Raw genomic sequence first — 60,948 nt, forward strand, 5'->3', positions numbered from 1 at the left:
AGCCATCCTCTCTTTCCAAACTCTTCCATGGTTCCCCACTATCCATGGGTTAAAGTCCAAGCTCCCTGAATGTGTGAGGCTTTGGAGCATCTCTCTTCTGCCGGTGGCGTCCCAGCTGCTACTCCTGCCATCACTGGAGGCCTTTAGTTTTGAGCTGCAGGAGTTCCTCCTCCCTCTTCCTGCTTTCTCTCTCACACAGACACAGAGGTACATGAGTTAACAGTACCTATAGAACACTTCAACAGGCCTTGCACACAACAAGCATCATGTTTACTATAATCATAGCCTGTTTGGTAAAAGTTATTGCACTTTTTCCCCCCCGTGATTCATTTCGACTGAGATACCTACTCAGTGCAAAGTCCTCTAGGAGGAAACAAGGAGAGGTGGCCCATCTGCAAGAGCCCGCCAGCCACCCCTTGGCCCGAGAAACACAGAATGGATGTTCATGTCACCATGGAATGTTTGTGCAATGGTGTCCACATACGGCCAGACAGGTGGGTGATCTTCCCAAGAGCACACAGGGGTTGAGAGCACAAGGCAGGTGTGAAGTGGAAGCAGCTGTGTGGGGCATGGGTGATGGGCACACACTGCTGGGACAGAGCCAGGATTGCTCGGGCCAGAAAACAGTGGGGACTGTCTTTGCTGCTTCAGAAGGAAAGGGTGGGTTCCTTGTCCCCACCCCGGCACTCCCTCTCCCCTGTCCCACTCCAGCGCCCTTGTTTAAAAGATTTTACTTCACTTTATTTTAATATTACAAAGGTAAGCAGGTTGCAGATTCATGTGAGCCCCGGATTAGGTTGGAGGGAAATATTTCAATTTCCTCTCCCAGGTTCTGCAGAGGAGAAAGGAAGAAGTACATTGCTCCTTGCTGTCCAACCACATCAGGGATGAAGGCAGTCTGTTGATGTCACCTTAGAGACTCTGTAGAGAGGGAAAAATGTTCCAAGGGTGTTACTTGAGTGGTCTTGATTGTTCTGAGAAGTTGTCAGCTTCATCACACCAGAGGTGAAACATTTTTTCTAAGACCTGTTGGCTGTCCATGTCTACCTCAGTATGTCCACAGACCTCGGTGCTTGCTGTAAGGCCTGGCCTGGAGTGTTGTTCAACTTGCCCTCTTTTCCATCCTTTGAAGAAGCACTCAAAGTCCTCTGTTGGATTAGATGAGCCAGCTGCCTTTTGTGTGCATCTGGGTATGCTTTCTATTCAGCAACTGAGGTGCAGTGGTCTGGTCCATGGTAGCCCTTCAAAATCATTTCATACATGTCAAAGCCCTCAGTTACCCCCCCATTTCAGTTATCCCCCTTCCCCTGGGAATGTGTACCCCAGCCACTCCCTGCAGGCCTGGGGTGGGCAGCCTCATGCCCCCATCCCACTCTTGCAGAAGGAAAGGGCAGGTCCATCCTTAATCACATCCCCCTCTCCCCTGCCCCCAGGCCAGCGCCCTTCTCAAAGGTGGGGCACAATCCTTAGCAAAGGGTGGAGGCCTCAGTGAGAGAAGGGGCCTTCTGGGAGAGAAGTGGGGTGCCACTATGGCTGAGGATGAAGGTTTCTACCAGGGATAGGGGTGCAGTAGACGCCCCAGAACAGGCTACAACAGGTAGTAGAGGCTGGACCAGGAGCAGGATGCTTGGGTGTGCACGAGGGTGGGAGGCGGCAGGGAGTGGGGTCTCCTCCAGGGGCCTGAGGTCTCAGAGGGAGAAGGAAATTCAGGAAGGGGCCAGGTGTCCAGGGAGCTGCAAGGGCCACATTCTGCAAAGGCGGTCCCCCCACCCCTCTCTGGCGCCCCCTCCTCCTCCTCCCGCCCCTGTGCCACCCCCGCCCGGGAGTGCAGCGCAGGCGCGAGCCCAGATCGCTTTGCTCTGACTCTGGCTCCACTCGCTCCTTCGCTCGCTGCTGTCTCGGTGGACCCCGCAGGCAGAGGTGAGCTCAGCAAACGCCCCTCGCCCTCACTCACCTCCCTGAGGATCCCAGATCCCTCTGGTCCCCTGCGGTGTCCCACCTGGGACAGGACCTCCGTGCTTAACGGGGATGAGGGGAATCTGGAGCCTGGCCCTTGGCTGCAGAACACCTTAGGTGGGCGGGTTCTCTCACGCTAGCTCTAAAGACCCAGTCCTTCCCCTCTCTGCCTCAGTTTCTCTCCAGGGGAAGGGACGAGGTTGTTCTCACAGGGGTCGGATCAGAAATCAGGATGCAGTGAAGGAGGTGAAGGAGGTGTGAAGGAGCCGTGGCCTGATTCCCCCTCCTCTCGCCACAACCCCCGGGAGGGTGCCCTTTTTCGAGGCCAGAGCAGCGTCTGGGAATGAGCGGGTCTGGGCTGGCAGGGAGAGCTGCGAAGCGCGCCGAAGCTTTAATCTGTCGCTTCCGCCGCAATATCCCTCCAACTCCCCTACCGTGAATCCCCCTCCTCTTCCCGCTTCTGCCCACCAAGTTCCTCCCGGCGCAGGAAAGGCGCACCTCCCCAGGTTCCCATGGCAACCCTGCCGGATCCGCGCCATCTTCTCTCCCTCCTCCCCTCCGACCTCCTCCCGGCATCCCGAAAGCAGCGGGAGGGGCGCTGCTCAGGGGAGGCCCAGCCAAGGTCACCTTCATTCTCTGGCATAGCCTGCCGCAGGGGCGCGGGGCTGATCCGGGCTTCACGTCCCGGAGCCCCCTCCCTGTCCTCTTGCCTGGAGTCCCTCATTCACTGGGACCGACGCTCCGACAGGCGCCCGGGTCCCCACCGCTCTTCCCCCAGCTCCTCCAGCGCCTCCACCAGGGAGGCGCTCCCGTCAAACCCGCAGCAGATCCCGCCCTCCAGGATGCCTGCCAGCCCGGCACCGGGACTCCACCCGGGCCTCCCGTCCGCTCACGCCTCAGCTTGTCCTCCCTTCTGGCTCCACCGGGGCCCATTCACTTTAAATAATTATGAGCCTTGGGGCACGCGTCCCTGAACTGCCGAGGGGGTGAGCGGCTGAAGGGACACGCCTCACGGATCGCAGTTACGGCGGCGCTGCGGGACTGCCCGGCTGCGCACGGATGTGCGTGTGTTTGTTCGTTTCTGCTTCTCTGTGTTTCCCTGCGTGTATATATATTTCTCTATGAGGTATTTCTCTGCAGAGTGCCTGTGTGGGCGTGCACACATGCCTGTAAATCTCCAGGCAGGGCTGTGCGGTCCCTCCTGGTGGGAGGAGAGGTGGGCTGGCAGTGTCGTTCCCATCCTTCTCTGCGCCCTCCCCACCAGAATAAACTGTGGTTTTATGGACGCTCTCAGAGGGGCTGAGGGCCGTGGCGGGGAAAGAGGGAGTAACAGAAGCTGGGTCCTTTCTGGCCCCTCCTGGCCCTGGATTTGACCCCCTGGGTGTGGACGCACAGACCTATTCTCTTCTCCTGGGGGTGCAGGCGGGTCTCCCCAGATGCTCCTTCACCTCCTGTGGAGACTAGACCCGGTGTGACACTGAGAAGGCCTCCCTGAAGAGGGGCCTTTAAGGGCCTTGCAGCGTGGGGATGGAACAGTGTCCAGATGACAGTTACCGAGGAGAGCTTTGGGGGTGGAGGGAGAGGAAGGGCCTTTTGCTGCAACTGTGGAGCCCAGAGGGTTCAAATCCTAACAAGACCTGGTAATGATCCTTCCTCTGCACCAGGCACGATTCTCTCTCACAGCTGGGAAAGCTAATGATCAGAGAGGCCGAAGCACTTGTCTGATGTCACACAGCAAGGAGACAGTGGGGTTGGGATGCACAGGGCAGCCATGCTCTGGAACCCACAGTCCAGCGACCTCCAGCCCAGACATGCACCTGATGCTGACAGATGCCTGGCTCAGGGCTAAGTATGATCAACTCAGCGGCTGATCACAAAGGACCTGGGAGAAGGGGTCCAGGCAGGAGCCCAGTAGGCCAGGCTGTGCTATGGGCGAGAGGTGGGAAGTGCCGGGGAGATGGAGAGGGCCACGTGAGCAGCTCCCACCGACTTCTCGATCCATCACCCCGCTTGCCTGTACCCCTCCTCAGGGCTCCAGGATGCCAAGCTATACTCCCTCCTGCGGCTGTAGCCGTGGCACCAGCGTGGAGGGCGGCAAGTGGTATGGGGTCCGCTCCTATCTGAATCTCTTCTATGAGGATTGCGCAGGGACTGCCCTCAGTGATGACCCCGAGGGACCCCCAGTCCTGTGTCCCCGCCGACCCTGGCCCTCGCTGTGCTGGAAGGTAAGGCTGAAGATGCGACTGTTGTGATTTCTAAGGCTGAATGTGAGCTTCAGAGCGTAGAAAGGGGTGCACTGGCAGTTTGGAGTCTGTTAGAGTGACATGAATCCCAGCTCACCTGGGTGTGATTAGAGAGAGCCTGGACCTACTCTAGGCAGGAGGCCACAAGCTTCATGCCCCCAGGCAGTTTGATCAAGCAGATAACCCAGCACACAAAATGCTGCAGTTTCTGAGTCTCCCGGCTTGGCTTCCCGGCAGTGGCAGTCGCTGGTCCCTTTGTAACCTCTAAACACACACGAGCGCCAGCAGAAAGCAAAGCCCAGGCACGGAGCTCCTACAGAGAAGGGGAAGCGGCTAATGTCTGCCGAAGGCAAGGACAAACTACACAGCCGAGCGAGTTGGGGCAAGACTACAAGAGCACGTCGTTCTGTGGGTTTTCCACAGCCTCATTATGCAAATTATGGGGGGTGCAGAAGACCTAGGATGGCCAGGAATATAAATGCCATTAACCAGAAACTGTGTGTCATTCTGAGTCCTGGCTCACCCTGGTCACTCACCAGCCCTGAACTAATGACTATGGCCTGGGGTGGGGACCTACTGACTGGTAGGAAGTAGGGTTCATCTGACTTAAGTTTTTTTTGAAGATTTATTTGTTTTTATTACAAAGTCAGATATACAGAGAGGAGAGACAGAGAAAATCTCCCATTTGTTTCACTCCCGAAATGGCTACTACAATGATCAGGACTGGGCCAAACTGAAGCCAGGAGCCAGGAGCTTCCTCCGGGTCTCCCACATGGGTGTAGGGACCCAAGGCCTTTGGGCTATCCGCCACTGATTTCTCAGGCCATCAGCAGGCAAGCTGGTTCAGAAGTGGAACAGCCAGAACTTGAACCTGTGCCTACATGGATGTCAGCTTTGCAGGCAGAGGCTTTGTTTGCTATGCCACAATGCCACATCCTATCTCACTTAAACTTCACAGTGATTTCCCAGTGCCACACTGAGTTATCATTGTCAGGGTAATGGGAAGATGAGAGACAAGCAGACAGTTGAGATCCACAACATCCAGTGAGCGTGGTCAGCTAGCTGTGCCAGGTGGGGCTGTGTTCTTTCTTAACTTCCCATCAGACTGGAGTGGAGGGGTCCCTCCTGCTTTCAGAGGGCTTCTCTCCAGTAGGAAGGTGAGGTCCCCAGCTGCATGATGACATAGGGTCAGGTGTGCAGGAAGTTGTAGCTGGGGTTCATGTAGTCATTCAGCACTATGTGTCCATCCTCTGCACCAGGCTAGGCACAGAAGCCACCTAATGAACGCAGCAAGCAGGTGTCTGCTCCCCACAGTTCGCTGTCCACTGAGGCAAGCGGGCATCCCAACTGTGCACCAAGGGAGAAGTGCTGAATGCAAATGGATACAGGGTGTGTGCGGAGAGCAGAGCTGGAGACCTGGAAGAGCTGCCCCTAGGAGGGGAGGTTTGCAAGGAGATGGGAGGATACACAGGCGTTAACGCTGCTGGGACACAACAGGTGGACAGCCCTAAGGGACCAGATGGGACAGGGGTTCTCAAGGTTGGCTGGGGAAGCCAGCTGGGTGTGAGCCAGCAGGGAGGTGGAGGCAAAACCTGGAGATTGCAAACAGAACATGACAGTTCATGCATGCTTCCTGCTGGCTAGGTCCCAGCAGGTGTGTTCTGTGAGCCCAGCTGGCTCAAGGGGTTACCAGTTGGGTCCCTTGGCTAGGGGCCTCCCACTAACCATGCCTGCCTCTCCCCAGATCAGCCTGTCCTCGGGGACCCTGCTTCTGCTGCTGGGCGTAGCTGCCCTGATAACGGGCTATGCTGTGCCCCCCAAGCTGGAGAGCGTTGGCTTCAGTGAGGCCCCCATCCTGGACCAGCGTGCAGCCGACTACAACCAGGCCCTGGGCACCTGCCGCCTGGCAGGGACTGCGCTATGTGTGGCAGCTGGCATTCTGCTGGCTATCTGCCTCTTCTGGGCTGTGACGGGCTGGCTGAGCCAGGACACCAAGGCAGAGCTCTTGGACGCCGAGGCCGACAGCCCTGGGGAGGTCTTCAAGGACCAGCCAGAGCAGTTTGAGCCTGTCTTCCGCGATGGGGGTGGCCAGTCGTGGTTCTCAACACCCACCGGCCACTCAGGACAGCCAGTGCAGACCACCCAGCCCACACGGGACTTGTGAGCTGCCCAGGGTCCCTCATCATCCTCCCTACCATCCCTCCCCCTCCCAGCATCTCCCAACCCCTCCCTGTTGGCAGGCCTCCACTCAAACCCCTGGAAGACCCAAATCCTGGTCAAGTTTGGGCCTCAAATCCCTGCGTGCTCCCCCACCCCCTTGTGGGGATGTGCTCTGACTCAGGCAAGATGGCAGCCTTCAAGTCTTCCTGAGACATCTGGCTCCAGGTCCTTGGGGGCAGCAACCATGGCTCTCCACCTACCCCCATTATTCTTCTGTGACTCCAGGCCCCTGTCCCTTCAGACCGACAGGGGAGTGGACCTGATCCTGTGACTTCCCTGTCCTCCCTGCATTTGGGAACTGCCCCCTCAGGAGACACAGAGGGAGGAGATGCCCTCACCCCCACTCCCATCTCCCCCACCCTCTGTTTCAGGATGGGCCCAAAGGCTCTCAGTGTGCAAGGCTGGCCCCTCCCCCTGAGCACCAGATCCACCCCCATGGGCAGCTGCTAATCCCAGTCTGTAGGTGGAAGGGCGGGGCGAGGCGAAGGTCATGTGTCCAAGATCACGCTGTGCACTGTGGTACCTCAGGGATCAGGGACTGAGAGACTAGCAGGAGCCTCATGGTCCCCAAGCTGCTGTAGACATGGACCGAAAAGGTCTCTCCAAGGAGTAAGAGAAATGGGATGCCTTTGCCCTCGGCGTGCGCCTCCCTGGAAAACGCTGTTTCCAAGTCCTGACCCTGGGGACAAACTTGCGCTCCTGGTGGGGCGGCCGCACCTCCGGTCGGTTCCACTAGGCGGAGCTCCGGGACAGCTGGCGAGAGGAGCTTGAGGATTCCGCCCCTGCGCGGCCCTTGAGGGTCCTAGCCCCGCCCAGGAGGCAAGAGGCTGCAGGCCTGGCGCACCCCTCCCGCACCCCTTGCGTCCCACCTTCCCTTCCAATAAACAGCCGGGATGGACTCGAATGCTTCCTTTCTACCCTCGGGCTGGGGCTTGGGGAAGGAGCGACGACCCTGTCTCCCTGACACATGCGTGAGTTGGCCCTCTGTCGCAGAGCGCAGCCTCGGGTTTCAGGGAATTCCATCAACTCAGCCTGGTAGATAAATCCGGCAGGCCACCCACTGCCGCAGCCACCTCTCACTGTCCCGAGCCAGGGAGCCACCTCCAGCCCCCACTCTCACCTACCATCCACTCTGTGGCTCCCCCTTTTCCTGCTCTCCGGGACCCGCCTTTTGTACACCTCGCCCACATGCAGATCTGATCTCTAAGGAGTAGTCGGGGAGATGATCCCTGACCCAGGTGAGGTCAAGTTCCTCCCAGAATTCCTCCCTAGCTCAGAGTACAACCCAGGACCTGCCCCTTGGCAGGCAAAGGGAAGAGTCCACCAAGGGTCCTCCTGCGGGAGAGCCTGGGCCATTTTCTCATCTCAAGGAAGCCTGGGTTTGGCGTTGTTTATTTTTATTTGAAAGGTAGAGTTACAGAGAGAGAGGAGAGACAGAAAGAGATCCTCCATCCACTGATTCACTCCCAAATCGCCCCAATGGCCAGAGCTAAGCTGATCCAAAACCAGGAGCCAAGAGCTTCCTCCAGGTCTCCACGTAGGTGCAGAGGCCCAAGGACTTGAAGACATATTCAACTGCTTTTTCAAGGCGTAAGCAGGGAGCTGGATGGGAAGTGGAGCAGCTGGGACATGAACACCTGAATCAGTGCCCAAGTGGGATCCTGGTGTATGCAAGGTGAGGATTTAGCCACTAGGCTAATGCTGGGCCCCTTCCACAGGTTCTTAAATAAGCAAGTTACCTGCCTGGGTGCACACACTGACACACCAGGAGGAGCTGAGAAAGGTGGCTGACAAGGCCACACCTGCAGGATGCAGCCCCCTTCTCAGCCAAGCAGTAACATATGGATTCACCAAGGGCCAAAGGAACCTATAGCATTCCATATGTAGCACATTATAAGGTACAGTCCTTAGTCTCCTAAACCCCACCTCTGTTGCTTATTACAGTCCCCTGATAAAGACGACACCTCCCATTTCCCAGGAGGGACTTCCCTGACCTGCTGTCTGTGCTGGACCTGTGAATCTCACCTGGGAGCACTCCCAATAAAGCTTGCTTTAAGTTGAACTTTATTCTGTGTGGATTTCTGGTTCTGAACATGAACTCGAGCCTTACAACTATATCTAAGTAAGGATGGCTCAGAGAAATGAAGTGACTTGACCAAACTCATACAACGAGAAAAGGCTGGGATTCAAACCCCAGTGGTAGGGTTTCCCCTCTACCGTGGCGTGGATGTATTCATGAGTGGATTCACACTTTGGCACAGCCTGTGATCTTGTCCACAACACCTCCCTGTATGGGTCGGTTCCCAGGCCTGACAGCTTCCTGTTCTAGCCTCACGAAGACCTAGGACACACGGATTAAAGCCAGCTCTGGGCCCTGGGCCATGATGGTCCTGATGATGGAAGAACTCCCAGGATTTCATAAGCATCTGCCCCAGGGTTCCTTAAAGAAGAGAGAAAAACAGGATGTTCAGCAGTGCTGGGCAGGTCCCCATGCCAGGAGTAGTAGCCCCAGAGCACTCAGTAGGTGCCTGCAGGGTGAGTGCTGAATGAGCCAAGGAGGAGGCCGGTTCCTGGAGGTCCTGGGCAAGGGGGAAAATAGAGGAGTAAAAGAGTGAGGGGTGACTCAATCAACATCAACATAAAGGAGGGAGGAATTTAGTTTTTCTGCAGTTTTTAAAAATATGTACTTATAAGGGCCCAGCGCGGTAGCCTAGTGGTTAAAGTTCTTGCCTTGCACATACTGGGATCCCATATAGGCAGCTTCATATCCTGGTTGCTCCACTGCCCTTCCAGCTCCCTGCTTGTGGCCTCGGAAGGCAGTGGAAGATGGTCTAAAACCTTGGGCTCCTGCACCCATGTGGGAGACCTGGAAGAAGTTCCTGGAACCTGGCTGTTGTGGTTATTTGGGGAGCGAATCATCAGATGGAAGATCTTCCTCTCTGTCTCTCCCTGTCTCTGTATGTCTGACTTTGCAATAAAAATAAAATAAGTCTTTAAAAATTAAAAAAATATCTTACTCTCTTTATCTCCTCTCTGTATATCTGACTTTGCAATAAAAATGAAAAAAAAAACTTTAAAAAAAGATATATTTACTGCTTTTGGAAAGGCAGATCAGATTTATGGACAGAAGGAGATACAAAGAGAAAGATCTTCCCTCCACTGGTTCACTCCCGAGATGGCCACTATGGTCAGAGCTGAGCTGATCCAAAACCAGCATCAGCCCCTAGGCTGATTAAAGCCCAGCACAGGAAACCAAACCCATTTCCTGTAGGCTTGGGGCTGGAAGGAACACTTCCAGAAGCGGGCTCACTCTTACCCCCTGCCTTCCTCCTCCCACCACGTCTCCTGGGCAGCCCTAACCTCAGTGGGCTTCGCCCCCCAACCCCAACACTCGACTCAGCACCTGCCCCTGACTATGCCCCAAGGGCAGCTTTCACCCTGCTAATCAGAAGGCTCTACCTTCAGCCCAGCCCCTATCCTTAACCAGAGGGGGAAGAGGGAGAAAGGAGGGAATAGCAGGTGCAGGGAGCTCCTGTGGTTGAACAGCAGCCCCCTGAGGTCTACAGAAAGCACAAGTGAGCCAGGCCTGGCGGGGAGGGCTGAGGCTGATCCAGTCTCAGGCCAGATGATGAGGGGCTAATTCTGTCTCCAGGTCTGTGACTCAATCAAATGCTAGCACTGAAATTCAGGTCACCGAGCAGGGGTGGAAAAGGGCAGGTGCCCAGTCACTGATCAAATCATGTTCAGTTCAGGGACAGGGTCATGACCAGTGGTCAGTGTTTCAGACAACACTCAGCAGAAGCCCAAAGTGGGCAGTGTCCCGAGCCCAACCTTGTCTCTGTCTCCAGGGAGGGACTTTGAATTGGGGTGGGTTCTGGATTCCCCAAAGAGCTCCTTCCAGCCCTAAGTTCCATCACCTGCGTGCCCACCCCCATGCCCTCCATCCATCTCTTCACTTTTCCCAGGCTCCTGCCTGAGTGTCAGGCCCAATAGACCTCACTGTGGCCACCCAGGGTGAGCAGGGGCCTATAGGGGCTGTAGACAGAGCTCTGTGCCCAGCCTAGGCCCAGCGGGAACCACCTTGCTCAAAGTTTTCTGATGCAACTGGCTGCATATCCTGCCCTGCCCCCACCTGCTTTTCTCAGAAAGGGAAGTGCTGGCAGTGGCCTAGCTGGAGCACATATGATCCCTGTCCTTCCCTGGCCTCTGATGACTTCAGGATTTGCAACAGGCAGGCAGGCAGGCAGGCAGGAAAAAAGGAGGTCGGGGCAACAGGCCGATGACTCAGCAGCAACTCAGCAGCTGGGCACGGGCAGCCAGTAACTCTGCGGCCAGGCCAGGCAGAACCAGAGGCTGTCTCCCTGCTGCCCTCAACCTATGCCTGCACTCCCTGCAGGAAGGAGAGGCCCCTGGCCCTCAGCAAGCACCTGATGACCTTCTGCCCCTCCCCACCAAGCCCCTGAGGCTGAGGGTCACAGGGCTGTACAGCCGTAGACCCAGGACAGACCCAGGTACCCATAGGCGCACAGCAGAGGCTGCGACGCACGCAGGTGTCACCAGGAAGCATGAGTACTTGGTGGGCACAGCCGCAGGAGCCATGCTCAGGGGACGTGCTTGCCTCTGCCCATGCCCCAGGCTTTCCTGGAGTGTGTGTATGTTGGGGTGAGTGTTTATGTGTGTGTGTGTTGGGGCATTAGTGCTTTGGGATGTGTATGTGTGTTGGGGTATGTATAATAAGTTGGGGTGTATATGTCTTAGGTGTGTACGTGTTAGTATGTGTGTATTGAGGCATGTGTATATTGGGGTGTGTTGGGGGTGTGTGTGCACATGTCCTGGCTTTTGGGAATCATGACAGTTTTTTGTTTTTGTTTTGTGCAAAGTCAGATATACAGAGAGGAAGATCTTCCGTCCAATGATTCACTCCCCAAGTAACCTCAATGGTCAGTGCTGCACCAATCTGAAGCCAGGAGCCAGGAGCCTCCTCCCACACGGGTGCAGGGTCCCACGGCTTTGGGCCGTGCTGGGCTGCCCTCCCAGGCCAGAAGCAGGGAGTTGGATGGGAAGTGTGGCTGCCGGGATTAGAACCGATGCCCATATGGGATCCTAGTGCGTTCAAGGTGAGGACGTTAGCTGCTAGGCCACTGCGCTGGGCCCAAATAAATAAGTATATCTTGAAACAAACCACTGAAATCAGTGGCCACTGCCACCATGTAGCTTTTGAACACTTGAAGTATAACCACCGCCACTGAAAAATTAAACTTCTTGTGTGTGTGTGTAGAGCAGAGCATCAAGTGAAGTACTAAAACTGCTTTTTATTATTAAACTTGAGAGGCAGTGAATACGAGAGCAGGTATGGGGGTGGGGAAGGAGCACCTGTACTCTGGCTCAGTTCCGGAAGCCCACAGTGACTGGGCCTGAAGCTGGGAGTCAAAAACTTAGGGCAGGGCCCGGCGGCATGGCCTAGTGGCTAAAGTCCTCTCCTTGAGCGCCCCAGGATCCCATGTGGGTGCCGGTTCTGGTCCCAGCAGCTCCACTTCCCATCCAGCTCCCTGCTTGTGGCCTGGGAAAGCAGCTGAGGACGGCACAGGGCTTTGGGACCCTGCACCCGTGTGGGAGACCCGGAAGAGGTTCCAGGTTCCCGGCTTCGGATCAGCGTGCACCGGCCTGTTGCGGCTCACTTGGGGAGTGAATCATCGGACGGAAGATCTTCCTCTCTGTCTTTTCTCCTCGCTGTATATCCGACTTTCAATAACAATAAAATCTTAAAAAAAAAAAAAAAAAAAAAAGAATCTCAAAAGTGAGCCAGTAACACCAGAATTAAAAAAAAAAAAAAAAGAACTTAGGGCAGATTCTGTAGCTGCTGACAGGGCTGTGAGTGCTTGAGCTTCAGCACTTGCTGTCTCCCAGGTGCACGCTGGCAGGAAGCTGGGATTGGAGCTGGAACCAGGACGCGAACCCAGGCACTCCACAATGTGGGATGCAGGCATCACACCCATAATCTCAATCACTGTGCCAAAACTGAGCCCTAAACACCCCCCACCTGCAGATACTTCCTCTCCGGCCCCCATCATGCTGGAGGACAAATCTATCCTGCTACATATTTTTTCTTTCATATTTTTCATGTCAGGAAAGTATGCGACCCTTTTGTAATCTATCTTAAATAATCTTGCCCATTGCTTTTATTGTCTGGCACAGCACAGAACAAAGGCAGGCATGTGTAGGGACATCCCCCAGCCCAGCCCAGGGCTGGCTTCATAGGGGGCTAAGAAAACAGCCAGCCCTTACAGTAGCCAGCTGGCTGCACCTGTCCTGCAGGAAATTACTTCATTCAACCCCTCCCCAACAGGGGAGTCACAAATCCCAGAATGCCCTGGGGTGCTGAGGGAAAGGAGCTCCAAGATCCTCGGGGAGCTGGCCCCTGGGATTCCAGAACCAGGGGGCACTGAGGTGGCTTGAAGGCCTGGGTGCAAGTCCAGTAGGAGGCTCCCCCTGTCAGTGGCCAGTGTTTCCACTCTGTTTTTTTTTTTTTTAATATTTATTTGAAAGGCAGAGGTATTTTACTTTAGTTTTAGTCATTGTTTAAACCTAGTTATGGGGGAAAAGAGATGTTCCATCCAATGGTTCACTCCCCAAATGGCAACAGCTGTCAAACCCAGGATTCAGAAACTCCGAGATTCGGGTCTCCCACAGAGGGGCAGGGGCCAAAGCACTCGGGCAAAACAACTTATTTCCAGGTCAGAGAGCGGGCGAGCTCCAGCCCTGCGGATCCCAGAGGCCCTGGTGCGCAGGAAGGCGGGGTCCCCGGGGCGGCAGGCGGAGCCGGCGAGGCGGGGCGCGCGGGTGGTGCAATCGGCTGCCCGAGGGCGTCAGGCTGTGACCGATTAGCTCAGGTTTACATCACCCTGACCGGGACCCGGGCCGGCGCGGGAGCCCGCCAGACACTCGCAGAGGGAACGGCGGCCGCTCCAAGTACACGCATTCTCTGCTGGTAGCCCGGGACGGGACGTTCACCTGTTGGAGCCCTCGGGCGCGGCAGGAGAGGCGGCCTAGGCCGAGGGGGCGTCCACGCGTTCCTCACACGCGGCTTTCCATCAGCTCCGCCGTCTGAGCACGCCGGGGGCCCAAGGTCCTCCCCGGGTCTCGGGTGACGCGGAGTGGGAGTGGAGCGTGTCCCCGGAGATTCAGGTGTCTGGCTGTCGCCGCCGAGTAGGGTGTGCTGCGTCTGTGGGACCTGGTGGAGGTGAGCATGGGGCGCTCGCTGGGCCATCGAAGGGCTTAGGGTCTTTGTGTGTATGTGTGTGTGCGCGCGCGCGTGTGTGGCAGGGTGCAGGGATCTGTGGGTTCCGCGTGAGTCCGTGGGAGGGGAGGCCTGGGCGGGGTGTCTCTCGGGGGTCCATATCTCAGAGCACAGAGAACTACAGGGAGAGCTGGGCTCCTGTGACAGCACACAGTACATGCAGTACCCGGTACATGCAGGCTCCGGGGCGGAGCGGGGCACACCTCCCGGCCTGGGGCCCCACCTCCTTCCCCCATCCCTGCCCCTGTAGACCCCAAACACCTGCCGCCACGAGGGGTAGCAGGGGAAGGGCTGGCCGCCCCTGCTGGTGAACACCCCCGGAAGGCCACTTAACGGTGAGTGTGGCCCTGGCTTATGGGCTTGGACAACGTGTGCTGGGGAGAGGTTTAGTGTAAGCCGCCCACATCTTCCCTCACTCCCACCTAAGGCAGGACTCAGAAGTCTTGGGATTTCCACCTGCTTCTCTGAGGGTGAAGTGGAGCTGTGTGGTGGGCCAGACCTGCACGGGGGGCTCGGAAGGGGCCAGGACTGCAACTAGCTTGGGTCCTTCTCGCAGCAGAAACTTAACTTCTGGAGAAAACGAACACCCTGGTTTGAAATCTGATTTTTGAAAGAGAAAACATCTTCACCTGTCCACTGAAACACTTCCTTCTCTAAGTGGTGGGGAGATACTGAGGCCAGTTTGAGCCTGTATAGTATTCTTCCTCCTAGGATTTAGCCAGCTGTCTGCTGCCTGATATTTGGGGGACGTCCTGCCTTTTGTCATTAGGCACAAGCCTCTGGTGGACAACCTTTTGTCTCTTGTTTTTTTTTTTTTTAATTCCTTTCTTTTTTTTTTTTAAGATTTATTTTATTTTTATTACAAAGTCAGATATACTGAGAGGAGGAGAGATAGAGAGGAAGTGGAGCTGCCGGGATTAGAACCAGCGGCCATATGGGATCAAGGCGAGGACCTTAGCCACTAGGCCATGCTGCCGAGCCCTTGTCTCTTGTTTTTCTACGAGTAGTTTAACTGGAGGATGAAGTGGGACATACAACCTTTCTTTCTTTTTTTTTTTTTTTTTAAGATAGATTTTTATTACAAAGTCAGATATACAGAGAGGAGGAGAGACAGAGAGGAAGACTTTCCATCCGATGATTCACTCCCCAAGTGAGCCGCAACGGGCCGGTGCGCACCGATCCGAAGCCAGGAACCAGGAACCTCTTCCAGGTCTCCCACGTGGGTGCAGTGTCCCAAAGCTTTGGGCTGTCCTCGACTGCTTTCCCAGGCCACAAGCAGGGAGCTGGATGGGAAGTGGAGCTGCTGGGACCAGAACCGGCACCCATATGGTATCCCAGGGCATTCAAGGCAAGGACTTTAGCCGCTAGGCCACGCCGCCGGGCCCGGGACATACCACCTTTCAAAGCATGTTGCTAAGTCCTTCCTCTGTCAGGGGAGGCACCCGCCCCACCAGCAGCCTCATGCTAGAGCCTGTCTCTCTTTTCTCCTAGATGCCGGCCACTCCTGCGGGTTCCAGGAAGAAGTGTTTGGAGCCAGATGATGATTTAGAGGCCAGATGTCCCATCACAAAACGAGCTCGAAGTGGGCCCCAGCCCAGGCCACCCCCCTGCCTGCTGCCTTTGAGCCCAGCCCCCACCCTACACCCTGCACCTGCTGTGGTCCCCGCCTCCCGGATTGGGCCCTATGTCCTCCTGGAACCCAAGGAGGGTGGGCGGGGCTACAGGGCCTTGCACCAGCCCACAGGCATGGAGTACACCTGCAAGGTACGTTCCCAGGGCCTGCCCCCTCCCACAGTCCCAGGGCGGCTGCCAGGGCCCATGCGACCCTTGTGTTTATTCACTGCCGTGTTCATTGTGCCCTTGATGGGTCGAGAGCTGAGAGCCAGAGCAGGCTTAGGCCCAACCCTGCAGGACTCACAGCCTAGACAAGGCATTGTGGTGAGCGCTGCAAGGGTGGGCTGAGAGACCCTGGGGGTGCAATCCAGGAGCAGGCACTTGGAGTTAGCCTGATAGAAGAGGGAGAGTCCCAGGCAGGGCAAGAATAGTGTTGAGGCCAAGAGGGGCAGGTGCATAGCACTGCAGGGGGTACTGAGTGCAGAGGGGGTACAGGGGCGGGCAGTGGAAGCAGCAGGCAGGAGCTCCTGCTGTACTGCAGACAGCCACTGCAGGTGTTGGCGCAGGAGGAGTGGAAGATATGGGGAGACAGTGACACTCCTGGGACCCTGAAAGCGATCAGGAACCCAACCTGTGTCCATTTTACAGATGGGAAAACTGAGGTCAAGGAAGGGAAAGGGCCAAACATGAAGTCACCTAGCACTAGGCTGCAAAGAAGGAATCGAGAAGTCTGATTTCTGACAGGAGTCAGGAAGCTGCAGGCCCAGGCCCCTGGAGGTTCAGCCAGACCAGAAAGACCGAAATGAGGCTAACAGGTATACCAATGGGTGCTTACTCTGCACCAAATACAATGTTGATTACTCCGTGGGCATAATATCTCAATTTTCACACAACCCACATGTAACAACTCTTCTTAAATATTTACTTATTTGAAATGCCAAGTTACAGAGAGAAGTCTTCCATGTGCTGGGTCACTCCTCAAATGCTACCACAGGACAGGAGCAGGACAAAGCCAGAGAAGCTTCTTCTGGGGCTCGAGCACTAGGGCCGTCCTCTACCGCCTTCAAGGTGCATTAGCATGGAGCTGGGTCAGAAGTGGAGCAGGTAGGACTCCACCTGATGTCTATGTGGGATGTCTCACACCGCCCCAGAATCTCCCCCAGGGCCTGGAAGGAACCTTGAACTCTGAGTTTCCTTGCTGCAGCCTCTAGGTTTTTCCTGTTCATTCTGAGTGGGGAGGCAGTGCCCATGCCAGGAGGAATGACCCAAGCTGGCTAGAGGACGTAGCCACGCCCTTTCCCTGGCTCGTGCTCTTGTTCAGATGCCTGGGAACAGGGCCCTGTGCTGTGCTGACAGCATTCTAGTGGGGACTCCAGCAATCCTGCGAGTGAACGAGCCAGTGAACTTGTAGCCAGGATCCCAAGTGCAGTGGGACAAGCCAAGCTGGGTATTATGAGAAATGGGTGGAGCAGTGAGGCACAGGTGGCTTAGCGAGGGATGGGCAGGGGGATCTCTCTGCCCAGGGACTTTTGAGCTGTGACCTGCATGGTGACAGGGAAGCAGCCTCAGCACTGTCCAGGGTAGCAGGGACAGGTACAAGGGCACAGAGGTGGGTGTGGGTTGGACAACTACAAAGAAAGTCTTTTCCATTTGGAAGTTATTTCCTCTGTACCACTCCAACTATAATTTTTCCCTTCTACTTTATGAAAAAGCAATGTTTTTTCTTTGATTTTGAAGATTAATTTATACAAAAGGTAGAGTGACAGAGAGAGATATCAATTTTCCATCCACTGGTTCACTCTCCAAATGTCAGCAACAGCCTGCAACTCCATCCAGGTCTCCCACATGAGTGCAGGGCCCCAAGCATTCGGGTCATCGTCTGTTACCTTCCCAGGCATCTTAGGGGGGTGGAGGAGAGGCACTGGATCAGAAGTAGAGGAACAGGTGGCAGATGGGAGGCGGGACTGGAACTGTGCTAACACGGGGTGCCAGCATGGCAGGTCACGGCTTAATGTGCTGTAGCACATGTAGTGTGTGTGTCTGTGCTTTAGGTATTTTTGTTCATGGGTTAAATGTGTATATGCTTTTCTATTTGTAAAAAAAAGATGTATTTGTAAAGCAGAGTGACAGGGCAAGAGAGAGAGAGAGAGAGAGAGAGCTTCCAGCTACTGTTTTCACTTCCCAAATGGCTGCTGGGGTGAGGCCTGGGTGAGGCAGGAGCCAGGAACTCTGGGTGTCCCACATCAGTGGTGGGGACTCAGCTATCTTCCACTGTTTGCCCGGCGCACTAGCAGGGAGCAGAGAGAAAGCAGGAAACCCTGAACTCCAGCCAGCACTGCCATGGCAACTTAACTTGCTGTGCCACAACACCAGCTTCTATGCTTCAAAGTCATGTGCAAAGGATTTCAGTCAGAGAAACGTCACTTCCAAAATACTCCCTGTGCTAGCGTTGCCTTGGTCCCATCAAGCATTCATCAGCATTTATAAACACTTAGCTTGTTGGCTTGCTTATATCATTTTGTGTTAGAATGTGAGTTCCTGGAGCCCAGCACAATAGCCTAGTAGCTAAAGTTGTCGCCTTGAACATGCCGGGATCCCATATGGGTGCAGGTTCTAATCCCGGCAGCCCAGATTTCCATCCAGCTCCCTGCTTGTGGCCTGGGAAGGCAGTTGAGGATGGCCCAAAGCCTTGGGACCCTGCACCCACATGGGAAACCCGGAAGAAGTTCCTGGCTCCTGGCCTCAGATCAGTGCAGCACCGGCCATTGTGGCTGCTTGGGGTGAATCAACAGATGGAAGATCTTCCTCTCTGTCTCTCCTCATCTTTTTATATCTGCCTTTCCAATAAAAATTAATAAATCAAAAAAAAGGAAAAAAGAATGTGAGTTCCTGGAAGGTAGCGATGTGTCTGTAGGTCCAGTGAGTGGCCAGGTGGGCTCCAGGCCAGTAGTGCAGTGAGTCAAAGAGTTTAGGGCATGGTGGGTCCTGGAAGAGATGACTTTGGTGGTGAGGAACCAGCAGCTGGGACTCAGCTCTTCTGGGTTTACTGCAAGCTGAAGGTTGCTGTTCTGTCTGGGGTACCACACAGGGTAGCAGGTGCAGTTTCCAATCTCAGAGGCTGCAGCCCTGCAACTTCCTCAAGTGTAAAATGGAGCTCTTCTGGTCCTAAAGGGCAGTTGTCTGGATTGAGCCGGGCACATGCTATGTCCACAGTGTGTGTGGTGGCCCTGAAAGAGGCCCCCACTGCACCCACGCTGTGCTTAAACAGATCTTGGCCCACAGGTGTACCCGGCCACTCAGGCCCAGGCTGTGATGGAGCCCTACACCCGGTTGCCCCGCCACCAGCATGTGGCCTGGCCCACTGATATCCTGGCTGGCACCCAGCACCTCTACGCCTTTTTTGCTCGGACCCACGGTGACATGCATAGCCTGGTGCGCAGCCGCCGGCGTCTCCCAGAGCCTGAGGCTGCAACACTCTTTCACCAGATGGCCAGCGTCCTGGCACACTGCCACCAGCACGGGTTGGTTCTGCGGGACCTCAAGCTGCGGCGCTTCGTCTTCGCCGACCACCGGAGGTGAGTGTGGCTGCTGACTTGTGGGGCGCCCCTGAGAGGTGGGCTGGGCTGGTGTCACTGAGGTCAGGAAGGGAAAGGGGAAGCCGGTGGCAGGGAAGCCGATTTGGTCTCTCCCTGCTGCTGGGGAGAGTTGGCATTTCCATCACAGCCCCTACCCAGGGCAAGTGTAGCCAGGGTAAAGCAGAGCGCAGCCCAGCGGATGTGGGAAATAAGACTCTGTTCTTCCCCCCGACCCGCCTCCTGTATCACATGCACAGACTCTAGGTTTGCTGAGCCCGGCATTCTGGTGCTCTGGCACAGTGAATTAAGCCTTCGCTTGCAGTCTTGGCCAGTTCACCCCCAGCTGCTGCACTTCCAGTCCAGCCTGTGCACCTGGGAAAGCCATCTAAGATGGTTTGATGGGTCCCTCACCAGCATTGGAGATCAGGGAGAAGCTCCTGGCTTTAGCCAAGCCTTGTAGCCATTTGGAAAGTGAACCAACAGATGGAAAAATCTCTCTGTGTAACTCTGCCTTTCAAATAAATTATTGTTATTATTATTTAAAGATTTATTAATTTTTATTGCAAAGTCAGATACACAGAGAGGAGGAAAGGCAGAGAGAAATATCTTCCGTCCAATGGTTCACTCCCCAAGTGACCCCAATGGCCGGTGCTGCACCAATCCGAAGCCAGGAGCCAGGAACCTCCTCTAGGTCTCCCACGTGGGTGCAGGGTCCCAAGGCTTTGGGCCGTCCTTGACTGCTTTCCCAGGCCACAAGCAGGGAGCTGGATAGGAAGTGGGTCTGCCGGGATTAGAACCAGCACCCATATGGGATTCCACTGCGTTCAAGGTGAGGACTTTAGCCGCTAGGCCACTACGCCGGGCTCCAAATAAGTTAGTTCTTTTCTAAACTCACCTTGTTCAGCTACCTGCTGGAGAGACCATTAGGAAATGTATGCCTCTCAGGGTCTTAGTTTATTTTTTATTCTCATGCTGATTTATTCCTGAGGCAGAGACAGATTTCCGCATCCACTGGTTCATTCCCCAAATGCCTTTGAGAGCTGGTGTTCAGCTAGGCCTCTGCCATGGCTGCCAGGAAGCCGGTGCGGAGCTGCCATCTGCTGCCTCCCCGGCTGTACATGAGCAGGAAGCCAGGACCAGGAACCGGAGGCAGGTCTCACACAGCCTCGGCCATGTGGGATGTGAGCCTCTTAACCGCTAGGCCAGGCACCTGACCCCTTGGAATCTTTTATTTTTCAAGATTTATTTTATCTATTTCAAAGAGTGACAGAGATGGGCTAACAATGTGGCACAGTGAGTTAAACTTCTGCTTGTAGCACTAAACACCCCGTATCAGTGCTGGTTCCAGTCCTGGCTGCTCCACTTATGGTCCAGCTTCCTGCTGAGCATAAGTGGCCTGAGTCCTTGGGTCCCTAACCCCACGTGGGAGACCCAGAAGAAGCTCCTGGCTCCAGACCGGCCCAGCTCTGGCTGTTGCAGGCATTTGGCAAGTGAAATCAGTGGATGGAAGATCTCTCTCCCTCTCTCTGTGACTCTACCTTTCAACTAATAAAACATACTTTTTTTTTTAAAGATTTATTATTATTGGAAAGCCGGATATACAGAGAGGAGGAGAGACAGAGAGGAAGATCTTCCATCCGATATTTCACTCCCCAAGTGAGCTGCAAAGGGCCGGTGCTGCACCAATCCGATGCCAGGAACCAGGAACTTCTTCCGGGCCTCCCACGCGGGTGCAGGGTCCCAAAGCTTTGGGCCGTCCTCGACTGCTTTCCCAGGCCACAAGCAGGGAGCTGGATGGGAAGTGGAGCTGCTGGGATTAGAACCGGCGCCCATATGGGATCCCGGGGCTTTCAAGACGAGGACTTTAGCCGCTAGGCCACGCCGCCGGGCCCTTTACGTTTTTTTTTTTTTTTTTTTTAAGTGACAAAGAAAGAGGAAGAGACAAAAGGAAACAGAAATTTATTCCCTGCTTATGCCCCCAAATGGCTGCAGTGGTTGGGCTGGGCTAGGCTGAAGCCAGTAGCAGGAGCTCCATCCACGTTGCCCATGTGAGTGGCAGAAACACAAGCCTTTTTTTTTTTTTTTTAAATTGGAAAGGCAGATTTACAGGGGAAGGAGAGCCAGAAAGATCCTCCCTACACTGATTTACTCCCCAAGTGGCCACAACCGATTGAAGCCAGGAGTGTCTTCTGGGTCTCCCATGTGGGTGCAAAGTCCCAAGGCTTTGGCGATCTCTACTGCTTTCCCAGGCTATAAACAAGGAGCTAGATGGGAAATGGAGCAACCAGGACACGAACTGGGATCCTGGTGCATACAAGGCGAGGTTTTAGCCACTGAGCCACTGAGCCATGGTGCCGGGCCCCCTCAGGGTCTTAGATGATACTGCGGTGTGATCTTGAGAAAAGCTTTAACCTCTCTGAGACTGGACTTGCTTGTGGGTGAAGTTTGAGGACGGGCTCCTGCTTGTACAATGCCAGGAAGTGCTTGGGAATGGGTACTCTCAAGGGGTGATGCCATGGGTGTGGGGAAGGAGGATGCTCCAGACAGGGCCTGAGCCCTCCGTGTCTGCCCCCAGGACGACACTGGTGCTGGAGGACCTGGAAGATGCATGTGTGCTCACGGGGTCTGACGACTCGCTGTGGGACAAGCACGCGTGCCCTGCCTACGTGGGCCCTGAGATCTTGAGCTCCCGGGCCTGCTACTCGGGCAAGGCAGCCGACGTGTGGAGCCTGGGTGTGGCGCTCTTCACCATGCTCGCCGGCCACTACCCCTTCCAGGACTCGGCCCCAGCCCTGCTTTTCGGCAAGATCCGTCGTGGAGCCTTTTCCCTGCCCGAGGGCCTCTCGCCTGCTGCTCGCTGCCTGGTGCGCTGCCTGCTTCGCCGGGAACCCGCTGAGCGGCTCACTGCCCCTGGCATCCTGTTGCACCCCTGGCTGAAGGCAGCCCCAGGTCCCTCGGCCCCATCCCGCTTCTGGGAGGGTGATCAGGTGGTCCCCGAGGGGCCAGGCCTGGAGGAAGTGGAGGGGGAGGGAGAGTTGGGTCTGTATGGCTAGGACTGGCCCTCTGGACCTGTAGACTGGAGGTGGAGCCTGGGGGTGTCCAAGCTTCCACCTGCCTTTTGGACCCAGCCCTACCCTAAGTGCCTCCTAGGAGCTAGTAGGGGCACAGGGTGCCATCCCGGCTCCTGTCTCGATGCTCCAGGGTGCTGGCCACATCCTGAGCCTGCAGACACAGCTTTGAGCCAAGGACACTGGCGTTCCAGGGTCACAGTTTATCCCAATCCCTCGTGCTGCCATCCATGGGGACAGGCCCCTCCACAAAGCACCCAGCTGCCTTTGAACTTGCCCGTCAGAGCACTGGAAGGTTCTCTATGCCAAAGACTCCAAACCGCTGGCCTGCCTCTCAGGGAAACAGCCCTGGCCACTGTGGCCTCCTGATCTTCCAGGCCGGCGCCAGGTCCTCACCAGCCCTGTTCTCATCGGGCTTAAGCAGCGGTTGTGGGGTGTGAGGGAGGCTTGTCTGCTTTGATGACCTGTAACCTGAACACCAGGGTTGGCGGGGGTTCTCTCATGGTCACCTGCAAAGTCCAGGCCTGAGCTGGGGTACTTGGGCCCAGGACTCAGCACACTGGGGATGGACTCTCTGGTGTGCGTGTTTTCACTTTGTACCTAGTTTGGGAGACTTGGAAAAATACTTTAATGTCCCAGAGAGACTTCCCTATCTTCCACTCATCTCTTACTGCCTGTAAAACTGGCCCCCAGGGGTCAGTGCTGTGACATGGCGGGTTAAGCAGCAGCATCCTATATGAGCACTGGTTCGAGTCCTGGCTGCTACACTAACGCTCCAGCTGCCTGTGCATGTGCCTGGGCAAGCAACGGAATATGGGCCAAGTGCTTAGGCCTCTGCCATCGGCAGGGGAGACCTGAAGGGTGTTCCGGCTCCAGGCTTTGGCCTGGACCAATCCTCGCTGTTGTGGCCATCTAGGAATAGAAGATCACTGTGTGTCTGCCTTTTGAATAAAATGAATCTTAAAACAGTCCCTGGACAAGGCCAGAGGTGTGTGTCACGTGTCCACTGCAGCGGCGGCATTTGGGGAACAGACTCCCACAAATGATCTTCCCATATTCCCTTTCTTCCTGTTTTCTTTTTCTTTTTTTTAAAGAAAAATTTTTAAAAGATTTAATTTTTATTGCAAAGTCAGATATACAGAGAGGAGGAGAGACAGAGAGGATGATCTTCCATCCGATCACTCACTCCCCAAGTGACCGCAATGGCTGGAGTTGAGCTGATCCAAAGCCTCTTCTGGGCCTCCCATATGGGTGCAGGGTCCCAAAGCCCTGGGCCGTCCTCAGCTGCTTTCCCAGGCCACAAGCAGGGAGCTGGATGGGAATCTGGGCTGCCAGGATTAGAACCTGCGCCCATATGGGATCCCAGCCCATTCAAGGCAAGGACTTTAGCCGCTAGGCCACTGTGCCAGGCCTCCGTCTTGTTTTTCTAAGTGGCTTAACCAAGAAAGTTGATTCACACAGAACGGGAAGCAGGCAGGTGCAGGCGTGGGGGAGAACACTGCCTGCCTAAACAGCTCTCGGGACTGTTGACAAAGGCCCCAGCTCTAGAGGGGGAAGCTCCTTATGTCCCCATTGTCCCTGGTGATGGCTACTGCAGCTGGCTGGGACACACTGTACAGGCCCCTGCTGGAAGGGAGAGGGCTTGGTGCCCTGGAGTCAGGCCACCCGAGTTCAAGTCCTGGCTCTAACACTTGCCAGCTGCCTGACCCTCAGCAAATTTCTTTTTATAATATGTATTTTTGGGTTTGATGTAATAGCCTAGTGGCTAAAATCCTTGCCTAGCACGTGCCAGGATCTCATATGGGTGCAGGTTCTAATCCCAGCTGCTCCACTTCCCATCCAGCTCCCTGTTTGTGGCCTGGGAAAGTAGTTGAAGATGGCCCAAAGCCTTAGGACCCTCACCCACCTGGAAGACCTGAAAGAAGCTCCTGGCTTGGGCCTGGCCCACCTCTGGCTGTTGTAACTATTTGGGGGGGTGAACCAGAGGATGGAAGATTTCTCTCTCTTTGTAACTGTTCCTTCCAAATAAGTACAAAAACCTTGAAAAAAAATATTTAAAGAGGGAATTTCTGAGAATGCTGCCCCTGTGAAAATATAAACTCCACTGTGACCTTGGCCAGCAGTGGGTGGAGCTTCGCGGCTGGCCCAGTGAATTAGGACTTTCCTGCCCACAGGCACCCACTGAGTCCTGTTGAGCATCCAGGGACACTCACTGAGTCTTCCATTGAGTTTCTGGCTCCGGGCTCCCACTCAGCCACACCTGTTACAAGCATTTTGCGTTGTAAACCAGCAGGTAGGAACTCTTTTTTTTTTTTTTTAATTATTATTTGCTTGAAAGAGTTCAGAGAGAGAAAGAGAAAGATCTTGCATCCACTGGTTCTCTACCTAGATGTTGGACCAGGTGGAAACCAGGAGTTTCATCCATGGTCTCCCATCCCACATGTAGCAGGGGCCTGAACACTTGGGCCATCTCCCACTGTTTTCCCAGATCATTAATAGGAAGCTGGATTGAAGTAGAACAGCCAAGACACAAACTCCTGCCCATATGGGATGCCGGCACTGCAGGAAGCAGCCTTACTTGGTGTGCTACTACAACAGCCTGGAGAGCCCTCTCTTACCCCCCTCTGCTTGCCTCTGAAGTGAAACAAAAACACAAACTTAGGGGTGGGCCTTGGGTGCTGGTGTTACGGCGCCTCTCACTCTGTTAGAGTGCCCAGGCTCAGTCCTGGCTCCACTCCCAATCCCAGCTTGCTGCTCAGGTGCACCCTGTGGGGGAAGCAGACCTGAACTTGAGCACCCCCCCAACATTGTGCACACAGGAAACACGGTGGAGTTCTGGAATGATGGTGGCTTGGGGGAAATGCTAAGCTTATCTGAGAATGAGTGCATGGATAGATCTTTCAAATAAAAAGAACTAACATTTAAAAAACAAAGCCTAAACAAAGATCAACATTTGTCTCAGACCACTCTAAAACTGGGCTTATGGCTGCAACCACAGTACAACATTCCACAGGCCCTCCCACCCTCGCCTCGGCCCAGCACCCACTAGCATTCACTGTGCTGTGTGACCCGTGAAGTGGCCTGTGTGATTGCAATTTTCAGCTCCAGGTGAGAATCACCGCCTTACGGAGCTTGTTTCAGACCAGGTGGAAGTTGGAATCCCATTAACTAACCCAACTAAACTGTTACGTTAGATGCTGTTCTAGATAAACACACCCACCAGCAATGAGCAAGGTAGACAAAAGTCTATTTTAGAAGAGGAAAACGGGTCCAGATCAAGATAAATATTCTCCAAGGTAAATATTCTAACTGCTGAGCAGGAGACTGAATGACAGGAGAAGCTGGTGCATCTGAAGTTTCAGGTGCAGTGGCTGGGCAGACTTTGGGGTAGAGACTAAGAGCAACGACGAACAGTGCACCCAGATGAGTATCTGGGCTACGGAGAGGATAAAGGGCAAGGACGCCTGCGTGGCATGAGCCAAGGGGACAGTGGTCAGAGGTGAAGTCAGAGGTCGGGCAGTTTGCAGGGCACAGGGGACCTGGGCTTTTACTTGGGGTCCCATGGGAGCTATTTGGAGGTGTGGCATAGTTCAATTGCCATTTTTAATAGGCCTCTCAAGGTAGTGGGGCGGGGTGGGGGAGGAATGGCTGGAATAGACTGGGTGATGGACCAGCTCCGAGCCCCAGTCATGCTGGTTCCAGGACCGCCAAGAGGCAGAGAACTGACAGGTGCGGCCCGGTGTGTGTGCGGGGTGAGTAAGGGGGGTCGGGGTGACGGCGACAGATTCTCTGCAGGCGCAGCCCGAAGGATCTGCTGAGCCACCGGGCATGGAAAGGCGAGTCACAGCTAGCGGCAGCGTCCATCCCGGTGAAGGGTGGGTTGCAGGGCTTGCCCGATCCGGACCTGCCAGCCAGAGTACTGGCTGCCTGGATGAACAGGTGCCGGCTAAGGTGCGCAGAGCTGCCGCACAGGCCCCGCCCCCGCGCCTCCATCCCCGCCCACCACTCGTTCAGGTCCCGCCCCGTAGGCTCGGGCCCCGCCCCCGCTCGCCCCGCCCCGCCCATCTCTCTCAGGCCCCGCCCCCGGCCCGTCGGCGGCGGTGTGGGCCAGCCGGATCCGGAGTCGGCTGTCGGCGCCGGGTACGGGCTGGAGGACTGAACGCTCGGGAACGCGTCGGGCCCGCCCCGCGGGGTCGGGGGTGGCCTGGGTGTGTGCGGCCGCCCACCTGGGGCCCACTTTTTCCGGCTCCCGCCCGGGCCCACTTCCGGGGCCTCCACTTTCACTTTCTCTTCGGCCGGAACCCCGCCCCTCCCTCTCCGAATCCTGCGGGGCGAGAGGGGTCGGTGTTCGGCCGTCTCCCCAGCGGTCCGGAGGGACAAGCGGGGGCTCCCGCCCCGGGCTCGGCGCGGCCCCGCGCCCGCCGTGTTCCTCTTTCTCCTCAGGCTCGGGCTGGGCACCACTGCGCTCTGGCTGTCCCACGCGGGGGCCACCCGGCCGACCCTGATCCCTCCTGGTCGCCCGCTCTCCCCCAGGTGACCAGAGGCAGCGTGCGCCGAACCGCAGCCCCTGAGGGGGATGGGCACAGCCACCCCTGATGGACGACAAGACCAAGCAAGGTGGGTACAGCGTGGAGGCGGCTGGGGGGCTTGGGTAGGGAGCCGGCCCCCACCCACCCCGAGGGGCCTGCCCCTGTTTCCTCCTGGGGCACCAAGACCCTCCCTGATTTCCTGTTCTTTTGCTCTTGTCTCCCCACTGTGCTGGAAGGGTGGGGAGGAAAGAGAGACAGGGTCCCTCCCTGTTGGGTCCCTGTCCTGGGACAGTGACTGACCTAGTAGGAGGAACTCATTAGATGCTTGTCAGATCCATGCATGCCAGGCTGGGGAACCCCTGGAATGTGAACCCCAGGAGACTGCAGTGGGGAGCAGGGTTGGAAAGAACTTGGGGGATGAGACAGGGTTGGCCCGTGCAGAAATGGACATCCCACTGGCTGAGAAGGGTATGTGGGAGGGGAGGTAGCAGGGGACCCCCTTACTAACCTGCTGCTGCTGTGCCGGCCCCCAGCGGAGGAGATGGCCCTGTGCCTGGCCAGGGCAGTGGCTGGCGGGGATGAGCAGGCGGCCAGGAGGTGTGCTGCCTGGCTGGCCGGGCAGCGAGTGCCGCTGAGTGTGCGGCTCAAGCCGGAGGTCTCCCCAGCCAAGGACATCAGGTGAGGGGGGGAGGGGGGCTGGGAGCATGTGCCTGGAGGCGGGTGCTTCTGCCAGGAAACCTGCTGTCATTTTGTTTCTTTTCCTGTTCTGTCTTTGTTGCTTTCTTTTGACAAAATATTTCAAAAACACATATTTGATATATTAACTTATTACACATAATCAGATATAGACTTATATAAGTATAACCAACTATACTTATACAATATAGTATGTTATGTTACATAAATATATTTAATATATAAATATATCAGCTATGTTTGTTAATTAGATATATAACATATATTTAAGTTATAGATATATAATTGTAAGGGGGCACGTGACAGGACAAGTAGAGACAGAACTTCCACTCACTGGTTCAATCCACAGATGATGACAATGGCTGCGACTGCATGAGGCCAAAACCAGGAGCCCGAAGTTCCATCGGGGTCTCCCACGTGGTGCAGGGTCCCCAGGCTTTGGGCTGTCCTCTGCTGCTTCCCCAGGCGCATTTGCTGGCAGATGGATGGGAAGTGAGGCAGCCAAGACATGAGCCAGCACTGTGAGACAGGGTGCTGGCTTTCCTGGCATGGCTGAGCTTGCGGCCTGCCAGCCTAGCTGGTGACAACCTGGTGGTGTAAGCAGATCTGGAGGCAGGTGGCCCAGGCGCAGGGCTCTGGTCCCCACTGTCCCTAGAGTCATCCTGCTGCTGTCTCCTTATTCTCCCATTAGTGGCCTACATTCTGACATTTGCCTCATGGTCCAAAATGTTGCCAACCCTGGCCATCACACAAAAGGGACGCTTTAAAAAAAAAAAAAAAGATTTATTTAAGGGTGGAATTAAAGAGCTTTCCCATTCACTGGTTCACTCCCCAAATGCCTACAACAGTCAGGGCTGGGCAAGACCCAAACCAGGAGCCAGGTGTTTCATGTGGGTCTCCCACGTGGGTGGCAGGGGCTTCCACCTGGCCCTTACCTGCTGCCTTGCAAGGAGTCTTAGCCAGAAGCCGAATTTGCAGTTGAGTAGCCAGGACTGGAAGGCTGGCGTGGGGATGCAAGTAGATCGGCCAGGGACCTGACTGCTATGTCCAACACTTGTGTTTGTACTCTTTTTTTGTTTGTTTGTTTGTTTGTTTGTTTAGAAGATTCACTTATTTGTTTGAAAAGCAGAGTTACAAAGAGCATGAGCAAGTGAGCTTTTCTATGCACTGGTTCAGTGCTCAAATGGCCATGAGGGTCAGAGAGCTGGAGCTTCTCCTGGGTCTCCCATGTGGGTGGCAGGGACCCAAGCACTTGTACCCTCCTGTGCTGCTTTCCCAGGCGCTTTACCAGGGAGCTGGCTCGGAGCAGAGCAGCGGGACTCGAACCCGTGACCATATGAGATGCTCGCTCTGCATCTCGCTGTGCCACACCGCCAGCGCCCAGCAGTCACTTTTTAATATGGACAAACTGTTGTCACTTCCCATTTGATTCCATGCACCGGCTTTATGGGCACGGTATTTTCCTAGCCTCCCTGAAGGGACCAGCTAGACTTTCCTGCTCTGCCCCCTGTAGGGTTGTTCCCTTGGCCATCAGTGGGCTGGTGGCGAGGGCAGATTCAATGAACCCACATTGAGCTCAGTGACCACTCCGCTGCACAGCAGCTGCTCCTGCTGTGGCTGAAGCTTGGGGGCGCAAGCACTGGGAGAGGTTGGAGAGGAGGGGGGCGCAGGGCCTTGGTTTGCCTGGTGGTCCCAAAAGCAGCAGGGAGGCGGTGAGCAATAGCAATAACTATAAGCAATAGCTGCTAATACTGGAGGAGGCCCCCGGGTGTGGAATCCCAGCCAGGAGCCGGGTGGCCTGGCGCTGAGGCGGGTCCTTGCCGCATCCTCTCCCTTCCCCGCAGGCTGCAGGTGAATGTGGAAGATGCGCAGATGTACACGGTCACCATCTGGCTCATGGTGCGGCCTGACATGACGGTGGCTTCCCTCAAGGACATGGTGAGTTTTGGGCTGGGGGGTACCGCCAGCCTGCCCTCCTGCCCCATCTTCCCCTGCGACCTCTATGCACCATCCTGCCATTGCTCCGGCAGGTTTTCCTGGACTACGGCTTCCCACCTGTCCTGCAGCAGTGGGTGATTGGGCAGCGGCTGGCACGAGACCAGGAGACCCTGCACTCGCACGGCGTGCGGCGGAATGGGGACAGTGCCTACCTGTACCTGCTGTCGGCGCGCAGCACCTCGCTCAACCCCCAGGAGCTGCATCGCCAGCGGCAGCTGCGGATGCTCGAAGGTGAGGTGGGAAGGCCCTGTCCGCTGCGGGAGCAGCTGGTGTTGGCAGGAGTCCTGCACCACCCGACCCTGTGACCCTTGATGATGATGACGACGATCATGATCAGGGTTTAAAGTTTGGGAAGTATTTCAGATCTGCAGCAAAGTTGCACAATTCTACACAAAGTCATTTAAAACCCTTGTGAGCTGTGCCTGTGGATCCCCGCAGGTGCACGCCTCTGCTGCACAGGCTTTGCTGCTTAAGTTGGTCTCTGGGCTGAGTTGCACCTGCACCGCTGTCCCTCACGCTGGCGGTCCTTAACAGGCAAGGCCATCTGCTTGCCCTGGTCGAGGAAGTAGGCTTGGAGGCAGCACTGCGAGGCCACCTTCATGCCATTCACATGTTCCCAGAAAGATCTGCTAGTGGAACTGAGCTGTCACGCTTGGACCCCGGCAGGAGCCTTTCCAGACACAGTGAAGTAGGAGGACTTTGGTCCGGGTTTCTGCTCCTTCAGTGCAGAAACCACAGGACCGTGACCCACAGGAGCTTTCAGCTGGTGCAATTAGGAGCAGGGCCTGTTGCTGGCAAGAGTGGCCTGGAACAACCGGGAGGAGCTCTGGATGGGAGGGCAGGAGGTGGGTATGCTCCAGTGGCTCAGGGGTCACACAGGACTGCCACCTCCTTGCCTGTTCTGCAGATTTGGGCCTCAAGGACCTCATGCTGCAGTCCCGGGGCCCCCTGGAACTGGCCACCCCAAAACCTGCAGCCTCCCAGGAGCCTGGTCGGGGGCAGCCAGATACAATGCCTGAGCCTCCACCGGTAAGCAGTCGCCGCTGCTCCCCACCCTCTTGCCCACCCTGCCCAGCCGTGCCCAGCTCATGCTCCCTGTGCCTCCAGGTGGGATGGCAGTGCCCAGGGTGCACTTTCATCAACAAGCCCACACGGCCAGGCTGCGAGATGTGCTGCCGGGCACGGCCTGAGGCCTACCAGGTCCCTGCCTCATACCAGCCGGACGAGGAAGAGCGTGCACGCCTGGCGAGTGAGGAAGAGGGCCTGCGCCAGTACCAGCAGGTGGGCATGGAAGTCCTGGGCTGGGCACTGCCTACACCCTGGCAGTCGGGGGGGGAGCCTAGGCTGGGAAGGGAGGTGTCTGTGTGCACTGCCACCCTCAGGTGGGTCCTGCCTCACCCACTCACACTGCTGGCTTGACCCTACACTTACTTGGATGACCTCTTCCTCAAGGTCACCCTGTGGCTGAGACCAGCTCCCTGGTGGTGACAGCCCCATCTTCGTTTGGGCTGCAGCTCCACCTTTGGCCTTGACCCCTCCTTGCCCATATTGTTGGCTGTGACCCTGGAGGCCTCAGCCTAGACCCCACCCTGTCCATTTGTGACCTGACTCCTACAGTACCCAACGTGACCTGCCCTTGCCCCTCCCCACCCCTCTCTCTGTGGTGTGACCCCCTCCCACCTTCCTCTGAGCTGGTTCTGAGTCCTCCCTCCTCCCTGGGGATGACTGCACCCCATGTCCCTCCCATAGCCTGCCCTGAGGGGACCAGGGGCATCCCCTAGTAGCATGCCTGCCCTCTGCCTTGGATACCGGGACCTCCTGGCTGTACCCACTGTGACCCACCCCCCTCGGCCCATCCACTCTGCTCTCTGGCTTTACCGCCTCCTTGCCCCTGACCTTGGCCCAGCTCAACCCTTCTCCCCTGGGCATGGCCTGGTCCACTTCCTTGGCAGGGCCGTGAGACCCTGACCCCCATCACTGCATCCCTGTTTGTCATAGGGCTCTAGCCTCCCACTGCAGCCCCCGCCTGAGCCTGCCTGGCTCCCATCCCCATCAGTGTTGCTGTTTCCCTCCCGACCCCACTCCGCATCCTGCTCCTCCTCCCAGCCTGGCCAGTCCCAGCCTAGCTCAGCATCCTGACTCTGGTCTGGCTCTGACTTGCCCCCTGGCCCCGCCCCACTCCGCTTGCCCAGCGGAAACAGCAGCAGCAGGAGGGGAACTACCTGCAGCACATCCAGCTGGAGCAGCGAAGCCTGGTCCTGAATGCAGAGCCCACTGAGTGCCCCGTGTGCTACTCGGCGCTGGGGCCCGGCGAGGCCGTGGTGCTGCGGGAGTGTCTGCACACCTTCTGCAGGTGCGGCCCGCCCTGGGGCGGAGCTCTAAGCCCAGGGTGCAGGGCTGAGTGGGTGGGGCCCAAGGTAGGCCGTCTCCCCATTGTGCTGATAGAGAGGCAGCTGAAAGGCCACAGAGCTCTTTAGAGCAGCCCGGAGTGGAAGTGGGCATCCTAGCTCCCTTGCCTACCGATTTGAACTGTCCTGACCAGGGGACGGGAGTGAGACCTAATACCTATCCCAGCCCTCTGCTCTACCCCAAGGGTGGGCAGGCCACTCCTCTCTTGTGCCCTGCATCCCTGGGTGGTGGGAGTGTGTACTCGTCCGCCACAGTGGATGTGTGTGGGCAGCCCTGGGTACCAGGCTTGGCTGCAGTTCCAGGAAGCTGACAGAAGTTGTCACTGTATCAGCTGCCAAGTAGTGGTGGATGCTGTGGCCCTGCCCATGGAGGCCTCATGACCAGAGAAGGGGCATGTGGGTGGTAGGAGAGGAGGAGCTGGTTGCCCCCTGAGCCTGGTGTTTGCTCTGGATGGGCACTCAGGCCATACTGGGGAAGGGTGTGACTGTAGCTGGGCGGGTGAGACCCCATGGTCGGTCCCTGTGCTTCACTCCTCTCCCCTCCACAGGGAGTGCCTGCAGGGCACCATCCGCAACAGCCAGGAGGCGGAGGTCTCCTGCCCCTTCATTGACAACACCTACTCGTGCCAGGGCAAGCTGCTGGAGCGTGAGATCCGGGCGGTAAGGAGGGAAGCTGTGGACATGGCTCGTGGGTTTCTCCTGCAGGGTGTGGTACTGGCCCTGGGGGAGGCAGCTGGCCCAGGGGCCACCCTTTTGGCATGGGGGACCTTGTGGCACGGGGGACCCTGTGGCTGAAGTTGGTGGGTCGAGTCAGATGCTTGCCATCTCCATGTTTTGCTCAAGCGTCCAGGGCTCTGAGGGCCACAGTAAGGCACGTGCTCATGGGTGAACCCAGAGTCCCATGGCAGCTTTTGATATGATGGCAGGTCATGCTCCAGGCTCGATGCGGAGAACACAGCCGTCTCTTCAGTTCCCAAAGCTGCCCTGCCAACGATCATTCTGCTTGGGCTTAGCTGCTGGGCTGCTGGGGTGGTCTCACTGCCATGGCCGTGACCTGGCCCCTGTGCCCACTGGTCTTGTCCACCCGCAGGATGCCCATCATGCCAGGGCTCACAGAGCAGCTATGGGGAACCCCTGTGCTGTCTAGGTGCCTGCTGCCCGCCTGCTGCTCGTAGGTACATGAGCAACTTCTCAGTGGCCACAGCAAGTCACACATTCAGGGCCTGTGCCATGTGGGAGGGCCCTGACCCGGAGAGTGGACTCAGCCGTGAGAATGAACACCTGCACCTGGGGGTTTACTGCCGCCGCACTTGCCACATTGTCCATGGTCAGGGTCACTGCTGGGCCTCCCTGGGCCTCATCTTCCTCACTGCAGCTCGCCTGCCAGATAAAGATTTGCCCCAGTTGGGCACAGCATGGAGACAGGGCCAAAGGTGGCTGAAGTGGGAAAGATGCTCCACCCCTCCCAGAAGACATACACAGGACCCTCTTTTTTTTATAAGACTTATTTATTTTTATTGGAAAGGAAAGGCAGATAGACAGAGAGGAGGAGAGACAGAGAGGAAGATCTTCTGTCCACTAATTTCACTCCCCAAGTGGCCGCAGCAGCGAAGTGCTGAGCCAATCTGAAGCCAGGAGGCCAGAGCTTCTGCTGAGTCTCCCACGTGGGTGCAAGGACCCAAGGCTTTGGGCCTTCCTCTAGAGCTTTCCTAGGTCACAAGCAGGGAGCTGGATGGGAAGCAGGGCCTCTGGGATTAGAACCAGTGCCCATATGGGATCCCTGTGGGTGCAAGGTAAGGACTTTAGCTGCTAGGCTACTACACTGGGACCCCACACGACCCCTTTTACTACACTGCTCCTCTCCCCAACCCCTGCTGCCCAGCTTCACTGGAGCCCCAGGGCCATGCCCTAGTGGGCAGAGGGGGTGGATGCAGTATTTCACATCCCTTCAGCAGGTGTGTTTTCACCTGCCTTGTGTGGTTCCCTTTGTTACTGCACTGTGAGGCCCGCCTGCTGAGGGGAAGTGGGGGCGTGGGGCTTCCCTGGAGCTGAGAGAGTGGCTGAGTGTGGCTGAGAGTTGGGCAGCAACAGAGGGATGCAGAAGTGAGATTTTATTTTTAAAGTTGGTTTATTTGAAAAGCAGAACGATAAGATTGGCCATGTGCCGGCTCACTTTCCAGGTGCTACCAAGAGCCAGGTCTAGGCCAGGCCAAATGCGGGGGCCTGCAAGTTCATCCAGGTTTCCTACATCAAGTGGCAGGGGCCCGAGCACTCAGGCCGACTTCCACTACTGCCTCAGGGACAGCAGCAGGGAACTGGGGCGGCTGGAACTTGAATCTGTGCTTGCATGAGATCCAGTACTGCAGGCTGAACTTAACCTGCTGTGCTAGCCTTGAGGTTTTTTTTTTTTTTTTTTTTTTTAATACAAAACAAAAAGCCTAAGCTATGGAGCCAGAGTGGAAGCTGAAAGTGGCCAGGGCCCTGCTGTCCCGAGACCTATCCCCCACTTCACCCCCATTGCATTATGTGTGTATGTTGTTTGAGCAGCGTGGAGGTTTAAGCAGCCAGCTTTATTATGTGGGCTGTGCATACAATCAGACCTGTGCAGGGTGAGCGTGTCACCACCACACATCAAGGGGAAGGACGCAGGTGTGACGCTGCCCTCAGGATGGCCTGCACGAGGGAGCAGCTGCCTTTCCAGTGCGTAGCCTGGTTCTACTCCGGCTTTGAGCGGCTGTGTTTTCCTATTTAGGTAACGCTTCATAAGCTTTCTGCAGGGTGTCCATCCTTGTGGAGCACTTTGTTGGGATGAACTTGAGTTGGAGGCTGGGAACTCTAGGATGCTGGAAACATTTACCGCCACTTTGCTTCCTCGGAGTGTGACCTGCCAGGATGCTAACTGTGCCACATCTCCCAGTCTTGGCCATTTTTTAAATTTCTGTGGCATGGGTTCAAGCACTTGGGCCATAAGCTGGAGCGGCCGCACACACACTGGCAGCCATATCAGATGCCAGCCCCACAGGTGGTAGCTTTACTCAGTGTATTACAATGCTTGGCTCTTGGGTGGAATATTTTGCTCACAGGGTTACTTGAAGAAAAGAACTTGGGATTTGCTGGAGTTCTTGGGCTGGGGACTTCCTGAGGGGTGTTTGGTGCCAGAAGGGCCCATGTCACGTGCTGGAGCCCCAGGTGATGTGGCCATGGTGTACTGGCAGCTCCTGTCCCCCGAGGAGTACCAGCGTTTTCTGGACTTGAGTGTCTCCATCGCTGAGAACCGGAGTGCCTTCAGCTACCACTGCAAGACCCCAGACTGCAAAGGCTGGTGTTTCTTTGAGGATGATGTCAACGAGTTCACGTGCCCAGTGTGTTTCCATGTCAACTGCCTGCTCTGCAAGGTAGGGGCGGGATGCACCCTGCTGGTCCTGCCCGGAGCTTGTGACCCTCAGTGCTTGCCGTCCTGGGAGGGAGCCACCACTGCCTGGAGCCACAGCTTCTCACTGCATGTCAGCAGTCTGGCTTGATTCCCAAGCTCTAAGACCATGGACCAAGTCCCAGTCTGGCTCAGGAGTCTTGGTCTCGTCCTAGGCTCCATCCCGCCCCAGCCCCAAGCCTGACCCGGCTCTGAGCTCACGCTCTATCCCAAACTCTCACTTAGCCTGCTCCCCCACTTCAGCCCAAGCCTGCTGCTGACTGCACCTTGGTCCCAGTCCCAGACTGCGTTCCAGGCCCTGTCCCGAGGGGAGCTCTGCCCCTTCTCCATCCAGCTATCTGTTCCAATCACTTTACAAGGTGGTAGCTGAGGTGAGCAGCAGGTGGGGAGCCCGGGGCTGATGAGCTGCTGCAGGGAGAGCTCTTCAGGGAGGACTGTGCCTGTCTTCATAGAGCTGTGACTTACTGTCCTGGATAATGGCCCCTGTTCCTCCTCCCAACCTAGTGTCCTCATCCATAAAACAGGCATAGGCAAGCGAAGTGAGACCCATGTCCATGGGCGCTAAGCCAGGGGCTGCTGTGGCACAGTGAGTGAGGGCGTTCCTCGCAGTGAAGGCAACTCATATGGGCACTGGTGTATGTCCCGGTAGCACCACTTCTGATCCTCTTTGCTCAGGGCCTGGAAGGCAGTGGAGGGTGATGCTGGGGCTCCTTCTCCCCTGTGGGAGACTCTGAGGAAGCACTTGCTTTCTGTTAGCCATCTGGGGAGTGACCCAGCATAAAGTCCTTAGCAAGATGCCTGCTCAAAAATCAAATGAAAAAAAAAAATGCCTGCTCAACTTCTGCCTCTCCCCATTTTCTCCCTAAAATATTTATTTAAAAGGCAGTTACAAAGTGGGGGTGCTATTCCATCCATTGGTTCACTCCATAAGTGGCTGCAGTGGCCAGGGCCAGCCAGGCCAAAGCCAGGAGCTTCCTCCAAATCTCCTCTGTGAGTGGCAGAGGCTGGGCATCACCTGCTGCTTCCCAGGGAATGAAAACAGTGAGCTGGATTGCAAGTGGACTGGCAGGACATGGGATGGTGGTGTTATAGGCCATAATGCCAGCCCCCCTCTGCTGCCTGGGCCCTCAGGGCCCTCGTCACGGGGGCCTCTCGTTACGGGGGGATCCTGCCTCCTGCAGGCCATCCACGAGCACATGAACTGCAGGGAGTATCAAGACGACCTGGCCCTGCGGGCACAGAACGATGTGGCTGCCCGGCAGACGACAGAGATGCTGAGGGTGAGGCTGGGCCAGGGCTGGGCGGTCACTCATCCTGGAGGCTTGGCCCTCTCCTGGCCGTCACTGCCAAGTGGGCAGGTGGTGAGCATCAGGAAGAGTGTCTGGTGACAGCAGGGGACCACAAGGACAAAGAAGTGGCAGCCAGATGCAGCCGGGCCTGAGCAATACAGCACCAGAGTGGCACTCCACAGCCTTCAGGGGTTGGGGAACTTGGGGGGCGGCTACAACCTGCAGCGGGGGAGGGGTGGAGGTAAGGCCACGCTGGGCAGCTGCCCTAGCCACGTCCCCGCTCCCTCCCAGCTGATGCTGCAGCAGGGGGAGGCCATGCACTGCCCACAGTGCCAAATCGTCGTGCAGAAGAAGGATGGCTGTGACTGGATCCGCTGCACCGTCTGCCACACGGAGATCTGCTGGGTCACCAAGGGCCCACGCTGGGGCCCCGGGGTGAGTCCTCAGGGTGCCCTCGTGGGGTCTGCCCTAGAGGAGGGCTTGGGAAACTGGCCAACCTGCCATTGCACCTGTGCACCTGTGCACCTGTCAAGGTCAGAAAGTTTACCTCTTCCCACGGCCGAACAAGGCAGAGCTGAACAGTGTCCTGCTATGCGTGAACGTCAGTTCACACTGTCCATACGGTCTCTAGGATGGTTGTGCCCGTCTGCGTACAGGCTGTTGTGGTTCTTTCCCTCGGGGACCAGGCCCAGGTGGCCTTCCAGGCCAGGGTGCAGCGAGCAAAGGCTCTAGGTGGAATTCAGGAGGCTGGCCCTGGCCCAGGCCCATGTTGGCTGTGTTCAACACCTGCTGCTCTGTGCCTTACTTTCTGCTGGGGAAATGAACAGGTTTGTCAGATCAGGTGAATGGCATGGCATGGCATAGCACGGCAGCAAGGGGAAGAGGAGGACGGGTGCTGTCTCTGCCGGGGCTGGGCTCCTGGAACAAGGGTCCTGGTTAGGACAGCTAGACCCGAAGGCACATGGAGCCCGAGGAAGCCACCCACTCACCTGCCAATGCAACACACCTTCTGGTACAGGCAGGCAACTTGGGTGGCTCTGCTCTGGGGTCCTGGAGCTAGGAGCTGTGCAAGCCCAGGAGGTACCCCCTGTTGCCTCCTGGGGCAGGCTGTAGCTCCAAGGCTGCTTTGGACAGGGTGACTGACAGGGCCCCGGCCTGAGTGGGGACAGGCACTCAGGACTGGACACAGTATCCTCACTTCCCTTACATTCTCCCTGCTTCCTCTCATCCTCTAGGGTCCAGGGGATACCAGCGGAGGCTGCCGCTGCCGAATGAATGGAATTCCTTGCCACCCAAGCTGCCAGAACTGCCACTGAATCTCAGCTGGCCAAATGCCCTCACTGACCCGACTGGGCCTGATGCAGAGCGATGCATTGCCGTGGCCGCGAGCCAAGGGGCAATCTGGCCCACCCAAGCTGGCTGCTGTTTAGTCCCATGTGCCCCATGCCTTAGCCCTCCGCTGGGGCTGCTCCATGTGACTCCAGTCCTCCCGGCCGCCCTTGATGCTGAACACCAAGCATTTGCAGCCTTGTCCCTTCCCGCAGGCTTTCTGGGGGGACTGCTCTGGCCGGGGACTGCTGCTAACCTCATAAGGGCCCTGAAGCTCAGCCTGTTGGCTTGGGCCTGTCTCCCTTCTGCCCCCAAGAGTTGATTAAAGTGGTTTTTCAGGAAGGGTTAAGTGTGGCCTCCCTGAGGGGTGACTGCCCCAAGGACTGCAGGCCCAGAAGAGCCTGAGCATGCCACGGGAGGGTGATGTGTTGGCCCCTCTCTGCAGCATACTGAGCCTGGATGCCCACCTGTGGGGCAAGGCTGCTCCTGGGCCACTGGGTGGCCAAGCAGACTGTGTCAAGAGGGTCTGGAGGTCAGCAGGGGCTTGGTGGGAGGGAGTAGGGCAGCAACTGAAGCAGCAGCACCCACTGCTGGGTTGGCACCCTGAGACCTCTGGGTGGGGTGCAACTGACTGACCTGTACCCGTGCTACTCCTGGTTCTCAGGAGGCCGCAATCCATCCTGTGACCCCGCTTCCTGTGGGCTGAGGGTGCCCCTGCCATGCAAGGGCCACGGGTGGGTAGGTCTGTAGGACAGGGCCTGTGCCAGTGTCTGGACTGGCAGTGCTGCCCAGCGTCTGCTGTCAAGGCTCAGAGTTGCTGTGCTCAGGCACCACGGCAGAGGCCGAGTTGGCTTAGGAGTCCACAGGGCAGGCTCAGGCCGCCTTTCGGCTCTGGGGACACAAAGGGCCTGGCAGAGCCAGATGGCCTGGAGGAAAGCAGCCCAGTGCGAGACTGCTGGGCTACAGGCCAGCGAGAGCGGAGTGTGACTCCTCTGCCGCACCCGGCCTGGCTGGGTACCGCACGGCCCATGCTCTTGGTCCCCCCAGGACTGAGAGAAATCAGACTTGATTGCCAGCTTGGTAATAGCAGCTCCTTAGTTCCACGTGGCAAGAGCAAACATGTCCCTCTTGGGACAACCTCTAGTTGGCCGCAGTCCACGCCACCTTGGGCTTCTCAGCCTGAAGGTGCCCTTGAACTGTTCCTTTCCGCCTCAGGCTTTAGGGGAAATGAAGTATCTAGAGTGGAGCCACGGCAGGTGGGTGTTAACGCTTGCTGTGTCCTTCCTCTGGCCCTCCCTGCAGGCACCAATGTGGCGTGTGCACCAGGCCCCCAAACTAAAATAAATCTTAAAAGTTCAGGGCCTGGTGCAGCAGCCTAGCGGCTAAAGTTGTCACCTTGTGCATGCCGAGATCCCATATGGGTGCCGGTTCTAATCCCGGAGGCCCTGCTTCCCATCCAGTTCCCTGCTTGTGGCCTGGGAAAGCAGTCGAGGATGGCCCAAAGCTTTGGGACCCTGCACTGGAAGAGGCTCCGGGCTCCTGGCTTCAGATTGGCTCAGCACTTGGCTGTTGTGGTCACTTGGGGAGTGAATCCATTGGACAGAAGAGCTTCCTCTCTGTCTTGTCTCCTCTCTGTATATCTGACTTGCAGTAAAAATACATAAATCTAAAAAGAAATAAGTAAATCCTTATGAACTTTTATTTTTTTAAAGGGCCAGTGCTGTGGCACTGTGGATTAAGCCACCACTTGCAATGCTAGCATCTTTTCTTGAAGCACTGGCTTGAGTCCCAACTGCTCTGCCTTCAGTCCATCCACCTCCCTGCCAGATGGTGGCCCAAGTCCTTGGCCCCTGCCACGTAGGAGACCAGCGTGGAGCTCCTGCTGCAGCCTTACCTACTGAGCCACATGAGGGGCAGTAAAGCAGCAGCTAGATGATGCCCTTATCTCTCCCTCTCTGCCATCATGCCTTTGAAATAAATTTATTTTAAAGATTTATGTTTTTATTGGGGAGATTTACAGAGAGGAGAGACAGAAAGATCTTCCATCTGCTGGTTCACCCCCTGCTCCATGGCTGCAGCAGTTGCAGCTGAGCTGACCCAGGGTCAGGAACTTCTTCCAGGTCTCCCATCTGGGTACAGAAGTCCAGGGCTTAAGGCCGTCCTCGACTGCTTTCCCAGGCCACAGTCGGGGAGCTGGATGGGAAGCGGAGCAGCCACGACACAAACCAGCACACATATGGGATCCTGGCACTTGTAAGGGGAGGATTAGCCAACTGAGTCTTTGTGTTGGGACTGTAAAATATCCCCCCACATAAATATCTTTTAAAAAATATATAAGTGCATAAAATAAAAAGCTCACTTTGTAAAACACTTGCACAAGTGTCATTTCATTCAACCCCTTTGGGGATGAGACTGTTTCATTGTTAAGGGCATTGAGTTCTGAGAGGCGTCATGGCCAGGAAGGCAGGCCCGGCTCACCCTGCAGAAGGCCCACAGGAGAAGCACACCTCTTTCCCCCACTGCCACAGCTGATCCTGGTCACCTTGCCCACGGAGCATTCTCTCCACACCCTGAACCCTGATACCGCCTCACTGCTCTCCTGGAGTCGGGGTTAGGTGCTGCAAAGGGGACTCCCAGACCACCCACTTGGAGACTTCCATGACCCTGCCCCCTTGCTGGGATATGCAGGATTCAGGGAAACACGGTTTTTCTCTCTCTGATTTATCAGAAGGGATGTAATGCTGCCACAGCCAATGCGAGCTAATCAGGAAAGGTGCGGAGGCAGGGCACAGAGCCCTGCCCTGTGCGCACTACCCTTCCACACTGCAGTGTCCTTGCTGCTCCGCAGAACCCACCTGCTGCCCCCCCTCCCACTAGGTCAGTGTGTGGCCTCCAAGCTCCTGCCTCTGACAGACTCACTTAGTCATCACAAAAGCACCATTCAGGCACCTGGCATGGTAGCCTAGTAGCTAGTCCTCACCTTGTATGCACTGGGATTCCATATGGGTGCTGGTTCTTATCCTGGGTGCTCCGCTTCCCATCCAGCTCCCTGCTTGTGCTCTGGGAAAGCAGTTGAGGACGGCCCAAAGCCTTGGGTCCCTGCACCCACGTGGGAGCCCCAGAAGCAGCTCCTGGCTTCAGATCATCTTAGCTGTGGCCGTTGTGGCCATTTGGGGAAGTGAATCAGCGGACATAAGATCTTTCTGTATATCTACCTTTGCAGTTAGAAAAAACAAAACAAAAACAACAACAAAATAACTTCCTTAAGCTTGACGATGCTGATCGCATGGGGTGGGTCAGGGCCCAGTGGTTGGTGAGAGCTCCCAGGGTTTCAGGAGCCCTGGGAGATAGTACACCAAAGGCTCTTCCCTTCTTCAATCCTCCACTCAGCCTGCATTCAGCCATCAGCTCCTGCAAGACACCCTTGAGTGTGCCACTGAACCCAACAGCTCCTGCAGCACAGTGCTCTGGGTGAATTCCCCAAGGAAGGGTAATAGCCCTGCCAGTCCTGTGCTGGGGGACAAGCTGAAAGAGCTGAGTGATGCCCAGGCTCAGGCACCTTCCCATGTCCCCATGACATAGGAGGAAATGCCCCAGCACTGTGGTTTCCTGTACGCAGATGGACTCCTCAGGCAGGAGCAACAGGCATTTGTTGCTGTCTGCACTCCCACTCCCCAGTGGCTGAGAATGTTAGGAACGTGCTAGAAAGCTTGGCAGGAATAGCTCTCAGCAGCTCCTTTGTGGCTGTAAACCACACATGGAGGCAAAGTGCCATCACAACAGGCTCCGGTTAGGTGCCATCACCAAAGGCATTGCCAGAATAATGCACAAAAAACCACTGTGAGTGCCCAGACTGGCGTCTGCCATGCTCACACTGGCAGGTGAAACAGTAACAATGGGACTGCAGGCAATGCCCAAGAGAGGGCCAGCCATGAGTCCCAGAGCCCAGCCCAGCCCCTGCCTCGGCTGGAATGTGGGGGGCCCAAGGACAGCATGCATGCCAAGTCCACCCGCAGCAAGCAGGGGCCCGGAGTGAACGGCGGTGAGGTGATTAGCAACCACATGTGGCTCTTTATTTCACAAGAGTGCTCTGTACAAAGTATTTTACATGTGTCCTTTACACAGGAAATACATTTACCCAAGGCAAATGGGTAACAAAGTTTTCTCAGTGTCCTAAACCCACCACTTCTCTCTCAGGCCCCAGCACAGGTCAATGTCACTTGCCACTTGGACTCAAGGCTGCAGCATTGGGACCTGGGTCACATCCATGAGCAGTGCCTCTTCGCTCCTCACCCACCCCTTCAGGGTTTAGACAGGCTTGTGTATTTGTGGCAGGAGAACCAGTGGCTGTGTGCCCAGCTCCACCTCCTTCCATATCATCCCCTTGGCCAGTACACTTACCCGGCAGGGAGGGGCTCCCACTATGGTCCTGCACATGGAGCTTTCACTGGCTTTAAAGTGCTTCCTGGAAGGGCCAGTGCTGTGGCGAGTACAGCTGCCACATGCAATGCCCACACGCCTTATGGATGGTTTGCGTTCCAGCTGCTCCACTGCCAATCCAGCTCCCTGCCAGCTGCCTGGGAAAAGCAGCAGAGAATGGCAGCTTAGGTCCTTTGGCTCCTGCTATTCCCATGGAAGACCTGGTGGAAATTTCTGGCTCCTGGCTTTGGTCTGGTCCAGTACTGGCTGTTCCAGCCTTCTGGGGCACCAGCAGATGAAAGATTTCTCTATAATTCTTGCAACATAAATCTTAAAGAAAAAAAAAAGTGCTTCCTGGAGCTCAGCACAGACACACATCACAGGTGCTCTGGGCCCAGTGGCAGCCTGGTGTGCTGAACACCCTCCACACAACTCGCATGTACAGAGGGGTCTGGGTATGGTGGGTGGAGTGGTTCTGGCACACTGACTTTGAAGAAAACTCCTGCCCTAGAGGAAAGTGCCCGGGAAGGCCAAGGCTGCTTCTGACTGCAGACCCAACTCCAAAGCAGCGAAAGGCACTTTTTCAAGCCAGTTAATCTGAAACACACCTGGCTTCACTAACAGGAATGCTGTCCCGGAAGGATGAAAGTGGTCCCCTCGTCCTCCAGGGCCTGCAGGGTGCTCCCCTGGTCCTCCAGGGCCTGCAGAGTGCTCCCCTCTTCCTCCAGGGCCCGCAGGGTGCTTGCAGAATCTGTGGCTGCTCTCAGGCTCCTGCTGAGCTCTTGAGCCACTGTCTTGTTTGGGGGCTGGTGAGGTTCAAACATTTCCAGCCACGTGGCAAAGACTGTGAAGTGCAGCTAACTACCCATGAGATACCGAGGGAGGGAGCGGGCACCTAGGTGGAGCAGAAAGGTGACCCATGACCAGGCTGGTGAGCGAGCGGCCTTGTGACTGTGTCTGCACTGTGAGCGAAGACTGGTGGACAGACACGGATGCGCTGAGCAGAAGGCCCACCCCATGAATGTTCATGAAGAGTGCTGCCAAGAAAGGGAGCCTGACGGACTGGGGTGTGGGATTCTAAAAATAATAAAGTGTCTTTTGTAAGGGACAAGTGGCTCATAGAACAGGGAGGCAGAAAGGCAGGCAGGCCAGAGGCGGTGGGGTCTGGCCCTTCCAAAGGAACACTCCTTGCCTGGTGAGAGGCACTGTGACTTCTGCCGCCTAGCTCACATCTGGCAGAGCAGCTCTTCAGGTAGTGCTCCCTGCGTGCCTGCCTGCCTTCCAGCACGACGCCCAAGGGCAGGGGGCTGTCCTGGCTTCTTCCTCTTTCCAGGCATCCAGAACGCAACCCAGTGAGCAGGGAAGCCTGGGCCTAGCAGGTTCCAGAAGCAACCAGAGAAACTTACTTCCTGCAATAGCAGAGACCTCCTTCCGGTGTGGTGGGAGGCAGAGTCCTTGGGCTTGGTGGGCTGTCAGAGGCCTCTGGAGCAAAGGCGAACCCCAATAGGCAGGGAAGGGGGGCAGGAATAGAAAACCCTTGACAGAAACCCTTTTAATAAAGGAAATTCTACCCCCCCGCCATGATCCTTCCGTGGAAGGGTGAGACCCCGGTGGGGTAATAGCAAGTGTCTGCTCCGGCTTCAGGGAAAAAGCTGCAGCTGGAACTTGGGGGCCCACTCCAGGGCACTTTTCACCACAGCCAGCGCAGCCGCTCCCAGGGCCACCGTGAGCCCCATCACTGCCAGTTTCACAAAGCGGTTGGTCCTTGGTTTGGTCAGGACGTCTTTTGTTCGCTCCTCAGGCCGCAGAAGTTCCCGAAACCGCTGCCGCAGCACCATATCCGGCCTCTGCTGGGCAGATGCCAGCTCGAAGTCCTTGAAAGTAGAGGCGGCCGTTCTGCAGGGGAAGAAAAGGGGAGGAAGCTATGTGGAGGAGCGAGACAAGTGCACGGGGGACAGAGCCATCTGCTCCGCAAACTCTCCTCGGGGGGCTAGTGTTGTGCTGTGGCAGGTAAAATCGCCCCTGTACCATATGGGCACTGGTTGGGGTCCTGCTTCACTCCAATCCCAGCTCCTTGCTAATGGCCTGGCCCAGCTCTGGACATTATGGCTACTTGGGAGTGTGAGCCTATGGATGAAGAACTCTGTGTTTCTCCCTCTCTCTAACTCTTCCAATTAAATAAATAAAACTTCATTAAAAGAAGAGAAGAAAACTCTTCTTGGTGAGGCCTAGAGGACTTCTCAGTGTGGAGGCCGGTGGCACAGGCTCCAATTTCTCTCCCCAGCCCCTCCTCACGAGACCTCAATTTTCACCCAATGGCCCAAGCACCCTGAGCATCTCAGCCACACCCACCTTGCAGCCTGCTGCTGGGCGGCTGCTTCCCGGGAGAGCTCGGACGGGGGAAACTGGACAAAGAGGTCTCCTGCTCTACTGATCAGTGTCTCATAAGGTAGGTCTTGAGGGATCTGCGACAACAGGTGGTGGACAGACGCCATGTCACAGTCACAGTCCAAGACTTCTTGCTCCCGATACAACACAATCTGTGGGGAGTAATACCTTGTATCAGAGAACATACCCCCACCTCAGGCTGGGACCACTAGCACTTCATTCTCTGTACAGATGTGTTTACCCTGGAGACAGGGCACAGCCCAGAATGCTCAGCAACCTCTATCCATCCAGCAGGTGATAATGGATACACTCACACAGGGCTGCTCCTACTGTGCTGGTCCTGCCTGCTGTGGACCAACCCCCACCCCAGGACAAGCATGGCTAATCAATTACATACAAGGCCTTCTGGGCTTACTAGTCTGGTAAGTGTTCTTCAAGCCTTGAAGGAAACACAGGAGGTTCTTTTAGGGTTAATAGGAGGGTGGCAGGACTCCAGCCAAAAATGGTGAAGCCAGCACAAGGAATGGTCTCATTTTCTCCACATCTTCCTTTTGACTGCTGGCCCAGAGATCTACAAGTGCTGGTGGCAAGGGAGCAGTGACAAGCCTCGCTGAACCCCACTCTGTTCCCTGATTTCATAGCCCTTGTCACAACCGGAGCCCTCACTCTCTACCACAGCCCTCTCGTTTTTCCATCCAACCCCAGACCTAGAGTGGGCAGGCCATGCCACCGACCACTTTTGTAGTTGTGTCTGTCAGCCAAACACAGTCCCAGGGGGTGTGAACAGGAGTGCTGACAACTTACAACCCAAAGTGGCATCTGAGGTCACCAGAGGCAGGCAGCTGCGACACTGCCCGACTCCAGGAACCCAGCATTTCTCAACTTACTACACATTTTTTCCACAACATCCCCATTAACACTGCACAGAACAATGCCTAGGAGGGTGACCCTGCGGACTGCGAGCTGTCCCCTCTTTCTATTATCATCAGGCTTCCCTTGGGACCAATGAAGGGGCAGGGCTCGCTGATGGTTGACCCAGGGGCTGGCTCATGGCTGTACCTACCACAGCTGCAAAGTAAATGGGCATCAGCGGGTGACACGCCAGGAAGAAGTCATACAACCGCACAACGTGCCTGAAGTCAGACAGGACGTGGCCGAACCAGGTGATGAGCCAGCTGAGGGCAAAGATAGTCCCCACCTCAGCACTAGGAGCAAAGGAAACGCAGATGTTAGGTCTGGCTGCGTCATGGCTTCCCTTTCTCTGGGCCTTCTTTGTCCTCAGGGTTGGTGAGGAGGTAGCCTTTGGAAACAGGCTTTCTGCACAATTCAGCCACACGGGTATTCAGCATCCTCCCTACAAAATACAAAGTCCTTACAATGTGCCGTGACACTATTATCAAATCAGGATCCTGGCTGTCTCACCTCATTGGGGACTTAAAAAAAATTTTTTTTTAATTTATTTTGATATTGATGGCAAAGGTACAGGGGTTTGCAGACCCATGTGGGTCTCCAAATAGGGTGGAGAGGGTGGGGGAGGGGAGAGTACATTACTCCTCGCTGTTGGGCTACATCATCGCCTGGGGATGGAGACAGTCATTTGATGTAGGTACTGTCTTAATGGCCAAAATATGTCAACTAGAGGACTAAGAATGAGCTGTGTTCAAAGAATATATCCTGATTTGGGAACACAGGAACAATTTCCCAGGTCTGAAAACACAACTGTGGGGACTAGCATTGTGACACAGCAGGGAAAGTGGCTACCTGTGATGCCGGCACCCCACATGAACACCAGCGTGAGTCTCTGCCGTTGCATTTCTCATCCAGCTCCCTGCTAATGCACCTGGGAAAGCAGCAGCAGATGACTCAAGTGGGCCCCTGACCCACACTGGAAATCAGGAAGCAACTACTGGCTCCTGGCTTCAGTCTGGCCCAGCTCCAGCCACTGCTGCCATTTGTGAGAAAACCAGTGGATGGAAGATCTCTCTTCCCTTTCCCCTGCCTTCTCTGTAACTCCAATTATCAGAAAAATAAATAAATCTTAATCATCAAATAAACAAATAAAAGAAGGTATTGTCCAAGGACACATTTCTAACTAAACAGAGACCAAAACAAAACCAATCTGTGACCTCTGCAGAGCTGGCACTTCCTCTCCTTGGTTCCTGGGAAACCCAGCGCCCCACAGCCTGTGCTTCCCTCCTCAGGGCCACTGTCGACTTCCTCCTCCTCCAGGCCTGCCATGGCACATTCACTCTCCTCGCCAGATGTGAACGTATGGGCCATGAGCTAAGTCTTCCTTGTACCTCCCCAGAGCACAGCACACGGTGCTCCCATCCCATAAGAGGACTGACTTATCTCGGCTGCTGGGAAGGAAGAGCTTGGAAGAACTTAACACTAACCAACATAAGATGATGATGAAATTGAACTAGACTTGGGAAGCAGAAACAAAAGCGAGGAGAGAGCTTGCAGCGTAGGGGTGTGTGTACACACATAAATGTAGACACATAGATACCTCTGCATGAAATCATGGAGTTCTGGATTCACCTGGTCAATGATGGGCATCAGATAGTTTAATATGTGCCGGGTGTTGTCCATGGTTGGCTCCATGAAATCCCTAGAGGGAGACAGTTCGACACACTTGGTCAGATCCAAGCCTTAGACCAGAGTTGCTGGGTGGACTCGGCGCCAACCACTGACACCTGACTAGAACATGGGCTCAGGAGTCCTCCCCTGGAGCCTGAGGCTTGATACCCCCCTGTCTTATTCTGCTGCACCGTACCTGAGGTGGTGGGTAGACAGTTTTTCTACCAGGGATGTTGTGAGCTTCTCGCCTACCACCAGCAGAAACGTGACCACGATGTCATGGTAGCCTTGGTAGTAGTGCAGCTGAGGGTTGCGCTCCAAGACCAGCAGGATGATGTCGATGAGCTCCTCCTGGAGCCCCTCCCGCTGCTCGTCGGGCATGCCTGGGTGGGGCGGGGAGACGGCCAGCAGTGCGTTTGCAAGCAAAGGCTTCAGTGACATGTAACACATGACAAACCACCTGGCCAAGTGCAGCAGGGCCCACGCCTGCCAGAGTACACAGCAGCAACTGCCTGGCGCGGGGAGCTGGGCACGGGCCTCCTGGGCGGCCCAGGCAGCTGGGCTGTGCTGGCCACAGCTCAGCATCAGGCCTCACATACCTCACAAGGAGGAATACAGATAAATCCAAGAGAAGGGGAAATTAGTAAAATAACCAGCTTGTCACAAAACCCCAAGGAAGTGTTCTAGTTGAAAGCAGGTTAAAGAGATATAATTACTAAGGAGAAATGCCACAGTGTAGATTTTCTAAAAAGGACATTACTTGGACAGAAGGTGGTATCTGAATATAACCTATGGATTCCCTAACAGTATTTTTTAATACTATTACTGATTTTGATGATTGTGCTGTAATAATGCAAGAACTTTATTTTCAGGAAATAGACCCTGAAGTGTCCAGAGGCAAAGGAGCCCTATGTTTGCAATTATTCTTAAGTACTTCAGGAAAACATTTGTGCCTATAGAAAGAGAGAAAGCAGTTAACAAAACAAACCTAGTAGATTTCGATAAGAAAATCTGGGTGAAGTATCTGAGTTAATTCTTGGTTCCATTCTTGCAGCTTTTTGGTGAGCATGAGCTCATATGAAAAAAAAAATCGCAAAGTTGCACATTTTCCTCTAAAGCAAATCAGATACCACGAGCACAGATTTCTTTGATCTAAAGCTGTGACTGCAGCAGCTGAGTCCAGCCGGAGCCCTCGCAGCATGCTGGGGTCGGTATGGCTCCCAGGGCTGTCAGCAGCAGAACGCCTGCTGGGGCCTCGTGAATGATTTAGAATGGACCTGGTACAGACTCCCAACACCATGAGCTTGTACAGTTAAATGAGATTTTGGGATGGCCTACAGTAGGATCAACAACGGGATCTGGACAAGAACAATGCTCATCTGCTCATAGGTACTCCACCCCATCTCAAACACACTCTGAAACAAGACTGATGGGCAATGGTTAACACACGCCTGGGACACCCATGCCCTGCCTGCATCAAGTGCATAGAGCCAAGAGCTTCTTCCAGGTCTGCCACCTGGGTGCAGGGTCCCAAGGCCTTGGGCCGTCCTTGACTGCTTTCCCAGGCCACAAGCAGGGAGCTGGAAGGGAAGTGGCGCAGCAGGGATATGAACCAGCGCCCATACGTTAACAGATGCAAGGTGAGGATTTTAGCCACTAGGTTATTGTGCCAGACCCAAAGCAATGGGGTTAGAGACGCAGTGCCTTTCAGCAAGTCTCCCTTCTTCAACAGGGTAGGGCCAGAAAAGAACCAGGTCATAAACTGATTTGTAATCCAGCTTCCTTCCTTCACTGTGAAAATGGAAACGCTATCATTCTTTTCCTCCTGAAGACACACAAGGCAGTTCTAGGGACAGACTCCGTGACATAGAGGGGGTCTCCCTTCCAGTCCAGAGGACCTGGGACGCGCACACGGCATCACTGTAACACCTGCAGAAAGAGGCTGCTACAATTTGCTAGCGCCCAGCCCCACACCCATCAGCTCACTAATACCAGCCCAACGCTCAACAATCCCTACTAAGTACCTCCAGTGGCGTGAATGAAAAACAAAACAAACAAAAAATCACATTCACCACACCACACGGAGGCCAAGAGAAACCATCCTAGGACAGCCCTTCACGGCAGCCATCTGAGAGTGACTCAGTCCGGCAGAGGACTCAGCAGATGGAGCATACTGAAGATCCAAGCCATGGAAGCGGGCTCTCCTGTGCTAGCCCAGACTGTGTGCAGGGAGAGACAGCCCTGGGACAGGCAAGCACTGACACCACAGAGCAGGTGCGATGGGACACAAGGCTTCCTTACAAAGGTGGCAAAGTGGGAAGACTTCTCACCTGGAGGGAAGCGCCGCAGAGACCGCCTGACGTCCAGCAGGACCTGTTGGTAGTCCTTGCTCTGTCGTAGGTCTTTTCCTAGCAGAAGAAGAGCAACGTGTGACCACAGGGCCATCTGGGCTGTCACACTAAAGCAAAGCCCCTTGGAGTGACACCAAAGGCCTGGAGGACACACCGTGGGCAAAGCTGAAGGGGATATGATTCAGGATACATTTGGAAGAGAATTCCTGGTTTAGTTCTGAACATGTGTTGCTCCCGCAAGGCAAGAAGACTGAGAACAGACAGCTCAAGAGGCAACACAGGGGAGCAGTAATGGCCACTGGGAACTCAGGAGGTGGGGACTCCTGGGGGACCGCCCTGAGGGTCAGTGCTTCATCTGTAAGTAACAGTCCCCCTCCCAGGAGGACTCCTCAAGAATCAACTGAAATCACAAATGTGGAAACCAGAGACCACTGGAAAAAGGCCAAATATCTGTGAAGTTACAGAAAATCCAGCTATGTAAGAATATTAAAACAGACCCATGGAAATGAGAACCTAACATCTCCTGATTCTGAAAGTATAAAATTGAGGCACTGCAAATAGGAGATGGTCCTTGTTTTCAAGGGAGTAAGCAGGTGGTCTCTAATTGACACGCATCGATATAAGAAGGGTATATTTCCCTGACCCCAAGCCAAGTGCTTCATAACAGAAGGACATTTCCTTCACAACCCAAATCGAAAGCCATCAGAGGGAGTGAACACTGGAGTGCAGCAGTGCCCTGCCAGACACATGCATCCTATATAGGAGTGCCTGGTTCAGGTTGATGCCTCCACTTCTGACCAAGCACTGTGGCGTAGTATGTAGTTACCACCTGTGACGCTGGTTTCCATGGTGGGTGCCAGTTTGCGTGCCAACTGCTCCATTTCTGGCCCTGCGCCCTGCTAAAGTTCCAGGGAAAGCAGTGGTCTCTGAGACTCCCCCATTGGCAAGCCAGAAGCAGCTCCAGGATTCTGGTCTCTGGCCCAACCCTGGCTGCTGTGGGCATCTGAGAGTGAATCAAGAGACAATCTCTTTTTTTTTCTTCTAAATTTTTTTTAATAAATTTTATTTTTAAATAATGATTACATGGTTGATCAGGGTGGGAAAGATCGAGGTTTAGGGAAAGTTACGTGAACTCATTGCTTCCAAATTTGCTATTTCTTCTTGTTGTTTTGGGGGGAAGGGGAGAGACAAAGGGAGAAGCACTCATGACTTTCCACACATCCCAATATCCAGGGATGAGGAACCGCCACCTCATATCAACCCAGAGTCTCAATGTGTACATATTCTGAGGGCTAAAAAATTTATTTTTAATGGAAGGGCAGAGAAAAAGAGAGATTTTCCATTTGTTGGGTTCACTCCCCAAACAGCTCAATAGGTAGAGTTGGGCCAGTCCAAAGCCAGGAGATTCTTCCATGAGATCTCGCCTATTGAGTCCAAGGACCTGGGCCATCTGGTTCTGCTTTCCCAGGCACTTTGACAGGGAGCCGAACTGAATGTGGATCAGCCAGGGCTTGAAAAGGTAGCCATATGGGATGCTGGCACTGCAGGTAGAGGCTTGACCTGTTATGCCATGTTGTTGGCCTCACAGACAATCTTTCTTTCCATTGCAAAGTCAGATTCACACAGAGGAGAGAGCAAGCTAAAGATCTTCCATCCGCTGGGTTCACTCCCCAAGTAGCTGCACTGGCTGTAACTGAGCTGATCCTAAGCCAGGAGCCAGGAATTTCTTCCAGGTCTGTCACACAGGTGCAGGGTCCCAAGGTTCTGGGCTGTCCTGGACTATTTTCCCAGGCCATAAGCAGAGAGCTGGATGGAAAGTGCGGCCGCTGGGACATGAACTGGCACCCATATGGGATCCCAGGAGATGCAAAGCAAGGACTTTAGGCACTAGGTTACCGCACTAGGCCCAATCTCTTTCTCTGTGACTCTGTTCTCACACACAAACTTCATTTAAAAAAAAAAAAAATGTGATAGGGCTAATGCTGTGGTATAGGGGTTTAAGCCATGTCCTGCAACGCTGGCATCTCATGAGTGCCAGTTTGAGTCTTGGCTTCTCCACTTCAAATCCAGCTTTCTGCGATTATGCCTGGAAAAGCAGCAGAAGGTGCCTGGGCTCCCTCACGTGGCAGACCTAGAAGAAGCCCCAGGATCCTTGCTTCGGCCTAGCCACAGCCTTCACTGTTACAGCCATTTCAGGAATAAACCAGAGGACAGAGATCTCATTCCGTTTGTCTTTGTAACAGTGCATTTCAAACAAACAACAACAAAGAAAAATAAATAAATAAATTTGCCATCTGACAGAACATCATTTCAGGACCAATAGCATGAAATGCCTTTGCCCCCCAACAAAAAGCTGACTGCTCCAAAGACAGGAACAGGTTGGCAACTCAGTAGCTCTTGGCAGCACCACAGCTCTGTGCAGGTTGTAGCTTTAATCCTCTCTAGCACCTGGCACATACCGGGGGCACACCTCGCACCTGCCAAATGAAAAGAAACATCCCAGCACCAGGCATTCTGCTATTACGGCAGGAAAGCAATAAAGTGAATGAACTGAGTGAATGAACAACAAAGTGGATTCACTGTCATCCAGGGCTTCCTGGTGTGTTTTGCATGTATTTGAGGGAGCTCCTTTTTACTCTAAGAACCTTGCAAATTCAGTAGCTGCTTTTCACACTTACAGAATTTTAGAGCTCCAAAGGATCTTGATTTCCCAAAAAAGTATTTTTTAAAGGACTATACAGCTATCATCCCTCCACACAACCCAGTATTTTTCAAAGTGTAGTCCAACTATATCAGAATCAGTCAGGGTGGATTGTTGAAATGCAATTTCTTACACCTCCCAACTGACTGAATCTGGACTGAAATATGAATCTTTTAAGATACTATTTTATTTAATTGTTGGGGCGGTCAGCATTGTGGCATAACAGGTGAAACTACTGCCTGCAATACTGGTATCCCACAGGGGTACCTCTTTGAGTCCTAGATGCCCCACTTCCTACCCAGCTTCCTGCTTATGTGCCTGGGGAAGCAATAGAAGATGGCCCACGTGTCTGGGCCCCTGGGTTTGACCTGACCTAACCCCAACTGCTGAGGTCATCTGGAGAGTGAACCAATGGAAGATCTCTCCAAATCTAACTTCCACCCTCTCTGTTCATTGTTTTGTTCAGAGGGTAATACAAAGGAAGAGAACTTGTACCACTGGTTTACTCCTGGTCAGGTCCAGGCTGAAGTTTCTTCTAAGTCTCACACACTGGTGCAGAAGCCCAAAGATTTGGGTCATCCCTCCTTTTCCTGGTGCATTAGCAGGAAGTTCAATCAGAAATGGAGCAGCTGGAACTCAAACCAGCACCCATAAGAGATGCTGGCATTGCAGATAACAGTGCAACTGGTTATGCCACATGCCACAGTGCTGGCCCCTAGAAAATGAATTTTTAATGAACACCTCTACCTAGCTAGTATTTTAATCTTTAATAGAAAGTCATTCCATTAGAAAAAAAATCCACGGATCAGGTGGAATTGAATGTGGAACAGCCAGGGCTTGAAAAGATAGCCATATGGGATGCTGGCACTGCAGGTGGAGGCTTGACCTGTTATGCCATGTTGTTGGCCTCACAGACAATCTTTCTTTCCATTGCAAAGTCAGATTCACACAGAGGAGTGAATCTGTGTGATTCTCAGAGTGAGCTCAAGTATTTCCTAAACATTTTTTTTCTTTTTTTCAAACTCAGCTACTCATGGTGTGAAATAAGCATCCTAAACCAAAGGTTTTAGAATCCCACTCTCCAGCCCGAGACCCACGCCACACACGCGGTGCCCAGCGCGGCCCTCAGGCCCCCACTTACCTAGTGGAGGCGGTGGCTCACTGGTGTTAACGTTGAGGAGCCTGGGCCACACCTTGCGCCGGATATCGTCGGTCAGCAGTCCGCCTTCACTGATAGCCATGCGTCTCAGGGCAGCCACATCAATGGGATCACTGTCCAAAGCCTGGTAGATTTCTGCCACTTTCTTTTTCTTTTTGGCATTAAAACATTCTGTAAAGACAGGATTGGGGGAGGGTGGCGTCAGGCAGTCAGCAGGTACACGCTTTTCCTGCAGGAGCTGGAGGCCCAGGGGGCGAGTTCCTCTCAGACAGGCAGGCAGCTGGGAGATCCCCTCTGGGCCAAGGCTCACCGGACAGGCCCAGGGCACTCAACACCAGGGAGGAGGGAAGCTCACCAGCAAGATTTGGCAGCAAGCACAACATAAGATCAGCAGGTACACCAAAAAACATCTTTCAAATATTAACGAAAAAAATTTTTTTTTACAACTCCAACCATGAAGAGACACTGTCAGCCAGTGGATTCTGAATAGGTTTCATTGCGATTGGAACAGCGAGACTGGCAGCAATTCAGACCTGTTGAACTATCAAAACTGCTTGAGCAGGACCCTCGGAGCATGCCTCACACTGGAGACCTGGGATGGGTGGGAGGCTGGGTGAGACTTTTCCCTTTGTTTTTTCCCCTGACCCCAGATACAGGGAAAAATATGATATTAGTGTGGAAACAATGGTATTACCCACTTTCCTGTAACCCTTGACCCTTTGGTACCCTAATCAACTAAGTAAGATCATTTAAAAACATAAATTAATTTATAACGAAAAAAATGTAATGAATTTTTGTAAAAAGACAAGACATATTTTTTAAAAAATGGGCAGATATGTAGGAACAGGAGTTTAGCATGTCCCTTGGGATGCCTGCATTCCAAGGTGCAGTGCCTGGGTTCAAGCCCACTCAACTTTTTAAGTTTTATTATTATTTTTATTTGAAGGGCAGATTTTACAGAGAGATTAGCAGAGGCAGAGAGAGAAAGAGAGAGACAGGGACAGAGAGACAGAGATCTTTAATCTGCTGGTTCACTCCCCAAGTGGCCACAACTGCCAGAACTGAGCCAATCTAAAACCAGGAGCCAGGAGCTTCTTCCAGTCCCCTACACAGGGTCTCAAGACTTTGAGCCATCCTCGACTGCTTTCCCAAGCAGGGAGCTGGATAGGAAGCGGGGCCACTGAGATTAGAACCGATGTCCATATGGGATCCCAGCATGTGCAAGGCGAGGACTTTAGCTTTTAGACTATTGTGCCGGGCCCAAATCTTTTTTTTTTTTTTTAAAGGGAAAATAAACAGCCTCCCTCAGCAATGTTCTCAGTTACAGCCCACAAATTGTTTCCATGACAAAGCTGCACAAATGAACTTCTGCATGGAAAGCCTTGGTGACCTTCTGGCGGGGGGGAGGGACATGACAGTCACACACACAGAGGTACCAGCTGGCATGGGGTCATATGCACATGGAGGTGCAAATAGGAAAGTCACAGGAGTGACCATCTGCCCCAGTAAGCCTGTCTTCCTAGCCAGACCGTTATCTTCCCCAGCAACCTTGCAGCGTGATTATTCTAGACTAAGTGAGATCTTTCTGCTTTAAATCCACAGGCCAGGGCCAGCACTGTGGCCCAGCAGGTTAAGCCACAGCCTACTGTGCTAGCGCCCAAATGGGCATGGGCTCTAGTCCCAGCTGCTCTACTTCTGATTGAGCATTCTGCTATGTACCTGGGAAAGCAATGAATGATGGCCCAAGCACCTGGGCTCCTGATACCCACGAGGGAAACCTGTATTGGGTTCCATGCTCCTGGCTTAGGCCTGACTTGGCCCAGGCCGTTGCAGCCATCCAAAGAATGGAAGATGTCTCTGTCCCTCTCTGTAACGCCACCTTTCAAATACACACACACACACAAAATGTATTTTGGTGTCTTCTTTAATAAAGCTTTGCCACATGGCAGAGTGTGTTGCAGGGAATGCCTTGCAGACAAAGGAAGCAGTATTAGACAAGGTCCCATTCCCTGAAGGGAACACAGAGCTGCCAGGAAGCAGCTGTGTGGAGCCGCCAGCTCAGGGAGCGCCGGGCTGGGCTCATCCTGCACAGGCGGCTCGGGCGCAATCTGCTCTCATAAGGAAGTTAGGGAGGTCCACCCTATGCAGGAAACAGAGGAGACTTTTCACCTACCTGCAGGATTGAGACAACATGTAAGCAGAAATTCAAGTCATCTCCAGGGAAGAAAACACTAACACACGGGTATTGTTTCAGGTGAGAGCATCTGTGTACTTTCTACACATCACAAACTAAGAAACTCCAGAAGCTCAGTGAGCCCAGCAACACTGCTTCAGGGAAGCTGACCGGAAGCTTGTTTGCCTACTTGCTGACAATATGGAAAGTTTTCCATAATTTGTTGACATACACTCACTGCACTTCTTCCAAGTGGCTAATCAGTGATCTGGGGGAAAGGAAACGTTCATCTGGGGAGAAACAATGGAATCAGCTGGACTTTCACAAGGTTTTGGCAAACAGCCTGCCAGAACATTAACTGATTCTGACCCTGAACCACAGTGCCAGCATTGGCTTTACTTGAAACTCCAGTCTGGACACCAGTACAGTGATGTAGCATGCTAATCCTCTGTCTGTGGTACCAGCATCTCATATGGGTGCTAGTTTAAGCCCTGGCCGCTCCATTTCTGATCCAGCTCCCTGCTGATGGCCTGGGAAAGCAGGGGAATAGAGCCCAAGTCCCTGGGTCCTTGTGCTAACATGGCAGACCCAGAAGGCTCCCAGCTTCAGATGAGCCTAGCTTTGGCAACCAGCAAATGGAAGATCCGTTTCCATCCCCCTCTCTAACTTTTCTAAGTAAAATAAAAATAAAACCTTTTGTTTTTTAAAGATTTATTTCTTTTTATTGGAAAGGCAGATATACAAAGAGGAGCAGAAACAGAGAGGAAGATCTTCCATCCGATGAGTCTCTCCCCAAGTGAGCGCAATGGCCGGTGCTGCACCGATTCCGAAGCCAGGAACCAGGAAATTTCTCCAGGTCTCCCATGCGGGTGCAGGGTCCCAAAGCTTTGGGCCATCGTTGGCTGCTTTCCCAGGCCATAAGCAGGGGGCTGGATGGGAAGTGGAGCCGCCGGGATTAGAACCGGTGCCCATATGGGATCCCAGGCGTTCAAGGTGAGGACTTTAGCCGCTAGGCTACGCCACCGGGCCCACAAAAATAAAATCTTAAAAACAATAATAACTTCGGGCCTGGCGGCTTTGGGACCCTGCACCCATGTAGGAGACCTGGAAGAGGTTCCTGGTTCCCGGCTTCGGACTGGCTCAGCTCCAGTCTTTGCGGCTCACTTGGGGAGTGACTCATCAGATGGAAGATCCTCTTCTCTGTCTCTCCTCCTCTCTGTATATCTGACTTTGCAATAAAAAATAAGCTTTAAAAAAAAAAAAAAAACAATAACTTCGTTCTGGTTCTATTTTAAGGCCTCATCTCAAAGTTGACTACCTTCTCATTGTTGGTACTCTATGGTAACTCAGTACTGCAGATTCATCAATGAGCTTTGTTACCACTGCCCTGGGAAACACCTGCCAAAGCAAAGTCCCCTGCCTCCCATGGAGCCTGTTGAGGACACGTCCACTGCAGAACTCAGAGCAGCTGACCTCTGGCCTGCTTCCACAGCTCCTAGAGTGTCCCAGGGCAGCACGCTGCTCACCTGTGCCTTCAGCGCCACCTGCTCCGCCCCCACAAGCTCTAGTTCCTGTCATGGAAGGCTAGTGGGAAATGAGGAATGTCCCTGTCCCACTTCTGCAAATCTAAGACACAAGCTCTCAATGCGATGTAAGAATGGAAGAGAAAACAGAAAACTCCAGAGAGCTAGAGAGGAGTCAGTTACAGAGGAGGTCAACTCCGAGACCTCGCGATGAAGGAGCACAGGTCAGGGGGGCTCCAGCAACAACTAGTTCACACACATCCTATTCATTCCGAAACAGAACTCACAGGGCTATTTCCACAAGTGCAAGTGAAAAGTACAATGAAGGCCTTCTATCCATCTCAGCCCTGAATCCTTTTTTCTTCCTTTTCTTTACTACTCTCTTTCTGACAGAGCAAGGCTCTCTATTCCCAGGGTGCTTTCTTCCAACCACCTTTGCAATAGAGTCTTGGCTATTATAGCATGATGGAATGAGTGTCTATAGCTGGCAGCAAAACTAAGCAAAGGCTATAAATAAGTTCCTAATGCCTCAAATGTAATTCATCCAACAAAGGAAAAAGATGTAACATAGGCATTGCTCTGGCCTGTTCTCCATTAAAATGCTTACTCTAAGGTCCAGCGTTGTGGTGCAGTGGGAAAGCCGCAGCCTCCAGGACCAGCAGTCCACATGGGCCCCAGTTCCTCCACTTCTGATTCAGCTTCCTGCTTACGGCCTGGGAAAGCAGTGAAGGACCGTCCAAGTGCCTGGTCCCTGCACCTGCGTGGGAAACCCAGAGGAAGCTCCTGGCTGCTGCCTAGCCCAGGCCCTGCTGTTGTGGCTATCTGGGGAGTAAACCAGCAGATGAAAGAAGGCTCTTGGACTTTCTCTATCTAACTGACTTTTTTAGCCGCTAGGCCATGGCGTAGAGCCCCAAAGCAGTAGTTTTGAACAGTTCAGATAAAGCTGGCTGAGCACATTATTGTCTTAAACTATTCCTAAGTCAAAAGCACCTGGTACTGGGAACTAAGTACACAGGGAAAGAACAATTACTCACGCCGCCCACTAGGTAAGATACTTCTCCAAGTTCTTCCGCTTCCCCAAAATAAATCTTACTTATATATCAAGTTAAATGATCTGCCACACTTACATAAGGGAACCCATGGGAGGATACAACATTCCAAACAGATTTAGCTTAAGCCTACATTTCCAGAATTCTTCACAGCCTTTTAAGAGAAATAAATTCAAATTAAGCAATACTAGTCTTAACCAGGCAACTCGAGAACCAATTAGACCGACCTCACAAACAATGCTTGAACTCCTGATAGCAACATCGGAAATTAACTTGAAACTGTAGGCTTGGACTTCCTGTCTCTACCAGAGTCAATGGAAGAGAAAGCTCATGTTATCCTATTTAAGATTCCTATTCAAAGTAAAATAAAGCAGTCACTATGCTTTCGGAGGTCTCCCACTCAGCTGCTACAAAACAGTGACAAAATCAGCAAAGATTCACTAACTCCCTGAACCATAAGGCAAGCAGCTATCAGTCAAGAATGCCGGACCACAACCAACAATGATGAGTAAACCAATCTGACAGGAACTCCACCGAGGAGAGCTGCGTTTGCTAACTCTGCCAACACCAAGCCCAAGCCAAAGAAATTTCATCTCCACATCCCTCCCTTCCACCCAGAGAAGCACCACCCTGGGGAGCGAAGGGGAGAAGTCCTTCAGCCTAGATACAGTTGCCCTGCCATCGGTCACAAGACCCAGGCCACTTGGGGCACTATAATGTCACACAAACACCAGCCCAGGGGTTACAATGCTAAAGGGCCCTGCGAAGGAAAAGGGTGGAGCGAGCGCCACTTCCTGCCAGTCTGAGACCAAGACAAAAACGGGGTAATCGCGGAAAGAAAGATGTGCCGCTGACTTCAGCCCAACGGGAGGCATGATGCATTGAGGCGCACGTTCAGGACCACCTGCGGCGGTGGAAGGACGCTCTGACCAAGTCAACCAGTATCAGTTTTACTGTGAAGTATTCATGGTGAGGACAACACTTCAGGGAGCAACGAAAAGTATCATTTCACAGAGATGCAAACTGAGATCGTCTTTGAAAAACAAACAGGATCCTCTGAACCCAACGAAGTCACGTTACAAGAGGCGATGGAGGCTGCGGACAGAGGGGTGCGGCTGCCAGGTGCTCTGGGTGCAGGGCCCACTAACAGGGACGGTTTTCTTTTCTGAATCAGAAATGTTTCCGAAGTCGAGGCTGGCGATGCTGGCGCAGCTTGGGGAGCGTCCTCAGTTCATACATACGGTACATCGGTAGCACAGGGGCACGGCCCAAGTCTGGAGGGCAACTCGCGGATCAAGTTTGGGGCACCAGCCCTGCCAGCGGGAGGCGGCACTAGGACTTTGCGGACGTGGCGGACCGTCGGGGGCCGGCGGGCGGGCGAGGCTCGCCTTGGCTCTCCGGAAGTCCCAGCTCTCCTCTCCAGAAGGGGCGAGACCGGGACGCCGAGCCCCCGCCCGGGCCTCTCTGCACGGCCAACGCGCCCCAGACGCCAGGGCGGGCTCCCCGGGTCTGCCCAGCATCCTCCCGTACGCCCCTCCGCCAGCCCAGGCCCTCTCCCCGCTAGTCCGCGCCCTGCCGCCCAGACGCCGTCCGCGGCCCAGGGAGCTTCAAGCCCGTGTGACCGGCTCCGGGCTCCCCTCTATCCCGGGCCCACCCTCCCACAGCTGTCCCTGCCTGTCCGGCCGCCCCTGCCTCCCAGGCCGCCCTCACAGGCCGCTCCTGCCGGCTTCCGTACCTGCCTTCTCAGCGCCGCCGTCCCAGCGGGTGGAGATGGGGCCGTCACCCTGTGCACTGCGGAGAGCCATGCCCCGGGGGCCCGGGCCCTAGCCCGAGCCCCGGCCCCTGGCAAAGCCGTGGGAAGACGCGGCTCTGGCTGCGGGACGCAGCACCCACTCCGCCAAGGCTGGCTGGGCTCCGTCCGCCCCTGCCGCGCAGGCGCAGCGGCGGCCACGCCCCCGCGCTCCACGTGACTCGGGGCGGGACCGGCGCGTGCGACCCTGACGGCTGCGCGCGCGCCGGGCGCGCTCCTGTGGCCGCATCTTTGGGCGATCGGGGCTGGACCTGGTTATTCCTTAGGCATCAGTCACTGATGAAACAAGTGGGAAAGTGCTTAGGACGTTCCCAGGCTGACCCTGTCGTTAGGAGATTGTGAGTGGAGCTGGGCCACCGGAAGAGCGCCAGGTACCGCAGGGCGGACACGCACTCCCAAGGCCGATCCTGCTCGTGGATGCCAGGGTCTCCGCACCCCAACCTCACGCCTGTCCCTGAGGGTCACCAAACCCTCCAGGTGGGAGCCGCTTCTCGTGGTGGGGCTCGTGGAACTCCTGAGGACCAGGCCATGTGCGCTAGAACTCAAGTTCATCCGGTTTCAAGGCCCACTCTGACATTGTGGGAAATTAATTTTATTAAGAAAAACCACACACGTATTTATTTTCTTAATTGGAAAAGCAGATATAGAGAGGGGGAGACAAAGATCTCCCATCTGCTGGTTCACTCCCCAAGTAGCCAGGAGCAAAATGGGTCTCCCACGAGGGTGCAGGGTCCCAAGGCTTTGTGCCATCCCTCACTGCTCTCCCAGGTCACAAGCAGGGAGCTGGATGCGAAGTGGAGCAGCCAGGACATGAACCTGTGACTCACATATGGCATGCAGGTGCTTAAGTTGAGTCATTGTGCTAGCCCCAGTTAATTTGATTTTTAAAAACCAGTATTCAGTTGATTAAAATTAGAGCTCTTCCACCCCAAACTAAAAATTCATTTCAACTGACAAGTTTGACAGTTCTGTTCACCACAGTAACTTAAGGAACTTAATGAAGATCCTTTGAACATTTTCCATTCTGAAGGATCGCAGCTTTGTTTACAGATCGTTTTTTAAAAATAAATTTGTTAAGTTAGGTAGTGAGGCATGATCCCACACTGCGTTTGAGGGCCTGAAGAAAAATGGAATTTCTGTGTG

The 60,948-nt window shown here is 54.7% G+C and overlaps 4 protein-coding genes across 5 annotated transcripts; 3 read left to right on the top strand and 1 right to left on the bottom strand.

Moving 5' to 3' along the window:
• The first annotated feature begins 1,880 nt into the window (after nucleotides 1-1,880).
• On the top strand, nucleotides 1,881-6,505 carry NRSN2 (neurensin 2). The gene is made up of 3 exons (XM_004586001.3): nucleotides 1,881-1,920; nucleotides 3,987-4,181; nucleotides 5,944-6,505. The coding sequence occupies exons 2-3, from the start codon at nucleotides 3,996-3,998 to the stop codon at nucleotides 6,361-6,363; spliced, it is 606 nt and encodes a 201-aa protein (XP_004586058.3). The 5' UTR covers nucleotides 1,881-1,920; nucleotides 3,987-3,995; the 3' UTR covers nucleotides 6,364-6,505.
• A 6,751-nt stretch (nucleotides 6,506-13,256) lies between these two features.
• TRIB3 (tribbles pseudokinase 3) lies at nucleotides 13,257-22,460 on the top strand. Of its 2 annotated transcripts, XM_058679721.1 has the most exons (4): nucleotides 13,257-13,659; nucleotides 15,208-15,480; nucleotides 18,613-18,905; nucleotides 21,481-22,460. In XM_058679721.1, the coding sequence occupies exons 2-4, from the start codon at nucleotides 15,208-15,210 to the stop codon at nucleotides 21,956-21,958; spliced, it is 1,044 nt and encodes a 347-aa protein (XP_058535704.1). In that variant the 5' UTR covers nucleotides 13,257-13,659; the 3' UTR covers nucleotides 21,959-22,460. The 2 variants fall into 2 exon arrangements, with proteins under 2 accessions (XP_058535704.1, XP_058535705.1); XM_058679722.1 differs by lacking the exons at nucleotides 13,257-13,659; nucleotides 15,208-15,480 and adding an exon at nucleotides 15,487-15,654.
• Nucleotides 22,461-26,054: 3,594 nt separating this feature from the next.
• RBCK1 (RANBP2-type and C3HC4-type zinc finger containing 1) lies at nucleotides 26,055-37,994 on the top strand. Its single transcript, XM_004585697.2, has 13 exons — nucleotides 26,055-26,181; nucleotides 26,507-26,590; nucleotides 27,036-27,180; nucleotides 29,043-29,136; nucleotides 29,229-29,427; nucleotides 30,104-30,225; nucleotides 30,304-30,477; nucleotides 31,389-31,549; nucleotides 32,153-32,264; nucleotides 34,820-34,999; nucleotides 36,216-36,314; nucleotides 36,615-36,758; nucleotides 37,559-37,994. Exons 2-13 carry the CDS (start codon nucleotides 26,569-26,571, stop codon nucleotides 37,637-37,639), a joined length of 1,533 nt encoding a protein of 510 aa, XP_004585754.1. The 5' UTR covers nucleotides 26,055-26,181; nucleotides 26,507-26,568; the 3' UTR covers nucleotides 37,640-37,994.
• A 3,709-nt stretch (nucleotides 37,995-41,703) lies between these two features.
• On the bottom strand, nucleotides 41,704-59,936 carry TBC1D20 (TBC1 domain family member 20). The gene is made up of 8 exons (XM_058679320.1): nucleotides 59,731-59,936; nucleotides 53,233-53,421; nucleotides 49,370-49,447; nucleotides 47,236-47,422; nucleotides 46,969-47,070; nucleotides 45,523-45,664; nucleotides 44,424-44,611; nucleotides 41,704-43,967 (listed from the first exon to the last, which is right to left on the bottom strand). Exons 1-8 carry the CDS (start codon nucleotides 59,798-59,800, stop codon nucleotides 43,712-43,714), a joined length of 1,212 nt encoding a protein of 403 aa, XP_058535303.1. The 5' UTR covers nucleotides 59,801-59,936; the 3' UTR covers nucleotides 41,704-43,711.
• Nucleotides 59,937-60,948: the final 1,012 nt, after the last annotated feature.

The sequence above is a fragment of the Ochotona princeps genome, chromosome 22, assembly GCF_030435755.1.
Source record: "Ochotona princeps isolate mOchPri1 chromosome 22, mOchPri1.hap1, whole genome shotgun sequence".
Lineage (NCBI taxonomy): Eukaryota > Metazoa > Chordata > Mammalia > Lagomorpha > Ochotonidae > Ochotona > Ochotona princeps.

Bases quoted from the DNA above. Each gene is read 5' to 3' on its own strand.
- RBCK1 (XM_004585697.2), top strand. From the start codon at position 26,569: ATGGACGACAAGACCAAGCAAG. The intron at 27,181-29,042 runs GTGAGGGGGGGA...CCTTCCCCGCAG, and splicing joins TCCCCAGCCAAGGACATCAG to GCTGCAGGTGAATGTGGAAG. The intron at 29,137-29,228 runs GTGAGTTTTGGG...TTGCTCCGGCAG, and splicing joins TGGCTTCCCTCAAGGACATG to GTTTTCCTGGACTACGGCTT.
- TBC1D20 (XM_058679320.1), bottom strand. From the start codon at position 59,800: ATGGCTCTCCGCAGTGCACAGGGTGACGGCCCCATCTCCACCCGCTGG. The intron at 47,071-47,235 runs GTACGGTGCAGC...GTCTCCCTCTAG, and splicing joins CTGTCTACCCACCACCTCAG to GGATTTCATGGAGCCAACCA. The intron at 44,612-45,522 runs GTAGGTACAGCC...TACTCCCCACAG, and splicing joins CCATTTACTTTGCAGCTGTG to ATTGTGTTGTATCGGGAGCA.
- TRIB3 (XM_058679721.1), top strand. From the start codon at position 15,208: ATGCCGGCCACTCCTGCGGGTTCCAGGAAGAAGTGTTTGGAGCCAGAT. The intron at 15,481-18,612 runs GTACGTTCCCAG...CTTGGCCCACAG, and splicing joins GCATGGAGTACACCTGCAAG to GTGTACCCGGCCACTCAGGC. The intron at 18,906-21,480 runs GTGAGTGTGGCT...GTCTGCCCCCAG, and splicing joins GTCTTCGCCGACCACCGGAG to GACGACACTGGTGCTGGAGG.
- NRSN2 (XM_004586001.3), top strand. From the start codon at position 3,996: ATGCCAAGCTATACTCCCTCCTGCGGCTGTAGCCGTGGCACCAGCGTG. The intron at 4,182-5,943 runs GTAAGGCTGAAG...GCCTCTCCCCAG, and splicing joins GGCCCTCGCTGTGCTGGAAG to ATCAGCCTGTCCTCGGGGAC.